At 39.1% G+C, this 72,089-nt stretch overlaps 1 long non-coding RNA gene across 1 annotated transcript; it reads right to left on the bottom strand.

The window, feature by feature from the left end:
* Positions 1 to 36,115: 36,115 nt before the first annotated feature.
* On the bottom strand, positions 36,116 to 67,207 carry LOC143269918 (uncharacterized). Its single transcript, XR_013046715.1, has 3 exons — positions 66,684 to 67,207; positions 53,442 to 53,568; positions 36,116 to 42,210 (listed from the first exon to the last, which is right to left on the bottom strand). It is a non-coding gene; the product is annotated as an uncharacterized LOC143269918 (long non-coding RNA).
* Positions 67,208 to 72,089: the final 4,882 nt, after the last annotated feature.

The raw sequence follows: 72,089 nt of genomic DNA, 5'->3' as shown, positions 1-72,089 counted from the left end.
GTTCTGATTTTCAACAATACATTTTAATTTCCCTACAAAAGCTCACTGCCACTTATACTGGTTTTTGGAAAAATACCACTTTCCCATTGTTTTTAACTCATTATTTATGAAATATTTTATGAAATTACCAATTGGTGTTATTTAATTAGTTGTTCATCCCATCCATCCATCCATCCATCCATTCATCATCAAATGGTTCATTAAAGAGTGCATAGTTTCTAATGTGAATGAGACAATCATGATTCATTGTTCTAGTCACAAAACATTCAGTATCTTGTTGGAGAGGGCAAGGTAGATAAACAAATAACAAGCAAACAAAACAAAACAAACAAACAAAATCAGAACAGTCTTAGCCAGTATAATAAACTAGGTAGTATAAGACTGTATTCATAACAGTGACATAATCATATATAATTTCTTGTATCAGATATTTTGTTGTTTAATAGATATTCTCACAGTACTGGTTGAATGGTTCCCTAGTGTCTTGTATACCCTAAGTTTAGGACAGTGGCTTAATCAGCACATGACAACTCACAGTTAGAGAAAAGTCTTGGGTTTTGGCAGCTAAGAAGGTCATTTGCTAAACTTCCCAATTCACCAAAAGTGGTATGAACATCTTTAGTGTGACTGATGCTGACAAGTCTCATAGGCTAATGACAACCCCCCTTCAAATGAACCCAAGACATGCCTCTATGCCTCGTTTTCCAAGGGCAGAGGCAGGGATAATGGTACCAAGCTGCTTAAGCAAATTACTAAAGGTGTAAGCAGGTGAACAGGAAAGAGCTGAAACAGTAAGAACCCTAACTCTAAACCTGTCTCTGCATCACTGAAAAACTGCCTCTTTTATTCAGTTGTGGCTCCTTATGTGCTATTGACCTATGGTATTTCTCAGATTCCAATGCAATGTTGACTACATTTCTAGACTCTCTCAGCAGCACCAGCACATTTTTAGGAGGAGAATTCACATATGTTTAAAAGTTCATATAGATGGGACTATTACAGAAAATTTCATTTCCTAGTCTTCTTTTGACCTCTAAAAGCATTGTCCTTTTTTTAAAGAAGGACTTCTTGTTTGTTTTATATTTATTAATGTTGGTCTACATACATGCATGTATACCATGTGTGTGCTGTGTGCATGCGGATGGAGGGAGCTGCCATGTAGGTGCTGAGAACCAAACTCAGGCGCTGTATAAGAGCCACAAGTGCTTTTCAGCACCCAGCCATCTATTCGCCACCACCCTTTTAAGGTCTTTTTAGTGAACAACATCAGTTGTCTGTGTTTTTAAATTTTAAATATATGAACGTTTTATTTCTTTGTGCTGTGACTTCGTCGACACGGCTTTGCGCTAGAAACACTAGAGTTGCCCTGATTTCATATTTTGAATCCTACAGTCGGTAACCATAGAAGAGAAATGGTACACGAGATAAGGTGTAATTAGATTTCCCCATGATGCGTTTTATTCTTTATCGCAGACTAAGAGATGACATAAGTACTGCATGTGGAGGTTGGTGATAATTAAATGGCAAATCTATGTAACTATTTTTAAAAGTACTAAACTGGTTGAACATTAACACATCAGAAATCTAATCATAAGCAGCCTCTCCCAAGCCACAGTCTATACAGCTGAGAGCGTTCTGGTTGTCTTAGCAGAGCAAAGAAATCACTATGTCTATAGGCAGCTTATTTGGATGAGTGACTTTAATTACATTTTTATAACGAAATAAGATGTAACTAACTTTTATGCTGTTATTTTGCTAGACTGACAAATTGGGTGTCTCTGTGATGGGTTGTTCAAACCCACTTGTATAAATGAAAGATGTCACTATCTAAGGACATGCCATGGGGAGCTGGCATTCACTATGGACTTCCCCAGGAACTGGCATGGGTGGGCAGCTCACTTATATACAGCCTGATATTTAACATAGGGAATTGTGACTACATTGCTAGGCAAACTCCCCTCACAGTCTTTGATGTCATCTGATTTGGGAATTTATATCACTCAAGATGAGAGACTACCAATCTCTCTGAAGTTTGCACTGAAATGGCATTTGAGGATTCAGATAGTAACTGTTTATTATTTTATAAACACATTTCTTAATTTTACAGTTGTATTTTGAGAATAGCTTTTCATCTTTCATTGTGCACTCTATATTGTGTGTTGATGGGTACATTAGTGAAAAGAAGTGTCCACAAAACTTGCTTCACTATCCATATTGTAATCAAGCCTACTAAAAAATATACCCCAAATCTCAGAACTTCCACACATCCGTTAATATAATATTTTTAACATGTGTTTTCACACAAGTCCTATTGATTTCTTTGTAACATTTTTTTATAGGAAAAATGCAAATAAAAAAATCTCAGTATTTTTTCCAGGGCTGTTTTTTATTCTTCAATAACCATTTTCCCCTTCTCCACAGGCTAAGATCTTTGAAAAGTATCAAGTTTGCCTCATAATGATCAAAAGCATTCTGTGATGAACACAAATGAAAGATAGTTTCTATTTCATTGGCTAATTCAGCCACAGAGGCAGCCGATATTGCAAATTTGTAACAAATTGGGCAATTCAAGAAGCTGTATTAATGGATGCTATGAAAGTAAGAATCATTTGTGTCAATTGAGTTGAAAAATGCACCTGTTGTTTGCCGTCTAGGAAATAATCATCCATCTGGGCCATAGGATAAGGCTTGCTTTTAGTTCACGTCCATTAGGAAACAGTACTCCATTGTTACTTTCCACGCAGGCAGAGGCTGCAAGCCTCAGGGATGGCAGGAAATGAGGCTAAGGGAACCTGTTAGTGCAACCCTATCCCGAGACAGGTGCCACTTTTAGACATTTTAATTGATCTCATTTGTTAGTTATACGTGTAAATCACACTGTTATCATCCCTGAACAAGGAATGGAAAACCAGAATTGTCATGGACTAGAGATAACAAATCAAGTCCCCAAATGGACTGGCAGATAGACTTCCTGGCCGAGTTTCACAACAGGACATTAGATTGAAATTAGATACCTGGCAAAATCCAAATTACATGGAGGCCTCTTGTTTCTTTATGTAACACTGACAGAAAACTGTTTAATATTGGGCGAAGGCAAGGTTATGTATCATATACCATGTGTTTGTGTGTGTGTGTGTGTGTGTGTGTGTGTGTGTTAAGAAAACTTTTGAAACTATAAGGGCCATAGTAAGCATACAGTCTTAGCATACCACTGTGCATCTGGTTATAGAACTGTCCAGTATCTAAAGGAGAGATATAGGCCAGGAATGTCAGTGGATGGAGAATAGCAAAACATTCAAAGATTGTAAATGTCCAGGTTGTCCCCAGACTGGGTGGTGGTAGCTGAGGGGATTCTTCTTTTCTGAGTCATTAATTAATGGGCAGGAGACAACTGAATATCCTGAGATTCTTGAAGGTGGGGGTTACCGAGAAAGCTTTAGGAGTCAGTATGCTTTTAGAAGAGAGTACAATGCCAGAAATATTCAGGGACCTTTACTTAGCATAAAACTTGTCCTTTCAAGTCTAGCAACATGTCTTGGTTTATTGGATTCTTCAGTCACTGTATTGATGTGATCCTTTATCAGGCAGTGGAGGTGGATTCCCAATCATGACTTCCAGAAGCACCAACTGCCTACCACAACTTTAGTATTCTAGGGTTCAATTTATCTATGACCAACCACAGTCTGAAAATATTAGATAAAAATTACGAAAACAGGGCTGGAGAGGTGGCTCAGAGGTTAAAAGCACCAACTTCCAGAGGTCCTGAGTTCAATTCCCAGCACCCACATGGTGGCTCACAACCATCTGTAATGAGATCTGGTGCCCTCTTCTGTATACATAATAAATAAATCTTTAAAAAAAAATTACGAAAACAATAATTCATAAAATTTTAAATAATTTTATTATACATATTTTGTTTTTTATGTTGTATTTTTTATTTTATAATTTAATTTAATTTTACATATCAGCCATGGATTCCCTTGTCCTCCCTCCTCCCACCCCACCCCCCACCCCCCACCTCCCCACCCCCACCTTTCCTCCACCCCACCCCCCATTCCCATCTCCTCCAGGTTGCAAAGACTCCCCTGGGGATTGAGTTCGACCTGGTAGATTCAGTTCTGGCAGGTCCAGTCCCCTCCTCCCAGGCTGAGCTAAGTGTCCCTGCATAAGCCCCAGGTTCCAAACAGCCAGCTCATGCACTGAGGACAGGTCCCGGTCCCACTGCCTGGATGCCTCCCAAACAGTTCAAGCTAATCAACTGTCTCACTTATCCAGAGGGCCTGATCCAGTTGGGGGCTCCTCAGTTCATAGTTCATGTGTTTTCATTCATTTGGCTATTTGTCCCGGTGTTTTTTCCAATCTTGGTCTCAACAATTCTCGCTCATACAAACCCTCATCTTTCTCGCCAATTGGACTTCTGGAGCTCCACCTGGGGCCTGGCCGTGGATCTCTGCATCCGGTTCCCTCAATCATTGGATGAGATTTCAAGCATGACAATTAGGTTGTTTGGCCATCCTATCACCAGAGTAGGTCAGTTCAGGCTTTCTCTCAACCATTGCCAGTAGTCTATTGTGGGGGTATCTTTGTGGATTTCTGTGGGCCTCTCTAGCATTTTGCTTCTTCCTATTCTCGTGTGGTCTTCATTTATCATGGTCTCTTATTTCTTGTTCTCCCTCTCTGTTCTTGATCCAGCTGGGATCTCCCGCTCCCCTAAGCTCTCTTTCCCTCAAACCTTGCCCTTCATTACCCCCACTCACATCCAGGTTGTTCATGTAAATCTCATCCATTTCGCTGTCATTGGGTGATCCCTGTGTCTTTCCTAGGGTCCTGTTTTCTAGGTAGCCTCCCTGGAGTTGTGAGTAGCAGTCTAGTCGTCTTTGTTTTATATCTAGTATCCTCCTATGAGTGAGTACAAACCATGTTTGTCTTTCTGAGTCTGGGTTACCTCACTCAGGATGATTTTTTCTAGATCCATCCATTTGCCTGCAAACCTCAAGATGTCATTGTTTGTCTCGGCTGAGTAGTATTCCATTGTGTATATGTACCACATTTTATTTATCCATTCTTCAGTTGAAGGGCATCTAGGTTGTTTCCAGTTCTGGTATTAAAAACAATGCTGATATGAACATAGCTGAGCAAGTGCCCTTGTGGTATGATTGAGCATTCCTTGGGTATATGCCCGAGTGGTGTAGCTGGGTCTTGGGGGAGATTGATTCCAAATTTTCTAAGAAAGTGCCATATTGATTTCCAAAGTGGTTGTACAAGCTTGCATTCCCACCAGCAGTGGAGGAGAGTTCTCCTAGCTCCGCATCCTCTCCAGCATAAGCTGTCTTCAGTGTTTTTGATCTTAGCCATTCTGACAGGCGTAAGGTGGTATCTCAGAGTTGTTTTGATTTGCATTTCCCTGATGATTAGGGATGTTGAGCAATTCCTTAAATGTCTTTCAGCCATTTGAGCTTCCTCTGTTGAGAATTCTCTGTTTAGTTCTATAGCCCATTTCTTAATTGGACTGTTAGGCATTTTGATGTCTAATTTCTTGAGTTCTTTATATATTCTGGATATCAGCCCTCTGTCAGATGTGGGGTTGGTGAAGACCTTTTCCCGTTCTGTAGGCTGTCGCTTTGCCTTGTTGACCATATCCTTTGCTCTACAAAAGCTTCTCAGTTTCAAGAGGTCCCATTGATTGATCGTTTCTCTCAGTGTCTGTGCTACTGGTGTTATATTTAGGAAGTGAGCTCCTATGCCAGTTCATTCAAGACTACTTCCTACTTTCTCTTCTATCAGGTTCAGAGTAACTGGATTTATGTTGAGATCTTTGATCCACTTGGACTTAAGTTTTGTGCACGATGACAGATGTGGATCTATTTGCAGCCTTCTACCCATTGATATCCAGTTATGCCAGCACCATTTGTTGAAGATACTTTGTTTTTTCCATTGTACACTTTTGGCTTCTTTGTCAAAAATTATTTGTTCATAGGTGTGCGGATTAATGTCAGGGTCTTCAATTTGATTCCATTGGTCCATATGTCAGTTTTTATGCCAGTAACAAGCTGTTTTTATTACTGTAGTTCTATAGTAAAGCTTTAGGTCAGGGATCATGATGCCTCCAGAGGTTGTTTTATTGTACAGGATTCTTTTGGCTATCCTGGGTTTTTTGTTTTTCCATATGAAGTTGAGTATTATTCTTCCCAGGTCTGTGAAGAATTGTGTTGGTATTTTGGTGGGGATTGTATTGAATCTGTAGATTGCTTTTGGTAAGATTGCCATTTTTACTATGTTAATCCTGCCTATCCATGAGCAAGAGAGATCTTTCCATTTTCTGACATCTTCTTCAATTTCTTTTTTCAGGGACTTAAACTTCTTGTCATATAGGTCTTTCACTTGCTTGGTTAGTGTTACCCCAAGGTATTTTATATCATTTGTGGCTATTGTAAAGGGTGATGTATCTCTGATTTCCTTCTCAGCCTGTTTGTCAATTGTATATAGGAGAGCTACTGATTTTTTTTGAGTTGATCATGTATCCTGCTATGTTGCTGAAGGTGTTTATAAGCTGTATCAGTTCCTTGGTTGAATCTTTGGGGTCACTCAAGTATACTATCATGTCATTGGCAAATAGGGAAAGCTTGACTTCTTCCTTTCCAATTTGTATCCCCTTTATCTTCTTATGTTGTCTTATTGCTCTGGCTAGAACTTCAAGTACTATATTGAATAAGTATGGGGAGAGCAGACAGCCTTGCCTTGTTCCTGATTTTAGTGGAATCGCTTTGAGTTTTTTTGCCTTTAATTTGATGTTGGCTGTTGGCTTGCAGTAAATTGCCTTTATTATGTTTAGGTACGTTCCCTGTATTCCTGATCACTCCAAGACCTTAATCATGAAGGGGTGTTGGATTTTGTCAAATGCCTTTTCTGCATCTAGTGAGATGATCATGTGGGTTTTTTCTTTGAGTTTGTTTATATGGTGTATTACATTGAAGGACTTTTGTATGTTGAACCACCCTTGCATCCCTGGGATGAAGCCTACTTGATCATGGTGGATAATTGTTTTGATGTGTTCTTGGAGTCTGGTTGCCAGTATTTTATTGAGTATTTTTGCATCAATGTTCATGAGGGAGATCGGTCTGTGGATCTCTTTCTTTGTTGCATCTGTGTTTGGTTTAGGAATCAGGGTAATTGTAGCCTCATGGAAGGAGTTTGGTAATGTTCATTTAAAGAGTATTGGTATTAACTCTTCTTTAAATATCTGATAGAATTCTGCACTGAAACCATCTGGTCCTGGGCTTTTTTTTTTTTTTTTTTTTTTTTTTTTTTTTTTTGGTTCGGAGACTTTTAATGACTGTTTCTATTTCCTTAGGGGTTATTGGACCATTTAAATAGTTTATCTGGTCTTGATTTAACTTGGGTATGTGGTACCTATCCAGGAAATTATCCATTTCATTTAGATTTTCCAGTTTTGTGGAGTAGAGGTTTTTGAAGTATGACCTGATGATTCTCTGGATTTCCTCATTGTCTGTTGTTATGTCCCATTTTCATTTCTGATTTTGTTAATTTGGATGCTCTCTCTCTCTCTCTCTCTCTCTCTCTCTCTCTCTCTCTCTCTCTGTCTTTTGGTTAGTTTGGATAAGGGCTTGTCTATCTTGTTGATTTTCTCAAAGAACCAACTCTTCGTTTCATTAATTTTTGTATTGTTTTCTTTGTTTCTATTTTATTGATTTCAGCTCTCAATTTGATAACTTCCTGGCATCTCTTCTTCCTGGGAGACTTTGCTTCTTGTTCTAGTGCTTTCAGGTGTGCTGTTAAGTCACTAGTGTGAGATTTCTCCAACTTCTTTATGTGGGCATTTAGTACTATGAATTTCCCGCTTAGCTCTGCTTTCATAGTGTCCCATAAGTTTGGGTATGTGGTGTCTTCATTTTCATTGATCTCTAGGAAGTCTTTAATTTATTTCTTTATTTTTTCCTTAACCCATTAGTGATTCAGTTGAGCATTATTCAGTTTCCATGAGATTGTAGGTTTCCCTTATTTTTTGTTGTTGTTGAAATCTACCTTTAAACCATGATGGTCTGACAGAATGCAGGAGGTTATTCCAATTGTTTTGTATCTGTTGAGATTTGCTTTGTGGCCAAGTACGTGGTCAATTTTAGAGAAGGTTCCATGGGGTGCTGAGAAGAAGGTATATTCTTTTTTGTTAGGATAGAATGTTCTGTAGATATTAAGTCCATTTGAGTCATAACATCAGTTAAGTCCTTTATTTCTTTGTTAAGTTTCAATTTGGGAGATCTGTCCAGTGATGAAAGTGGGGTGTTGAAGTCTCCCACTATTAATGTGTGGGGTTTTATACGTGGTTTAAGCTTTAGTAATGTTTCTTTTACATATGTGGGTGCCCTTGCGTTTGGGGCATAAATGTTCAGAATTGAAACTTCATCTTGGTGGATCTTTCCTGTGATGAGTATGTAATGCCCTTCTTGATCTCTTTTGATTGATTTTAGTTTGAAGTCTATTTTGCTGGATATCAGGATGGCTACACCTGCTTGCTTCTGAAGACCATTTGATTGGAAAGTCTTTTCCCAGCCTTTTATTCTTAGGTAGTGTCTATCTTTGAATTTGAGGTGTGTTTCTTGTATGCATCAGAAAGATGGGTCCTGCTTTTGTATCCATTCTGTAAGTCTGTGTCTTTTTATAGGTGAATTAAGTCCATTGATATTAAGGGATATTAATGACCAGTGATTGTTCATCCCTGTTATTTTTTGGTGATAGTGTGTGTGTATTTCTCTTCTTTGGGGTTAACTGCTGTGGCTTTATCTATTGCCTGTGTTTTCGAGGGTGTATCTGACTTCCTTAGGTTGGAATTTTCCTTCTAGTGCTTTCTGTAGGGCTGGGTTTGTGGATAAGTATTGTTTAAATCTGGCTTTGTCTTGGAATGTCTTGTTCACTCCGTCTATGATGATTGAAAGTTTTGTTGGGTATATTAGTCTAGGCTGGCATCCATGGTCTCTTAGTGTCTGCATTATATCTGTCCAGGTCCTTATGGCTTTCAAAGTCTCCATTGAGAAATCGTGTGTTATCCTGATGGGTTTGCCTTTATAAGTCACTTGGCCTTTTTCCTTTGCTTCTCTTAATATTCTTTTTTTTATTCTGTACATTTAATTGTGTGGCAAGGGACTTTTTTGTGGGGGTCTAGTCTGTTTGGTGTTCTATAGGCTTCTTGTATCTTCATAGTCATTTCCTTCTTTAAGTTGGGAAAGTTTTCTTCTATGATCTTGTTGAATATATTTTCTGTGCCTTTGAGTTGGTATTCTTCTCCATCCTCTATTCCTAATATTCGTAGGTTTGGTCTTTTCACGGTGTCCCAAATTTCTTGGACATTTTGGGTCATGACTTTGTTGGCTTTAGTGTTTTCTTTGACTGATGAATCTATTTCTTCTACTGTATCTTCAACACCAGAGATCCTCTCTTCCATCTCTTGCATTCTGTTGATTATACTTGCATCTGAAGTTCCCATTCATTTACTCAGATTTTCTATTTCCACATTCCCTCTGTTTGTGTCTTCTTCATTTTTTCTATTTCCCTTTTCAGGTCTTGGACTGTTTCCTTCATCTGTTTCATTGCTTTTTCATGATTTTCTTTCAGGGATTTATTGTTTTCTTCTGCTTTATTTGTCCTTTCCTCTAGTTTTTTTTTATAGTGTTCTTCCCATTTTTTGTTTGTCTTTTCCTCAATTTCATTTTTGATTTCTTCTTATAAGCCTCTACCCTCTTCATGATGTTATTCATAAGGTTGCTTTCTTCTGCTTCTTTCATTTTGTGATGGTCAGGTCTAGCTGTTGGAGGAAGGCTAGGTTCTGGTGACGCTGTATTGCTCTTTATCTTGTTGTATGCACTTCTGCCTTGATGTCTGCCCATTTCCTCGTGGATTAGTTCTTGGTCTTATTAGCACTCTTGGTCCAGACAGAGCTGACAGATTCAGAAAGCCTCTCTCTGTTCCAGATGGAAGCTCTGGGGCTGGGTGGGAGCTGGGGGCTGGTCTCTAAGTCTCAGGAGGTGGCTGGGGTCTCAGGAGGATGGGTGTGGGGATAGGGCGTGGAGATTTCAGGGTCTGCTAGGGGTCTTGGAGAAGGGAAACCTTCCCGGTGGGGGTAGGGGTGGTCCTTCCCAATGGCCAGAACCTGAGGCCAAGTTGTGCAAGTCTTCCCTGGAATGGCTGGTGTCCAGGGATGGGGCCTAGGGGCAGGCCTCTTTGGGTATGAACCCAGGCACTCACCTCTTGTCCAGATGGAAGCTCTGGGGCAGGATAGGAGCTGGGGGCTGGTCTCTGAGTCTCAGGAAGTGGGTGGGGTCTTGGGCAGTTGAGTGTGGGGGCAGGGCGTGGAGATTGCAGGGTCTGCCAGGGGTCCTCTTGTCCAGATGGGAGCTCTGGGGCAGGATGGGAGCTGGGGGCTGGTCTCTGAGTCTCAGGAAGTGGCTGGGGTCTCAGGCAGATGGGCGTGGGGCCAGGGCATGGAGATTTCAGGGTCTGCTGGGGGTCTTGGAGAAGGGGAACCTTCCCGGTGTGCGTGGGGGGCGTCCTGCCCTATGGCCAGAACCTGGGGCCAAGCTGGGCAGGTCTTCCCTGGAATGGCTGGTGCCCAGGGATCCATATTTTGTTTTCTATTTTGTTATTACCTATGAACATTCATCTCTTACTGTAGTTAATTTATAAATTAAACTTTGTCATATGAATGTACATATAAAAACATTTTATATAGAGAGTTTAGTCCTTTCTTGGTTTTGTATTATTGTAGCAAATTACCTGAGGCAGGCTAACTTAATGGAGCAAATATATTTATTTAGTGCACAATTTTGGCTAAAAGTCCAAATCTCCTTGTAAGTCCCCTATACCATCTCACGGTGGATCTCAGTGATGGATGAATAAAGTTCTTCCATACAGCAATCCAGAGAGAGACTAGGGTCCTGAAACCCTTCCAAGACCACACCCTCAGTTGGTCTGAGGACCTCTCACTAAGTATTAACCCTTACACTCCAACTTCACCCAACACCTTGGCCCTGGAGGCCATGTTTCTGTAATAAGAACCTTGGGGGTGTGGCTAACCTATAACAGAGGAAGTGGTCTCCAGCATTCATCACATCTTGAGATGTCTCCCCAAGGATAAGCGGGGAACACTCAATTCCTCTCTGCAATTGAAACTCTGATACAGGATGTCAAATCCGGTTGTTTGAGACTGAGCTTAAGAAATTGTTGTGTGATTAAAGCATAGTGTTTGATCGATGTTAATTGGCTGTAGGGACAACTGTAGTTAATATCTTGAAGTCTGTATTATTAAATATTTTAAAGCTTTTTGTTGTGATCCCACTTAACAATGGCTGCTACAGAGAAGAAGTGTTAGTGTGACTGGAGTATGAGAAATGGCTAAATTTGTGTCAAGGTAAAGACACACGAAAGATGTTCTTTTGATCCATTCTGAACTTGCAATTATCACCTTGTCATGCTGTTGTTGTCTCTTTGATTGCCAGTTGAAGTAGAAAAAGGTCTGTTGGGCTTTTGAAGTCTTCCCTTATTTAAGGCAAGCTATCCATATTTATAGATCAGATAAGCAGACTATGTCAACACTTTACATATATAACTACAAAACAATTATGAATTATGAAGGTGAGAAACCATGGTGGATGCTAATACCTAAACAACTTGAAAAAAAATCTACTAGGTCATCTTCAAGCTAAAAGATTCTCCATCTTATGCTGCCACAGAGCTGTTGAACAGTTTTTTTTTTTTTCTTAGTCTATCACCTCAGAGGGAAACCAACGTATTTCCTTACTCATGATTTTATATTTGGCATTCAAATTATAAAAATAAGATGATATGGGGAAGGAGTAGCATTGGATAGCTGAGATTCACGTGTGTGTGTGTGTGTGTGTGTGTGTGTGTGTGAGAGAGAGAGAGAGAGAGAGAGAGAGAGAGAGAGAGAGAGAGAGAGAGAGAGAGTATTATTTAGAGGCAAAGGTAGTGAGTGAGTCGATGATGACAATTCTTCAACAGAAAGCTGTCTGAAGAATAACCTTACCATCTAGGAGTCTTAGATTGGGTTCAGTTCTCTACTGATTAAATGAATCAAAGGCAGGAAAAGTCACGGTCACAATGCAAAGTTTGATCGAAAAGAACCATGCAATATAGCACCCGGCACAGTGAAGGAAGAGGCAAAGAGATGGCTTCCTGAAATGGGAGGGTTCCTGGTACTGCATGCTCCCCTCTGGAGGGTCTGGGTTTGGTGTTTGGGGCTTGAGGGTGAGCACCCTTTTCTTCTCTCCAGCTTTGTTGTTTGGGCTGACACAGGGGGTCAGGTAATTTGACCACTGATGGGGAGGTCGATTAATAACCACGCAAAGAGGCCACGGGTGGGAGATTCAAAAGTCCTGATGAACAGGTATTTCAGGTGGGGGAAACAAAAGCACCAGCACCAGATTTATTCCCCAAATCTTTGTTCTTATGGAGAAGACCCTGTAACATGGACATAAGTTCAACTACAATGGCCTCTTTCCCTTCCCGCCTATCAAGTGCTTTCTGTCTTTATACACATACATTAAATGTGCAGTTTATCTTCCTTTCCCAACATGAGATGGTTAGTGATACTTAAACTTTAAACTTTTATTCAAATATTGATTATAGTGTAATGACTTTATTCTATTCCTTATAAAATGAGGAGTGTGTACAGTTAGAAGTTTCAGGCTTAGGGCTAGATGACAAAGAACACTTTCACTATCTCTCTTTGAGCCAGAGGTGGTTATGTCTCCATTTCCATAGGAAAGAGGGTGCTGTTAGGCTTGCTAGGTACTTTTTTGTGGGGTTTCACTCTTCCAAATATGGAGTCCCATAGATGGGGACAAATATGGCACTGGCAGAGTTAAGATCTTTGAGTGTCTAACAGAAAGCAATGGATGCTGAGGAGAAATGAGGTGAGCAGGTCAGCACTGCAATCTGGCTTCAGAACTCTAAGAATGATTAAAAACTGGGACTTGGATCACCTCTGCTTCCGAGGAAGCGCCAGGTGACTTTGGAGCGCAACATCTTTCCACAGAGGCTTCATCAGGCAGATAGCAGCTCCTCTCTGTGAGAAGTCTCTCCCATCACTTGTGGGAGCACTACAGCTCAGAGTTTCAGAAATCTGGACAGCACCCCACCCCAGGGACAATACAGAGCACAACATGAGAAGCAGTGCCAGTGGACACACCCTCATAGCAAAGATCAACCCTGGAGAGTTGAAATAGACTAAGCTGAACATAAGGAGACATTTTAGAAGTTGAGAACGGATGACTTTCAAGTGTCAGTCTCAGTAACAATAAGTAAAGATGAATTTCTTTTCACCCTAGTTAATGGTCTGGGATGCAAATTCACCAAAACAAATTAGTCAGGGAAATATAGCGAGACCCCTTGTGAGAGGCGGGCTTATCAGACGATGCAGTGGTAGAAGGGGTGGGCAGGCAACTGAATACAGAGCATGTGGCTGGAGAATGTTTTAATCAGACTTTTTAAAAGTGGGAAACATTTACTAGATTTTATACACACATTTCAGGAAAATTCCCAAGGAAGAATGTGAAACAGACAGCTAATAAGGTAGAGATCTATTCAAACCTTATATTCTGCTAGGTAAGAATGAGGTGGACTCTTAAGAAAAGGCTAGTGATCCTCGAAACAAAATCACCACCAGTTAGATAATAAGTACAATAAGCTGTTTGAGCAAAACTGAAAAGCTGGCAACTGGGAAGAGAAAATGAAAGTTTTTGAATATCTTTCTCAGGTTGAAGAGAGAGTGGGTCTAGAGAAAGGCAGAGATCTCCACTAACGAACTGATAGATTCTTCATATCTGCTATTCACATTATAGAGGTATACTTGTCACGTCGGAAGCACTCAAGGAGAAGTGACAACCACTTGGACAATTACAGAATCTTTAAATGGACAGCTGGAGCTCAGGGAACAGAAATGGGTAAAACAAGTAAAAACAGGGACATGGTATGGAAAGGAGTAAGCAGCAACCGTCAGCATTGCTTGTAACAAACCAAGCTACCTACTAGTTAAAATACGTGTGCTGAAATATAAATATGTGTGCTTGGACATAAAGGCAGAGAGGAACGCATGACAAAGATGAAATCAAGCAAAAGCACAGATGACTATTAATACCAAACAAAGTGAACTTCAAACCTCTGAAAAAATTAAAAGGAGACACAAAGCAAGTTGAGTCGTATGACCTGAGGCTGTGTCCTTCCTGGTGACACCTGGCAGTCTCATATGGAAAAGTTTTTGTTGAAGCTTTATGTATTTGCTCTACAGTTTATGTTCAACATGTTCTGTATAAACTATTTATTAAAAAGGCTCCCAGATTTGAAACAGGTAGATGATCGATCTTTCCATTTGCACCTTGAATTTGAGAAGAAAAAAAAAAAAAGAAAAAAAATTTTCAAATACAAAATCATGTCAGCAATACACATAGCAACAGAAAGGAAAGCTCTTTTTAGGCAGGCTGAATACAATGTGCAAGGAATTTGAAAATACCACTTTCAGAATTGGACAGGTGGAACAGCTAAAACAAATACAAGTGGGATTTGAGGAGCACACAATTGATTATATTGATTATTCATGGCTAAATGCATTGTCTTTGTTTATGTTATGAAACATTCATAAAATGGAATCAATGTCACATTTGTCCCTGAATGAATTTAATGAATTTATTAAGCCACAAAATAGAATAATTGCCACAGTATTTTTAATTTTAAACAATTTTCATAATTTTATAGATGAGTATTGTATTTTCATAATTTCTCCCTCATTTCTCCCCTACAATTAATCCAGTGTCTTCTTGCAATGTCCCCCAAGTTCAATAGCCTCTTCTGCAATTGTTGTTTTACACACACACACACACACACACACACACACACACACACACACACACCTTACTGGGTCTATTTGGTGTTACTCATATGTATGGGTGCTTTGGGATGACTACTCGAGACTGGATAACCAATTAGTGTGAAGAAACTGACTCTTCCTCTTCCAGCAGCCATTGATTGCCTGTTCTTCTTCATCCAGGGATGGGGTCCTGTGAGATTCTCGCCATCTATGTTGGCACGTCAGCTATTGTCATTATGCAGGTCTTGTTTAGGCAAATGCATTGTTGGGATTTCATTGGAACACTTTCCTTGTCGTGCTTATAAGACGTTGTCTCCCAGCAGGTACCGTGGTCCTTTGGCTTTTACAGTCTTTCCACTCCTTCTTCTGTGATACTCCATGAGCCTTAGGTGTAGAGCTTGCGTTCTAAATCTCTCAGTGGGGGGTTGGGCACACCATTCTTCTCTGCACCGTGACCACTTGTAGACTTCTGTAATGGTCTCTACCTTCTACAAAAATAAGCTTCATGATGAGAAGTGAGAGCTATACTTATTTGTGGGTGTAAGTATTAAGAATGCAGTTAGAGATCATACTGGTTTAGTGACAGCAGTAGGTTCTCTTCTAGGATCCATGATTTCTCCAGCCACAGATAGCTGGCTAAGTTTACAGTACCAGCCACGAATTTTCTATTGAGTGGGTGTTGTAGTCGAAAGATTTCCTGTGTCCTGGCCTGCCGGCAGTCGGACAAATCTCTCCCACTTGCATCCCCCAAGTAAATACACAGAAGCTTATATTAATTATAACTGCATGACCATGGCTCAAGCTTCATGCTAGCTAGCTCTTATATCTTAAATTAGCCCATTACTATTAATCTATGTATCACCACATGTTCCATGGCTTTACCTCCAACCTATTACATGTTGCTTCTTGTCTCTTGACTCAGCCTTCCTCTTACCAGAATTCTCCTTGTCTGCTTATCCCACCTATACTTCCTGCCTGGCTATTGGCGAATCAGCATTTTATTAAACCAGTGTGCAAAAGCATTATCCCACAGCAGGGTGTTAAGTCCAATTAGACCATTAGTCCTTTGCTAGTAACCCCCAAGATAACAGTGCCACTATTGTACCCTTGGGGATATCTTGCCATGCTGGGTGCTGCTGTTTTTTATAGGCTATGGTTACTGATTCCTTTCATATTTGGCAGCTTTTGATACTATGATAACTAGTTTTCAGGAAGAAGGCTACCAGCTCAACTCCCTTAATTCCTCTTTCTGGTGTGTGGTAGTGTCTTCAGCAATAGGGTTTTATCTTCAGGTTTCAGGAGGTGACCAAGGACAGTGGCAATAATCTTTATTATTTTGAGAGTCTCTTGGACTCCTCTGACACCAATAGCTCAAAGGAGGTTCCCCATGACTGGCACTGGAATTTTTGCTAGATAGTCTGTGGCTCTGGGGGCAAGCATTATATTGGTTGTCAGCTTGACTGTATCTGGAGTCAACTAAAACCCAACCAGCTGAGAATGCCTGTGAAGGCTTTACTTTGTTGGATTATTTGAAGTGCAAACAACATCACTAATACTGGGTCACACCTTCTGGTTGCAGCTCACATAAAAGGACTTGGAAGAAGGGAACTTTGGCTTTTTACCTGCTTGTCCCCACTCTTACTAGTCCAGTGATGGTTCTGCCAACAATGGGCTGGGTCCTGCTTAATCAAACACTAATTAAGAAAATGCATTATAGGATTGCCTACAGCTGGATCTTATGGAGACATTTTCTCAGTAGAGATTTCCTCCTGGTAGATACCTCTGCTTGTGTCAAGTTGACATAAAAGCTAGCCAGGGTATTTATTCCATCAATTCTGTTCCTCTAGAGAACCCTGAATAACACAGGGGATAAGATGGTAAGCTAGTTTTCACTGTTCACAGGGATGATCATTAAGAAGATAGGAGTTGAGTAGAGAATGCAAAGAAAGTCACCGAAAGAGTGCCTGGAAAGAGCATAGCCAGACTGTGAATAGACTCGGTTTAATAACATCAGCAACAGAAAAAAACAAAAACAAAAACATATGACTAATATATAAAAATGAATACTTGGGGACACAAGAAAATTATAGAAGATGAGACTGGGAGGCCATCTAGTCAAACATTTTTTAAATGCTACTAAATTTACATTAATAAATACATTTGATGTGATCATTCAAACAAGGTACTTGCAATTTATAAATAATATAAAATTAGTAGAAAATATGAATGGCTAAGGTCACTAAGAATTCTATAAAAATTGACAAGGATGGAACAAAACCAGAAGATGCCAAAGGTGTTGTAATCATGGGGTAGCTAAGTAGGATTTGATGAATCAAGTCTAGGTACCAATGTATATGAAATTCAATATTTATTTACGTTTTTCTTAACTCTTACTAATCTTTGTGGATTTCCCATCATGTATCCCAATCCCACCCATCTCTCTGTTCCCCCATCTGTCCTCTGCCCTGGCAACCTCCCCCCCCAAAATAAAACAAAACAAAAACAAAAAACAAACAAAGCAAACAAACAAAACAAAACAAAATTAAAAGAACAAAAATAGAAGAATATCGTCATCTTCATCTACAAGTGTTCATTGCAATGAGTCATTGGCCTGGTTAGAGGCCTCTGGCTTCTGCTACACCACCCGATAATGGGCTCTCACTGGGGCTCTTCTTGGACATCCTGTTGTTGTCCTGTGTCCTGGGAATCCTGCAGTTTTGGATCTGTAGGTTTGTCCCCTTCACATGCTCCAACTGTTCATAGATGAGGTGGATGTTGGGGTGGGCCAACTCATAGCCCTGGTTCTGGGCCTGGGTGGTAGCTGGGTTGGTCAGCCCACCTGCGTTTCCCTATTGTCAGGACCAGGTGTGCTCTCCAGCACTGCTACAGCAAGCCCACCCAACACAGCCTGTAGCAAGGAGTGGGGGCCAGTTCTCTTGCTCTCAGGCCCTTGGGTCAGCTTACACACACACAACCAGGGCCAGCTCCACTATCTTGCCCAGGCAAGGTGCAGGCTCTCTCTCTAGATTACTATAAGGGCAATCTGAGGGTGGGGGCAGGGTCAGCTCTCCTCCTCTCCTGCCCTCAGGGCTGACTCACTTGTGTCTCAGACAACAGGTCAGCTCTAGTGTGCTGCCCAGGTGAGGTGCATGCCCGTGGTGAGGGGTGGGGCCATCTCTCCTGATTGTGGGGGCCAGCTCTCCTGCTGCAGTATCCAATGAGGGTTAGAGCCAGCTATCCCCAGGCCAGTGAGGGATAGAAGGATAGAGCATGGTCCTCAGATTTCAACAGGCTTTGTTCCTATGACCCACATGGTAACATGGGCCATGGAATGGTATCAACACAGACCCCAGATGCAGCAGCACCATGGATCCAGAAATGGCCCAGGTTATCACCATAGCACTTGTGGCAGCCCAGGCCACCCAGATCAGTATGATCCTTGTAGCAACATGGCTTTCAGACATCAAGATGGTCTCAGGTAGCTGAGCAGACCATGGGCATCCCCAAGGCCCTTGGTGGTAACAGGGGTCATGGATATCAACTTAGACCCTGGCTGCTGTAGAGTCACAGACCCAGATATGGTGCTTGGCAGCAGCCCTGTCCCAAACAATATCCTGGCCCCAGATGACAGCTCAGGACACTCAGATCCGTATGGACACAGGCCCCTGGACACCCACATGATCCCAGGTTGCAGTTTAGACCCCGGGCATCCATGTGGCCTTTGGTGGCAGCATGAGCAATGAACATGACTAGACACTGGCTGTGGTAGGACCATGGACCCAGACATGGTTCTAAGACACAGCCTTTGCTCAGATGTGACTATGGCCCCAGGTGGCAGTGTAGGCCACTCAGATTGGCATGGCCCCCATGACAGCAGGGCTCTCAGACACCAACCTGGCCCCAGTTGGCAGTGCAGACTACAGGCCTCTGTATGGCCTTCAGTGGCTACAGGAGCCACAGACATCAACTCATGACCTCTCAGCTGCTTAAAGGCCTCAGACCAAGATTGGCCCTTGGCAATAGCCCAGGCCCGATTATCACTACGGACTTAGGTGGCTAGCAGGCCATTCACATTAGCTTGTTCCTCACCTCTCGGATCTTCCTGTCCTCCCAGCCCATGAAATGTTCTACCTCTCTCTGTCTTCCACTTCCCTATACTGTATTCACTTACCATAATGGCATTTGGTTGAGTCTTGCTCCTGCCAGCCACATGGCATGACATGGAGCTGTTGCTGTTGCTATATTTAATTAAGTTTTGAATTGAGTTTAGTAAAATAGAAAAAGATGTGAGAAGTTAATAAAATGGTAAAGGGGATCTTCTTAAGCAAGGTTGGTGACTCAGAAGCTATATAAACATACACAATTGTGTATATCTGTGTGTGTATGTATATATGTATATATTGTATTGTTATTATACTGTAAATATATATGTATATTTCAGTTGTATTTGTCTGCTTGTTGTAGAAATATAACACACATGCTATTTGAAGTTCAAATAAAGTGGATATTTGCATATATATATGCACAAACATATTCAAAGACATGCATAGAATACATGTATTTTTAAAACTACTATAAACAAAATCATTAGTGAAATAGTTTAATAAAAACCACAGGTCAACAACAGATAGGAAAAAAAAGATCAGACATGGGAGCCAAAGAGTTAACATAATTAATTTTAAAGATGGTCTGTATTACCAAGTTTCAAAGGATGTATATGAAATATATAATTATTAAAAATGACACAGCTCTGCCAAGTATTTTGTTAAATTAAAAGGAAAACAGAAAACAAAATACAATGTGGGTTGGGGTTGAATGGATAATTCAAAGACAAAATTTAATTTTCCCAAGTTATATGATGTGGAAATTCAAAAAGTACTGTAAATGCAAATTATAGTAACAATGTTTATTTTTTCATAACCATGAAACTGGAAAAATTAAAGCAAACTATTTTGGGCAGAGATGTGTCAAAGACTGTCCCATGATTTTGTTAGTGGAAAATTGAATTGTTAATAACTTTCTGGAAACCAGTAAAACTCAAAATTATAAAGCATGGAAACAGATACACTGCTAAGTGCTTCTGGTCTGCTGACTTCGCTTAAGCAGCTTCGAACTCTGCCCCTCCTAACGATACGTAAAACTCGGAACAAATGCAAGTACCAGTTATTCCCACTTTGTTCAGAGACGTGACGTCAGTTCACACTTTTGCCTGCCATGCCCCCCACTTGAGAGTCACACAGGTAGACACAGAGCCACAGCTTTATAGGGCAGACGTTCTCCAGCAGAGACCTCCATGGGACCCAGTGCTAGGGCAGGAAAATGAACAGATTTGACAGATTGCTTAGAGCTCTGTGTCAACATGCCAGAGATAGGGGAAAAAAAATCCTGGCATATTCAGCCATAGGATAGCCTGGTTGCAACCTGCCCGGCTTTAGGGATTGTCCTGATTGGGGCAATGAGGAAATGGAAACATGACAGACACCTGTACAGAAAAGTTGGCATAGAGTGGGCTACGTGCTCTGGTGCAGCCTCACCAGCAGCCTGGAAACTCGGTATATTCATTTTATACATCTGAATCAAGGAAGGAATTTTATTTATACAGCTGAACAAGGAGGCAGGTTTAGCTCATGCTTTTAAGGGACTGTCTGTAAACAACCTGGAGGATGGAGGTACATTCTACGCTTTCTGCATATGCTGTCTACATCTGCACAAGGGAACATGGTCATTTCTCTGAGTTTGACCTGGGGTAGGATGAGCAATTCCCGGTGAATCTGAGGATTCAGGTCCTTGATATAGAGGTGATCATGTTAAATAATACACATTCACTTAGGATATCATCTGCTCCCCATAGAAACCTGACACTTTGATAGAATTATTAGTTTCTGAAACTCTACCATCTTCTCAAAATTAAGATTGGAGAATTTTTTCTCTGCTTTCTGTACAGGAAAGGAGAAGAGAGCATTGTTTAAAAATGGAAGAACACTGTTCCTAACAAAATATCTTCCTTCTGAGAAACTGTTTTACTAGAGCTGGATACACTAGGAAAGGACCTACCTTATGCATTAGGGGAGTGAAGTCTCTATTTGTAGCCCCCAATTTTTTATAAAAGGAAATGATAACTAGTTCTCACTCGCTACTCTATCTCACTCAAAGGAAGAAATTGAGAAGCTAATTTTGACAGGCTACAATGGATAGAACCAAGGCTCTACCTTCCAAATAATGAAAAGGACCTCCATTGTTTAAAGGAAAAACTACCACAAAAAAAAAAAAAAAAAAAAAAAAACCAACTCTGTAGCATGAATCTTAACAGGTCTTATTAATGAAATCAAACCTGATGCCAGGTATTGGGGTGAATGCTGGAAGATCAGAGAAGCAGAACAAGCCACAGCCACCTCGCCTTGCCAATCCCTCAGCTAATTCTGTTTCCTCAGACTGGAAGCCTCTGGGTCCTCATCCAGAATGAATCTCAGCTGAACTGTTGCTCAAAAGCCTAAAAGCTTAACCAGTCTAGTTCCTGGTTTTCACACCTTATATACCTTTCTGTCACTTCTTCCTGGGATTAAAGGCTCACTTCCTGGGATTAAAGGCTCTTATTACCACACCTGGCTCTTTCCAGTGTGGCCTTGAACTCACAGAGATCCAGGCAGATCTCTGCCTCTGGAATGCTAGGATTAAAGGTGTGAGTGTCACCATTTTCTGGCCTCTATATCTAGTGGCTGTTCTGTTCTCTGACCCCAGATAAGCTTATTTGGGTGCACAATATTTTGGGGAACACAATATCACCACAAAACTATCTCAGTATATATGGCATGATTTAAATTCTATACCCATGGCACATACAAATATTTAAAGGAAATATAAACATGCATTAATAAAACATATTTCCATACCAGCAATATGAAAACATAATGGTGTAGTAATAGCACCCATAAAGGAAATTTTTTAAAGTTAATCTTTTGTCTATGTTATTTGGTAAGTGAAAATGTTTTACCAAAATAGAGCCTATCAATGACTTTGACAAGCAAAATTCAGTCTTTTGTACTTCAGTCATATTTCCAATTTAAACAATTCCTCTTTTTCTGCTCAGTCACGAGTTTGGTTATATCAGTTGAGAATTTGCCATGGAGTTTATAGTGGGACATGGTTTTCTCCCTACTCTGACTTTTCCCTCTTCTAGGATGGCTTTAGCTTTCCTGAAGATGGAATAGAAAGAAGACTCAAGAAATTGGAATCCTTTAAAGATCACCTCTGGAGTGATTTTAATACAGCCTTCAGCTTATGCCTGGATGCCATTCCTCATGGAAATCTCTTCCAGTTGGCTCTGATGCTCCATTACATTTTCAACTGCCTGCTCCATGGTATCTGTATATGGTCTAGAGCAAGAATGTCTGATTCCTTCCAGGTCAACCAAGGTATGTCTTTCTGACTCTGCTATCAGTGACTGGTAAGTATTTTGAATTCCTGGTATTATGTTTCTCTGCCAATGCAATAAGCCAAATCAAGCAGAATTAATAAGACCTGGTTTAATCTGAGCAAAGCATTCCCAGGTTATCTAGGGCAGGGGAGCGGGGCAGGAGAGAAATCATTTGGTAGGTCTATGAACTGCAGCTTAAACATCCCATAGGTGTGGTCTTGAGCAGTTTGAGGGAGAGCCTCCACTTGGTGGGCTTTCTTAGTTGAGGGGTAGGGTTTGGAATGGGGGAAAATAAGGCTGGAGCAGATCTTCCAACTTAAACAGTGACCTCCCAGAGAAAACTATGCTTTTAAAGAAGCATGACTCTGGGGCCACTGGGCTGGCTCAACAATAAAAGGTTTGTGCTTTACCCCTAAGACATATATGGTAGAAGAGAACTGACTCTCAGAAGTGACCATGTAACCATCACTTGTGTGCCTTGGTATGTATTTCTCCCTGTCCTAATTTGGCTTCTATTGTTGTGATTAAATACAGAACAAAAGCAATTTGGAGAGCAATGAGTTTATTTCATCTTATTCTTCCAGATAACAGTCCACCAGTGAAGGAAGTTAGGGCAGGAATCAAGCAGGAACATAGAGGCAGGAACTAAAGCAGAGGTGATGAAAGAATGATGTTTATTTGCCACCTGAATTTGTTTTCTTGTGCAACCCAGAAGAGCCTGTCCACAGGCAAGCACAGTGGGCTGAGTCCCCCACATCAACCCTCAATCAAGAAAACACCCCCATAGAATTGTCTATCGGGCAATCTGATGGAGGCAATTATCAACTGAGGTATATCTTACTAGACAGCTCTGTTTTGTATCTAGCTGACAAAAAGCTGACTAGAACTCCTGCCCACACTAAATAAATAAATGTAAAAATAAATTTGAAGAGACTTGATGTCTTAGTTAGAGTTTCAATTGCCATGAGGAGACACTATAAACATGGAAACTCTTACAAAGGAAAACATTTAATTGGGGCTGACTTACAGTTTCAGAGGTTTATTCTATCATCATTATGGCAGGAAGTATGGTGGCATGCAGACAGACATGGTGATGGAGAGGAGCTGAGAGTTCTACATCTATCTGGATCTGCAGATAGCAGGAAGAGAGAGATGCTAGGCTTGGCTTGAGCATCTTGAAAACTCAAAACCTATCCCCAGTGACACACTTTCTCCAACAAAGCCACACATGCTCCAACAAGACCACATCTCCTAAAGCCACTTTCTAAGCATTCAAATATATGAGCCTATATGGGCCAATCTTATTCAAACCACCACAACTGACTACGTACTAAAGTACCAGCTACTGTATTAAAGTCAGCTGATTGTTAGTCTTATATCTGTAAAACCCATTCTCAGTATCACCCAAATTAGCATTTTACAGAATTACAGGAGAATTTTATATACAATGACAGTTTCATGCATTAGAAACCAGGGATGGCAGAAAAGTAGATCTCAGAATTCATCCTGGTAGAACTATATCAAGCATTTTACAATACATTTAACAATTTTAATGAAATGAATTCATTTGTAATGACTCAAACTATCTAAACTCTCACTTATGACTTACATACACAGTTCCTTATCTATAAACATTTTTAGGTATGGTTAAGTATTTTTTCACAAAGAAATGTGCAAGCCTATATCACTTCAGTGATAAAGTCTTTCAGTAATTAGAGAAAATGCACTCTATATAAACTTTTCCAAATAACTTTAAAGAAGGGTATCTTTCTCATTCTTCTATGTGGGAAGCAATACTTCATTACTCAAACCTGGTGATATTATTCTAAGTTATTAAAACTATTGACCCAGTTGACTTATGAGTATTGATGTAAATATTTGCCAAAAGTTTTATTAAATTAAATTTGACACCCTAATACCAAGACATCATGTCAAAGTGGATTCTATCACAGCAATGCAGGACCTCTAATGTTTGAAAATCAGCCAATGTGATTCCTGATTCTGACAAAACTTAAAAAAAAATGTAACCTCACTACAAGGGAAGACCATATATCCAAAATATCGGGCAGCACAAACCAGTCATGAAGGATTTAAAAAGAAAACAAGGACAAAAAGCTGGGTGAGTAAGGAAAGTGGGGGTGTGTGTCTGAGAAGAGTTGGAGAAGGGAATGGATATGATATAAAACAAGTGTATGAAACTCTCAAACAATTGATAAAATAAAACTACAAGAAAAATGTAATCATGTGATAATCTCAGAGAAAGCATTTGACAGAATCTAACCCTTAGTCCCATCCTTTTTAAAAAGAAGAATACAAAAACAAAATACTTCAACAATCTATGAATAGAAAGGAAATTCCTCCATCTGCGCATGCTAACTATGAAAAATTTTGATTCACAATAATGATGGACATGCGTCCAGCCTACAATTCACAATAAAACTCAATCTTGAGTTGATCTGGAAACAGTGCCCTACTTGTTTGCTTTCATAGTGCTGAAATGTACGTGAGGAACGCTGGGGCATGGAGAGACCATGGTGATCTTTCACAGCACTGGACTATGCATGCTACAATACTGACCTACCAAGTACAATGTACCCATTAGTGCAACTGTGGCAAGATTGTAATTGGGAGAGAAACTGTTTTCTGATTGGATTTGAGGTCTTCTCAGGAGTTAATTAATGTTTGGTGCTGGAAACCCAGAAAAAAACACATGCCTTGGTAGGTCATAGGCCGTAGGGAGAAAAACTACCATAATTGTTTTGCTAAATGGTCATGTTGTCATTTGTTATACCCACCTGTTTGTGCTGCTGTCAGTTTCTTGGCAAAGAATCATATACAGGGGAGGACTATACAATGGCTTTATAATATAAAACTCAAAACTATGAATAAATAAATAACTTGCTGAACAGGTTCAATATCGAAATGGAACTGGAAGAGAGAAGAAACTGAATTAGAAGATAAAGTAACAAGATTGTATAATTTAAAGTAAAGAGAGAAAAATGAGAAAACAAAACAATTCAAAATAGTGTCCGGGACCAAAGAATATGTAGCAAAAGATCTGAAGGTGTCACCATGTCTTAAATGATAGGAGCAGGAGAATAGAGCTGGAAAAGCACATGAAGAAAACTGGATGAAGATTCCTACGTTTGTGAAAACTAAACTAACAAAAACCAAACCCAAAAAGCCATAGAGGTTTAAGAAGCCTAGCAAAATTTGTGCTAACAAATTATTGTCAGGATTCTAAGAGAATTTTAAGACAAAGAAAATACTATGGGAAACATCAGATAATGACACACTCCTTATTTGGATGAGGGGAAATTTCTTCTCAGAGTGCATGGAGATAGAGCTGGGGGTGTGCTTTGGTTGGCATGTGCCTAGTGTGCTTAGCAAAATGAGACGGGGCAAGATAAAACAGAACTAAACACACAAGAATCAAAAGGGAAGCTCAGAACTTTAAGAGCTTGAAGAAAACAACTGTCAATCACGGTTTCCTTTCCTTATCTTTTGTGATTCTGCAGATCAAATCCAGGACCTCAATCATGTTCCTTAGAGTTCTGTTCCTGGCCTCATTCATAGGCCTTGGAATTCCTTATCTAGGGAGACTATGCTGTCATAATGAATATCACTAAGGCCCTCTTAGAAGAAACAAACTGCCAGAAAACTGTACAAAGGAAACGCAAGACAGAATTTTAAACCATCGACATGGCCAAAGGAGGGAAAATTGTAAGGTGGAAATCTACAACATATGTACTTATCTTTCTGCATTTCTATTATTTTATGGTTGAAGCAAAGAAAATAAACTTATAGCACTGATGCCATTCTGAATGTGCTTCCAGAAATATTTAATATCTTTATAAACAGAGGAAAGTAAAGTTACATGATATTTATATATGTGATTCATAGGAATTCAGTAATTTATAGGAATGCAGGAAAAGAAAAGTAGAAAAACAAAAAATGTGAGAGCAAATAGGAAACAAAAATTGTAATGGTTTAAGTCTTCGTAGGTCAATAATTACATAGTATAAAATACATAATTATACTGACAAAAAGCTCTGAGTAAAATGAACTTGAAAAAAAACGAACCATCTATACTCTGTTATGACAGTCAATTTAAGTATAATGATGTGGGTGAATTATAAGTTAAAAGATGGGTTGAGAATGTACCTTTGTGGTAGAACATCTGTCAACATAAAGAAGGTTCAATCCCCCATTCTGTAAAAAGTAGAAATATTTTTTTAAAGGACTAAGTCAGGTCTGGAGAGATGGCTCAAATGTTAAGAATATAGAGGACCCCCAGGTGGCACACGCCTTTAATACCAGCACTTGGGAGGCAGAGACAGGTGTATCTCTGTGAGTTTGAAGCCAGCCTGGTTTACAGAGCAAGATCCAAAACAAAACTACACAGAGAAACTCTGTCTCAAAAGAGGAAAAAAAAAAAAAAGAATGTGGAGGACCTTAGTTAGTTCCTATTTTTCACGTGTGGTGGCTCATACTCATAACCCTCTGTAAGTCCAGCTCCATGGAACTGAATGTCTTATCCTGGCCTCCATGAGTAACAATACACATGTACACATATCCACCCACATGTACACACATAATTAAAAATAAAACCCTTATAAAGGAATACTTTTAAATTTTATTTTACAAAGCTACTATTACCCCGCCACTGAAACCACATACTAGTGAAAGTCAAACATTCTTGACAAATGGAATTCAACAATATATAAATCTAAACATCTGGCATGACTGTGTGTATTTATGCCAGGAATAAAAAATGAACCAGTCAATGTAACTGGAGCACACTTTCTCCATGGGTGCAGGAAGAGTGATTGGGAAGTTATTGACTATTCAGAATAGAAAACAATTCAGCAGACCAGAAAAGTTGACACCCTTCCTCAATCAAACAACTCCTCAGAAGTTCTACAGCTCACATAATACTCCATTGTGAAAGGAGCTACGCTTTCTCCAATGATGTGGAGCCAAAGTCAGATATCTGCTCTGGTCATTTTTCTTTCCCATGGGACTGGAAGCCCTCACCAGTGCAATGGAAAGAGAAAAGGGACTAAAGGTCTACCCTGAAAGGGAGAGATTAAACTGTTTCTATTCACAAAGGACAGTGTAATCTCTGTAGAAACTCCCAAGGAATACACACACACACACACACACACACACACACACACACACACACACACACACACACTCAGAGAGTGGCATAAAAGAAGGACAAATATTGAAAGGACATATCAAAAATCTGCAGAAAACATAAAGACACATGAAAGAGGTTCAATACTCTTAGTTTTTGGAAATACAGATTATAACACAAGTCGAGTCTATTATATATTCTTGAAATGGAAAAGATTACCATGGAAAGTGGTTTTGACATTGTGAAATGCTACCACCGCTTCCACTATTGGTGTGGCTGGAAATGGACAACACACCCACTTTAAATAGTCTTTCCTGCTGTCATAAAACATAGGAAAAGCTAGTCTTGACCTAGAAGTTTCATCCCTACTGGCTAGCTTTCGTAGTGCTGGAAGGTGCTATCCATGTAACTGGGGAGAGAAGCAACTGACAATCTTACCCAACTAATGAACCTTGCAAGCTACAACAATGCCTAGCCAGTCAAGATATGCCCACTGCTATAATAGTGGTAGAAAAGTTATGACAGTAACCAACCACTTCCTGGCTAGATTTAAGTCCTGCCATCTGAGACAGAATTCATGCCTGGTGCCATTAATTGGGTCAGGAAATGTTGGTGGGTGGTTCATAGGCCCTAGGTGAGAACAACCTACTCTTGTTCTACTGAATGGACATAGTGATAAACTGCCCCCTAAATACTTGTCTTTATACTTATAGATTAGTGAACCAACCCTCATCAGAGAAGCTTCTTTTAGCAATAGATAGTGATTAATACAGAGACCCACACCTACTTTACTAAGAAACTGTGGAGTGTTTAGCCCTACAAGGGGTATCTATATTACATCTCTATCTGCAATGATCAGGGATCATTGTAAAAGTAAAGTTATAAGAGCCAAAACCCCGTCATGGATAGGAGAGGGGCTCATGAAGTCCCACAACAACTGAACTATTCGTGATTACTTCTTGAGGTGAAAGTCAGTTTTCCTTAGAAACGCAGCCCCTAGCAGGCTACCCATTCACTAGATGGCCCTACATCCATATACATACAGGCAGCACTGAGTAGATTCAGTGGATTTAAGAGAGAGAGATGAAATTGGAAGACGTCTTAGTCACTGTTCTGTTGCTGTGAAGAGACACCATCACCAAGACAATTCTTTTTTTTCTTTTTTTTAATTTATTTTACAATACTGTTCAGTTATACATAATAGCCACAGATTCCCTTGTTCTCTCTCTTCCTGCCCCCCTCCCCTTCCCCCCAGCACACCCCCCATTCCCACCTCCTCCAGATCAAGGCCTCCCCCAGGACTGAAATTGACCTGATAGACTCAGTCCAGGCAGGTCCAGTCCCCTCCTCCCAGTTTGAGCCAAGCGTTCCTGCATAAGTCCCAGGTTTCAAACAGCTAACTCATGCAACAAGCCCAGGACCTGGTACCACTGCCTAGATGCCTCCCAAACAGATCAAGTCAATCGACTGTCTCACCTATTCAGAGGGCCTGATCCAGTTGGGGGCTCAGACAATTCTTATAAAGGAGAGGTTTTAATTGGGGCTTGCTTACAGTTCTAGAGGCTTAGACCATTGTCATCATGGTGGGGAGCATGCAGGATTATGAATGATTGTACTTTATGAAGAAATACAAACCATAACTTTTCATATAATAGATAAAACCTGAAAATCAACAAATTGTGCATCAATAGATAAATGCATAAAATGATCATATATATATATATATATATAGACATGCAAATTTTGTAGCTACTGTTCAGAAATGAAGAGGGAACTACTGGTACATACTTAACAATGGGTAGATAAAACAAAAATAACAACAAAAACAATTGGGCAGAGCAAAAGAACATGCAAAGCAGAGTAGATGGTATGTGACTCTGTTTATTTAAAAAAAAAAACAAAAAACAAACAAAACTCAAGTGTTTGAAACTAGTCTATAATGACATAAAGCAGATCACTGGTAAGGACATGTGAGATGAAAGATGATGTCCTTTTTGATGGTAGTCATAGTTTAATTTGGGCTGTATATGTTAAAACTCACCAATAACACACTTTAAAAATGGTCAGTCTGGGTATCGATATGTAGAAGAATGATACTAGATCCTTATCTCTCACCCTGCATAAACCTCAACTCCAGATGCATCAAAGACCTCAACATGAGATGAGACTATTTGAAACTGCTGAAGGAAACTGTAGGTAGACATTTCAATACACAGGCAGAGGCCAAGACTTTCTGAGTAGGGCTCTCATACTACAAGGAGTATGGCCAACAATTGACGAATGGATTCTCGTGAAAGTCAAAAGCTTATGTACAGCAAAGAAAACCATCATTCTAGTGAAGAAGCTTTCAGAATGGAAGGAAAGCTTGCAAGCAAAAAGAGCTCAAAAAACTAAACTTCAAGACAAACAAACAAACAAACAAACAAAAACAAACAACTGATTAAAAACTGAGCCATGGATTCTGAGCAGAAATTCTCAAAAGAATATATGCATATGGCTAATGAACATTGAGTGTTCAACATTATTATCCACTAGGGAAGTGGAAATGAAAATTATATTGGGGGCTGGCAAGATGGATCCGTGGGTAAATGCGTTGCTGCCAATCTGGACATGCCGAGTTTGATCCCTAGGACCCACAAGGTAGGAGAGAGCTGACTCCCTTGAGTTGTCCTCTGGTCTCCATATACAGTGTTGTGGCATGTATCATATGTGCTCACACACGCAACAAATAAATAATAAAAGTAAATGTCATAAATTTTTTTAGTTACTTTGAAATCTCTTTTTACCAATGCTGTACATGTATTTTTAGCATATTCGTCCTCCATCCTGCTCCCAAACTCATCCCAGATACACCCTATGACATCACCATCCCTCCCAACATTATGTACCTAAAAATTGTGCTATCTATATACTCTTGGGTCTGGATTAATCTATCTATCTATCTATCTGTCTATCTATCTATCTATCTATCTATCTATCTATCTATCTATCTATCTATCTATCATCTATCTATCTATCTATCTATCTATCTATCTATCTATCTATCTATCTATCTATCTATCTATCTATCTATTGGGTGTGTGCCATGTATGGTATGCTATAATGGTGTGTGTGTGTGTGTGTGTGTGTGTGTGTGTGTGTGTGTGTGTGTGTGTGTAGGTGGGTAGGTAGAGGACAATCCATGGGAATCGGTTCTCTTCCTCCATCGTGTGGGGCTTGGGGATTGAAGTCAGGCTATCAGATTTCAGCCACAAGTTGTCTTCATCTGCTGAGTGATTTCGCTTGCCCCAGTTTTGTTCTATTTTGTACATATTTCTTTTGTTCTTCATTCTCTGCTGTTCTACCTTCTTTTGTATTTAAATGCAAACATCCTGGAGTGCAACTTTACATTCCTTTTCTTTTCATTTTTCTGCTGTATTTCACTTGTTATTTTCACTTTGGTCCCTAAGGTAAAAATTAACACATTGAGTTATAAAAATATAGTTAAAATCAACAAAAACATTTTATCAACATCAATAATATCATTTTAAAAAATCATTGTTCTGTTTTTTTTCATTGACTTACTTTGTGTCCTGATTAAAAATGGTTAAATATTTATACATGGCTGTGCTTTAAGGCATGTTTATAAATATGAGAACTATATATCTAGCTCATTATGGTATTTATTGATTAGAAGATTGGGGGGTGTTTGCAATTTGCAGTTCTTCATATATTCTAGATATTAATCACCTGTCTAATGTATAGTTAGCAAAGATTCTTTCCCATTCTGCAAACTGTTCCTGCACTGCACTGGTTTTCTTTGTTGTGCAGAATCATTTTAATTTCTTGTGATGCCATGAGTCATCTCTGGGGGTAATCCCCTTTGCAATTGGAGTCCTCTTGGGAAAAACACTGATTATACCTGTCTTGGAAGATTTTGTCTATATTTTTCTTTAACAACATCCACATCTCAGGTCTCTGATCCAGTTTGGGTAGTGGTTTTTTTTTTTTTTTTTTTGTGTGTGTGTGTGTGTGTGTGTGTGTATGCATAGTAAAAGATGGTTCTTGTTCTAGTCTTCTGTGTGTGGGAATGCAGTATAACTGGCATAATTTGTTGAAGAGGCTGTCTTTTTTCCAACATATGATTTTGACACTTTTGTCAAAAATTGGGTGACTGTAATTGTGTGCGTTTTAGTATGTTGGTCCATATGTCTATGTTTGTGCTGCTATTGTGCAACTTTTGTTACTTTGGGTCTACAAAGATTTTGAGATCACGCCTTGTGATATTTCCCACCATTTTTTTTCCTAAACAGGATTGCATGACTGCTTTGGTGATTCGGGATATTAAAGTGTAAACTTTATGCTTACTTTTAGAGTTCTCTGAGGAGTATGTTGGGATTTTGATGGGGATAATGTTGAATCTGCAGATCTCTTTTGGTGATATCACCATTTTCACAATATTCACAATATTGGTTCTGTCAGTTGCTGAGCATGGGAAGGCTTCCTATCTTCCCTTGTGTTCTTCAGTTTCTTTAGTGTCTTATATTTTTCATTGGAGAGATCTTTTACTTCCTTGGCTAAGTATTCCTAGTTAATTTTTATGCCACTATGAATGATACATTTTCCTAATTTTTTATTGGTGAGTAAATTATATTTATGTAGAAAACATACTTTATTTCTTGTGTGTTGATTTTGTATTTTGTTACTCCTTTGAAGGTGTTTATCAAATGCAATAGCTTTATAATGAGTTCATTAAGATATTTTATGTATAGGGCCATGTTTTCTCTATATAGGCATAAATTGAACTTTCATTTCTTATTTATGTTCCCTCTTTGCTTAATTAATTAATTGGCTGATTAGTTAATTTTGTGTGTGTGTGAGTGTGTGTGTGTGTGTGCGCGCGCGCGCGCACGCATGGCGTGTGAGCATGTGTGCATGTGGTACATGTGGTGTTTGTGTGTGTGCATGTATGGTATAGGGTGTGGTTGTGTGTGTGTGTGTGTGTGTGTGTGTGTGTGTGTGTGTACTTGCTGGTGTGTTTCAGTGCAGGCATCCACATTCCAAAGTATGTATAAGGTTGTCAGAGGAAACCCTTCAGGTATTGGTTCTCATCATGGCCCACTGTTTGAGACAGGATCTCTTCACAATGTATGCACCAGGCTGCCTGGCATGGAGCTTCTGGGTATTTTCCTGTATCTGTCTCTCACCAAAGGGATAGGTAGATTAGATGTTCTGCTACCTACCACTTCCAGCTTTTATATGAATTCTAGGCCTTTAAACTCTAAGTGCCAGGCTTGTGTGGCAAGTACATTCACACACTGAACCATCTGCCTTGTCTCTTCTTTTTACATCACTTTTGATTTTCTTTTCTCTTGTCATGCTGCTCTAGCTAATACTTGGAGAACTCTATTGAGCAAGAACTGAGGAAACGCATTCCCTTGTTTCTTTCATGATTTGAGATGAGATGTTTTCATTTTTCCCATTTAGTTTGATGTTTGTTCTAGTATAATGACATTAAACATTTATTGTGTGTTGTTTGTTCCTTCTGCTCCTGGTTTCTTGTGGGTTTTTATTGTGAGGAAATGTTGCAGATTAAAACAGGATTTTTCTGAGTCAGTTGAGATGATCAGATGCCTCCCATCCTTACTACTGTTTATTGATAGATTTATGTTGAGCCACTCATGCATGCTTACAATGAAACAGACTTGGTCATTTATACAACTTTCTTATTGTATTCTTGGATTCACTTTTCAGGAATTTCACTGAGAATTCAGTTTTGTGTTCATCATGGAATTGGTTTCTAGTTTTCCTTCTTTGTAATGTCTTCATCTAGTCATGGTATCCAGGCAATGGTGGTTTTGTGGACTGCTGTGATGGTCCCCCACTTTCTGCTTTATGGACCAGTTTCAGATGCACTTGTTTCCTCTTTAAAATGTTGGTAGAATTTGGCATGGCTCTGTCCAGTCCTGGCATCTTCTTTGTTAGGAGATGCTTATGTTTCAATGTCATAGCTTGTTGTGGATAAATTTAAGCCATTTTTAATCCTCTTGAATTAACCTTTGAAGGTCATGCATCTAGAACTTAATTTGTTTTTCCTAGATTTTCAGTGTTTTTTAAAATATAAGTTTTCAAGTTATTACTGAATAATCCTCTGTATTTCACTAGAATTTGATATAACATCTTTTTTTTTAACCTCCACTTTTATTAACTTCAGTTTTCTGTCTCATTTTTTTATTTTGGTTAGGTGTTTGTCAATCTTTTCAAAGATCTTTTCAAACCAAAGAACAGCTCCTTTGGTTAATTTTATATATTATTTCATTAAGTTCTGCATGCTTGTTATGACTTTTTTTTCCTGTCTAGTCCTTTTGCATTTGGAATCCTTTTATTTTTTCCAAGACTTCAAGATACAGGATTAGATTATTTGAGAGTTCTCTGTTTCTTTGTGTTTGTTTGCTTGTTTTTTGTGTGTGTGCTATATTTTTTTTTGTTTTTTTCTTGGTTTCTTTTTTTCTGCAAGCACTCATAGATTTTCATAGTTTTCAATTTGACTTTAGAATCTTCCTCACTGTATCCTAAAGGTTCAGGTAAGTGAGTTTTCATTTTTGTTTGATGATTGGAATATATAACTTTCCATCCCAATTTGTTGTGTTTATATGTGTTCAGGTAAGTATATACATATGTGTGTGTGTATACGTGTGTTATGTGTATGTATTTATACATATGTGTATGTGTGTAGGTCTATGTTTGTGTTTATATGTGTGTATGTATGGAGGTGCTGAGACTTCACTTCCTCCTTTTTTATGACCTCACAATTGAGGTTTGAGGATCCTCTTGAGTCTTTTGTGTGCATACCCACGTGCTTATGAATGGGCAATCCCAATTTTTGTATAACATTCTAGCTCTTCATAGGCACGGCAATGATGCTCAAAGCCCCTATCAGCATCTTACCCTCTAGATCTTTTTTGTGAATTTGGTTAGTCTGTTCTCATCACCTCAGGCTTTCATGGCTTTAAACAATGTCCCTGATTATTTTTAAAAACTCATTCTAAGAGAAAAATCTATTTGTAATAAGTACACCCTTGTGGACTTTCTGTGAGTGCCAGAAAGAGGCCAGAATGACCTATGTGCAAGCAAGGCCACAGGTGAGGGAGGACCGGCTGTATTTTATAAAAGCCTCACTAATGCCCAATCTCTGAGGTGGCTGCATGTCAGGCAGATAGCTTTTAATATTATTTTCATCCCTTTGTGAAGTTTGTGGCTGCCCTCTTATGACTTGTAGTCACTTACCCCCTACAGCATCAAGCCAGAGTTCCTCACTTCAGAATTGCCTGTGAGCACCTTTTCTCTGAGGTATCTTGTCCTTGTAGAAGGACATCTGTGAGTGGACCATAGGGCTGGTCTTCCCTCTCCCTGGTGAGGCCTTTGGGGGGAACTTTATCTGATGATTCTGAGAACCTGCAAGGGTTGTGCTAGCAGCTGGTGGGAGAGTTGATGACAGAGTGGGTTAGCCTTGGCCTCTCATCTCTGCACCCAGTTTCAAATGCAGTCTAGATAACTCAAGAAGTATTTTCGCCAGCACCTCGCATGCTTCTCCTCCTAGCACACACATCTCAAGCAACTTATCTTTGCAGGTTTGTGTGGCCTTCCTTTCCTTTGCAAACCTGGTTTACTGACCAGTCCAAGAAAAGCTATTGATTTTGAAAGTTTTCCAGCTATTTTTTGATGTAAGGATAGCGATAATGAATTTTATTTTTAAAAAATAATATATTGGAGATTAAACAGGAAGTTCCTCTTTTATTTTAGCATCTTGGTTTTTATCATGTTAATAGGTATGATAAGTCTCTGAGCATATAACACTTGGCTTAACTTGTATTTTCTGAGAACTATTACTTCCTGGCTTCTAGAATGTTTGCCTCTTCCAGCTCTTGCCCGTTTTCTACTCTCTTTCATTTTTTTTCTCTCTGTATTTTAGCCGTTCTTTATATGTATTCTGGATATGAGCCCTCTGCTATTACATATACTGCAACATCTCCTTTCACTTTGTGGTTTCCATTTTTATTCTACTTATGGTGTCTTTGATGAAAATAGAAATTTAATTTTAATGTACTACAACTTATAAATCAACTCATGTATGGTTATTGCTTTTCATATCTTGTTGAAGAAAAATTTTCTACCTCAAACTTTTAAAGAAAATCTCCTATATTTGTGCTGGGCTCTAAAGGTCTGAATGACAAGGAGCTTTTTCATCAGGGTTTCTTTCGTTATTGGCCCCCTTTTTTTTGAGACAGGGTAGTGCTATGCTGTGTAGGTTGGTTCCAAACTCCTGGACAAGTGTTTCTTCTGTCTCACTTCCTGATAGCTAACGACATCAGTTTGTGCCACTGCATCTGTCTTTTGACACTCTTCTTATCCAATTGTTTAACAATTGCCACCACATTTTAAAAGTGCTCTTAGAATTGTAAAAAGTGAAATACAATATTTTTAATATTTATTTAATTTACATATTTTCAAAGTGCCCACTTTGGGTGAGAAATCAATTTAAATAATGTCAGCTAAACCCAGAAGATTCAGTAGTAGGATAAAATTCTCACACAGCATATATTGAACATAACAATGTAATAAAAATACTTTCAAGTGACTTTTGTAGTAAGAGGGGAGTATGCACTTCTAAAACGAGGACCCAGAAGACAGTTCAAAATTGGCACTAGAGTTTTTGCAGGTTTATTAATGATTGTTTCCTAATAATTCTCTTGTGTTTTTTTATAGAGATGGCAACACACATATGTTGCTACACACACACACACACACACACACACACACACACACACACACACACTAACACTATAAATGTTTCATATTTGTACAGTTTCTTCCTAAATGCAACCGGATGGTTGATAGCTCAGTCTATGGTTCTTTCTTCAACATCAGGCAAGTAAATGTTCAAGATGTTCCTTTTCTAGGGGTTCCAGTGTAAGGGCATTTCAAGGCTCAGTTTGCTTTATGATACTTAATTGACCTTTGGCCAATATCAGTCTCACCCTTACTTAAGGTGTGATGAAGTGAACTCTGCCATTTTGTAAGACTGGCAGCCTTGAATTGCAAAGGCTGCAGCCAATCTGTAGTGATCACTATTTCATTTATGAGTTACAATAGTTCTCAAATCATTTCATTCAGAGAAAGCACCGGATAACTATTCACAGCCTTGCTGACTGACTGATGGACTGAATGAATGATGCGTGGAAGAGAGCACTGATCATTTTAATGAAAAAATAACTTTACATAAAACTACTTACTTTTTAAAATATTTATTTTGATGTGTGTGTGTGTGTGTGTGTGTGTGTGTGTGTGTGTGTGTGCCAATGAAAGTGTATGCTCATATATGTGCTGGTGCCCTCAGAGGCCAAGAGAGGACATCAGATCCCCTGGAAATGGAGTGACAGATGTTCATGAGCCACCTGATGTGTGTGCTAGAAACCAAACTCTTGTCATCTGCACAGCAGCAAACACTCTTAACAGCTGAACCATATCTCCAGCCCCAACTTTTCTTATATTTTAATTGCTACCTTCAAATGACGACATGCATAAATTTTTACATTATAATCATTTGCTCTTACTTGAGACTTTAAAATTCAATAAAGCACATCCATATTTTCTATTGGCAAATTGTTAAAAAATAGAATTCTTAATGGACTTTTGCAGGTTAGAAGTTTTAAACTCAGACATGGTGAGAAAGAAACAACTTTAGCATTTGTTAGTAAGGATAAAAATGGAGGGTATAGTATCAACATGAAGATATTTTTTTCTCCCCTGAAAAGGAACAGATAGGCTGGCATATGCTTTTCTAAGTGTGGATCTGCTTGGTGCTGAGCAGAGCTAGCACAACAGTGCAATTAGATGACTTAGCTTCAGAAATGCTCCCTACCCACACTTCGCCAAGTCAGGTGACACAGAATTGAATACTGTGAAAAATATAATCATGGCATTGGATTGGCTTGGGATGACTTTTACTAGTTTGCAGGTCAACCTTTTATTTCCGTGTGTGTGTGTGTGTGTGTGTGTGTGTGTGTGTAGTGTGTGTACATGCATGTGCATTTGCATGCGTGGACCTGGGTGACCATGCTTGTGTTTGAGCATGTGTGAAGGCCTAAGGTCATGTCAACATCATGCATCATTCTAGATAGCTCTCTACTCACTGAGGCAGGGTATATTTTTGAAATTGGAGCTTTCTATTTCAGCTAGGAGATTTGAACTCCAGTCTTTATGCTTACATGGTGAGACATTTTGGCCCATTAGCATATTTTTTATAATTTTTTTAACCTTTATTTTTATTTTCTGTGTATGGATGTCTCTGACATGCATGTATGCCTATGCATCACATGTGTGCAGTGCCTGCAGCAGCCAGAAGAGGGCATCTGGACCACCAAAACTAGAACTACAGAAGGTTGTGAGCCACCATCTAGGTGCTGGCAACAGGACTCAAGTTCTCTGGAAGAGCAGCCAGTGGTCTTAAACACTGAGCCATTTCTCCAGCTCCACTCTAGTCTATTTTGATAGTTGAGTCTAGCCTTTTCGCTAAGCAGTCATGGCTGAGTGTACTTCTGTTCTTGACACAGCAGACCCAGAAATCAGAGGACTCTGTCTTAGCACCTCCCCAGATGCAACAGTTGGTTTAACAAATGGTTTATTTCTCCTGGGAAGAGTTATGCTAAGATGTGGGCTCCAGTCTGTTTTGTATCCCCAGTGGACCCAGGGTTATCATAAGTAATCTTCATGCATGAGAAGCTGATATCTATGGACAAACTTATGAAAGCTGCCACATGCTTAGGACCCCTTGGTCCAATCATTAGATTTCACAGATTTGGGTACAGTTAGCAAGTTCCCTACTTCATGGTACTGTCCTAATTACTTCTCTTTTCTCTCATCTATCAGCTCTTCTGCCTGGAGGTCAAATGTTGCGATTACTAATCAAGGCCACTGGCACCATTACCATGCTGGGGTGCCATGTTTCCCCTGTCAAGGAGCATCTATCACTCCTCTCCGTGTCAGAAAGTAAATTAAATCAGACCCACACAAATCTCTATTTTTGCCCTGATTAAAGGCCCACATTTTCCCTAGGCGTTGCCAGATGCAATCCTCACTTGAAAGAGACTCAATGTTCTCAAAACATCATTTGGAAAGAGTGTGCCTGTCTCCTTCGGTCATTATTCTTCAGAGTCACTTGCTTTTTATGGACTATAGGCTGATGACCTAGACCTCCTTTGGGGTGTTAATTAAGAAGTGTCCAAAATTAATCAACAGACTCACTAGGGCGAAGGGGAGCTGTCTGAAGGCCTTGGAATATAGCATGCCCCTGGTGCAGGGAAACCAGCCCTCGGCTATTGACAAGAAGCAAAGAAGTGTACAGACGGCAATGTGACATAAAAATTTATATATATGCAAATATACACTCATTTTTGTTGTCAGCTTGTCAACTTTAATTACAAAGGTTGATTTGCTATTTGGCAGATCTCAACATGGTAGACGTTGGCCATTTGAAAAGCATCCTATGGTCAGTGTCCTAGAACAATGGAACTGGGAAGACACAGCCTATGAGGCAGGGTGCTTATAATCCAAACTGAGCAGAAATGCCTTTTGCCATGGCTCAGCTGCAAGTATTCAGCTATTTCACCAAGGATGAGAAAGATATCTTATCTGCAATACACTATTGACAGCTGATGAAAATCATTGATTTAGAAGGAACGTTTCCCATCGTTATTTTGCCATATTCATTTTTGTGTTTTAGGTTTTATTTTTTTTAATTTAGTAGATTTCTATTTTATATGAGAAGGTTGGAATTTTAAAGTAAAAGTTATCAGTTTTAGCAAAATCTCGGGCGTTTTAAATGTGAAGTAAATGAATAATCTCAAATGTTTAACAAGTATTATTTCACTGGTAATAACAGAATCCACTGTTGTTTTCAATTGTGTTGCGTTGGTTAATAAAAATTTAATTTTCTCAAATGTCTGCTGTTAACCTCTACTTTTACTGTAATCTTTGCTTTAAAACTGAACCAATACAGTTCAATTGCCCCATAATTCAGATTTTCATCATCATTTCCAACATTTGGAGAATAAGGGCACATGCTTTTATCCTTCAGCAATCTAAGACAGATTACTGAGGGCTAGACACAGGGTTTATAGTCTCTGAATTTGGAAGTACTGTCAGAGCCCCAGTGGGCTAGAAATGAATAAGCCATTTATTAAGACCATTCATAAATGCTTGGATCCAGTGTTATCTGATTCTGACATCTGAACTTAATCTTCTGTTGATGCAACATTCAAAACAAGAACGACAAACCTTGTGAGTCTGTGAAGTTTTCGTTTTCTACAAAAAAAGGAGGATTTTATTCTAAAACAACTAACAGGTATGTGAAAAGGGGAAAAAATAAAATAAAGGAGGAAGAGAAGGAGGGAGATGGGAAGAGAGGGAGGAAGATAGGGAGGAGATAGTGAGAGACAGGAGGATGAGGAAGGGAAAAGGGAGAGAGGGGGAGAGGAAGATGGAAAGGGAGGGAGAGAGGGAGGAAAGAAGGGAGGAATAAAGGAAGACAGGAACAGAGGGAGGAATAGAGAGAGGGAGGGAAGAGGAAAGGAGAAAGGGATGAAGGATAGAGGGAGAGAGAGAAAGGAGAGGAATTTAACCCTTCTTAAAGATTGCCACACTAATTGGTTGTTTGCAAAAAGAATCTTTCATTAAATTATATTTTTTGACATATCTTTATTTAGCATTAATATTCATAAAAGAATTGAAATATGTCCATGGGATTTAACACCAAAATGAGTGATATTATTAAGCTAGAAGTTTATTCAAAAGATTTTAAAAAGTTCCAATAATTAATTTGAAGAAAATCCTACAAGTTTCTCTTTGGTTTTTCACAAAAGACAGAGTAGTAGAGCTGTCTTTAAAATCTCAGAGGAGATTTTAAACTTTTGTGCATTTGGGTTTACTTAAATTCACTATTGGAAATATTGTCAACAAAAATAATTTTTGTGATAACCTTGTGTCAATTTTCTCTTAGTGAGATTTAGTGATCTTTTCGATATTCCACCCCCACAGAGCTAAAAAAAATAATTCTTTTTACCTTCATTGCGTAGAAGTTACTTTTGACCCAGACTATCCTCTGCTACAATATTACTGTGTGACTCTGCCATGGCCAATAGTGGAGACAGTCTCACAACCAAGCAAAATGGCCTGTGAATTCTTCCAGCTCTTATGCTCCTTCCTTTAACAAATAGTTAAAAGCCTTCTGGTGTACAGGATGTCATAGGAGTTACACTCTTTTGGTAATAATGCTTTCTGGTAGCAATATAAATGATTGTTTGAAAAATACCTTACTATCAGATCTGTAAGCACATGGAATCACACAATAGAGCTGTGAAGACAGATTTTAAGATCTATCTGAGAATAACCCCCCAAGTCCACTTTGCCATTTCCATAGTTTCTAGTCCATCTAATCTTGATTAGGGGCTGCCCTGTAGAAAATTGGGGAGAACAAAGAATTACACATATTTTTAAAGGTAGTAGAGGTAGAGAGAGAGCATGCATGTGCATACACACACACACACACACACACACACACACACACACACACACACACACACATTTCTTGAATACAGCCTGAAAGCCTCTGAGTTAAGTCCACAAATATGAGTTACGTGATTGTGAATGAGGAATTATCATGACCAAGTATGCCTAGCACATCAGAGTTCATCTGTCTAATTGGAACTGGACAAAGGAGATGTGCACTGAAGGCTAATTTACAGGAGTGACAGACACCAGACACCTTACAGGAAGCATAACAGGGAGAATGTCATTTGCCAACTTCTCCTTATGATGATTGCCATATAAGAATGCTAGCCTCTTGGACATATATGGAATGGAACACCAAACAGGGTCAATGATCTGGCCCCACCAATTAGTGACTAGATTTCTCTGAAGATGGTGGTGTTCTATCTACCACAGGACCTCCATTGCTACATACACACATGTACAGTCCTCGCTTACCATATCCCCTGCTTTCTCTAAATATAAGATGAGGGTATTTAACGTTTCTGTAGACTTTCCATTCTTCCAGCATGTCTGTTTATCCTGGCACCCTGAGACATTACAGATGACATCATTATTCCCACTGTCTCTACACTTCTTTCAGTTCCTGCAGAGTTTGTCATATAGGATTCAAAGCAATATCATTGATAACTAACAGTAATTTTGACTATGAATTAAAGTTACTCTAACTCTAAACAGAGAACTACCATTTAATCTTGGTAAATACATTTAATGTCAGGCTAGATGACTTCTTTTGATCCGAAAGTATGGTGTAACTATAGAACAAGGTGTTTCACAGATGACTAACAGAGATGGCTAAAAAAAATAGAAATTCCAAATATTCTAAGCAAAAGCATTTCTAGAGTAAATGTGGAGTCTGCCAAAACATTTACCATTAAGGCCTCATTTGTTTTTTCTTGACATTTTGTTGATACATTTAAAGGTGGTCATATTTCATATTGCCATTTTGACACTTCTGTTTATAATGATTATTTCCAGAGATAGATCTAAAGAATGATATTTTATATTCATAAAATAGTCATTCCAGACTCCACAACTTCACATGAAATTTTCTAGTCAATGATCTGTTGGGATTTCAAACTGGGACTCTGAGTGCAGGTTCCCACTGTCCATGATCCTATTCCCCTTCTTGAGAGTATCTTTCTCTCTCTTCATAAACTGTCTTTATTTTCACTCCTAAAAATAAAAAAAGCACATTATTTAAAATTTCAGAAGCAGTGTTTAACAATTGTTTGTACTGAGGAAATGAAGGGACTCTTACAGAATATTCAACCTTGAGCAGCAAAACAACAGAAAAAACAAATGGGACAAAAATGGTTAAGTACATTCATTAATTAAAGATGCTTGTTAATGCCTTAATTTATGACATTTTAAAATATTTTTTCACACAAAGCCTACCAAACATAAATTATCTGCTTTGATTTTCACAGTGGGACAGGAACATATTATTAACCTCTTGTGGTTGTAGAAATATGGGTTTAGCAAAAATTTCCTTGCCATCATCTTCAAAGAAACGAGCCTAGAAACTGGAGTTGGCCTTCTCTTCTCCCCCCTCAGACTCCATTGGCAAATTTCTATGGTTAAAGTCAAGTCAGCTACTAGGGATGGTTTGACAGTACTAGAACACACAGTCTACCTGCTCCCAAATACATGTGCTGCAAGGTACAAACCTCATTCATAGAAGTATAAGTAAAACAGCTCATTTCTCTTGGTTCCAAGAACCCACTTAGATATCAAATTCCCAAGGCGTTTCAGTGTCAAAGGAAGTGGCTCAGTGTTCAATACACTGTGAATTGTCTCCAAATGACTCATCACAGTTCACGTAGTGCAAGTGTTCTGTAAGTAGTACTTACACTGGTTTATTTAGGGACCAGTAGCAACAACATGAAGAGGTTAGTGCAAGTATAGCAGAAACTCATTCAAATTGTTTTGATCTAGGTTTGTCTCACTCCATGACTGTAGAGCCTGCAGATGTGGAGGCCTATTGACTCCTGCAGTGTGGACACAGCTCCCCACTTAATACCTCAAGGAGTGTTTGCATGCACTTCCAGTCATCATTCAATTGCTCACTTGTATTTTAGACACCAAATCTGTGCTCGTCTGGAAGCACCTGGCAGGATGGCTTAAAATACATTTCAAGATTTGTAAAATGTCAGAATTTACTCATTTATTTCGTGTACTGTGTGTATTTGATACTTTTACAACCTATTTTCATGCCACTGTATAATTCAATAGTTTAAGAGGGATATTAAGGTTAAAAAAATACCTTCTTATCCACTGACATTTCTAAACCAAGATGGTTGGATAAGAAGGCATTAATACCACAAAATAAACTGCCAAGTTGTCTGCAAAATGTTGAACTAGTTTATCACTAGTTTGATAATTTAACACATAAAATGAATATGAACACAAGTAACAGCATCTTTATTCTCATTTTTTATGATCACAGATGACTTATTTTCTCTCAATTTTATTAACACATCTGCAAGCTAATTTTAGTGGTGATGCTTCTTGTTCACAAAGGCTGTGCTAACTTTAAAAATTTGAGAGTAAATTTGTGAAAAATTATTTGCATTCACATTTGCTTTCAAACTAGACTTTGAACTTAACTAGGGAAAACAACATAGGAACTTTTGGAACTCAGAATAATAAGTTTTATATAATTTTCAACTTGGCAATTTTAAACACTAGTATTCTTAAACTCACATATTTCTTCAGGTATTTTTCAATTATGCTATGGAATTTTGTTACATTATAGCTCAAAATTCTGTTGTAAGTGTTTATCAGGTAAATTTTGAAGTTTCATCTTATGTTTTGGACTAATAATAAAACTATGTATTTATTCTATCTATATCATCTACCCACAAAAAGAATTTGTTAAACTAGATAAAAATAAGAAAACAGGGAAAATTGTAAAAAGGAATTCTTAAAAGTACTTGAAAAATTCTTTTAGGTATCTTTTTCTGCTAAATTTAATATAGAAAATGCTGATCTGCATAATTAAAATTATCAGCCATCAATTTATTTAAAAGCCTAGCATTATCCTGGAACAGAAACGTGATTTAAATTCAACAACCACAACAAAAATTTAAATGTCAATATTCTTCATGAACATATATACCAAAATCCTCAACAAATTATTAGCAAATTGAATTAAACCATTAACAAGATTCAATCACCACAATCGAGAGGAGTCATTCCATGTCTGCAAGGATGGCTCAACAAAAATATCAGACCACATAGCAAAAGCTGAAACCTTGTCCTCCAAGAACTGAACAAGACAGGGAGATTCACTTTCAGTCTTTCCCTATTAACAAAATCAAAATTAAAGCCTTGAATACAGGATTTGAGAATGTGAATTTTTTTTTGATAAAACCTCCAAAGCACAGAAGCAAAAACTCAAACCAACATATAGGATTGTAACCAATGAAAAACAAAACAAACTCCGAGACAATCTGCACAGTGGAAAAAAGGAATTGCAAACTATACACTTAACAATTCATAAAGAACACAATAGCAGAAAAATAGTGAAACATGAGCTAAAGAGCACAAAGATATTTTGCCAAAATAAGATATACAAATGGCTAACAGGTATATGAGAAATTCTGCAATGTCTCTAATTATCAGAGAAATGAAAATGGAACGTGCAATGAGGTGTCTCCTCACCCTGTTGGATCAACTACTTCTAGATACAAATAAGTGTTGTTGAAGATATTATGCATATAGTGTTAATGGCAAAATAAAAACAAGCATTACAGAAAATATTATGATTCATTCTCAAAAATTAAATGTGGAAGTACCAGACAATCTAGCAATTCCACTTTTGTGTATTGATCTAAAAATACTAAATCAATATGTTGAAGAGATGAGCAACACTAATCACAAGAGCTAAGGTATATTATCCTTCCAGTATTCAAGAAATGAATGGATGGATAGGTGGATGGATGGGTGGATGGATGGATGAATGGATGGATATAGACCGTGTAGTAAACATACACACTGGATACTATTCTAATGAACTCGTTTGAATTACAAAGGTTCAACATAGATGAAATAAATGTATTAAATGAATTACATCAGGAAGAAAGATAAATACCGCATGATCTTATTCATATAGAATTTAAAAATTTGATCTCACAGAAATTGAGAGCATAACAGGAGATATTAGCAAATAGGGTGACAGAGAAAGCAGGGAGAAAATGGTCAACAGGTCCAAAGGTAGAGTGAAATTAATATTGCAAGTACTTTTCAAATAATAATAATAATAATAATAATAATGATGATAATGATAATAATGTACTTTTCAAAATAGCCAAGAAAACATTTTAAGTGTTCTTATCAGAAATAAATAATAAATATTTAAATCACTAGATATGTAAATCATCCTGATTTGAACACTATGCAACATATGTATGCATTGAATGAGACATTGTATCCACACATGCACAATTATGTGCCAATCTAACCTTCAAAAAGAAAAAATTAAAAGCCAAAATGTATCAACCTGACATTAACCTGTTTTTAAATTCTCCAAGTAAAAATGTGGCTTGACATGGGTATGAGGCAGAAGTAGCTCCAAAAGAGTTCAGGAAATAAGGTGTTTTGATGTATTGATGATTTTAAGCTGAGAACTGGTGGGGATGTTTGAGTGGAGACAGGACCAGGGTTGTAACTCAGTGACATATAAAATGGGCTTCAATGGGCCACAAGCATCCTATTAGAGATCCCAGGTTGGAGAGGAACAAACAGATGAAGAAACAATAATGACAACAAATCCTCGGTGTTGAAGTTGGCTTGTTGCTATCAACACAGGTCCTCTGAAGGGGACTCAATATCCATGGACTCCTCCTGGAACCTCATCCCTTGAGATGGAAGGACAGGTAACCAGAGGCAACACCATGATCACACCACCTGCCACCTACTATCTTGAGGTCCCCTTAGAGACAACTTTAGTCACTCCAGCATCTTTAGGTGCATTTCAAAGCAGGCTTTAGTTACCTTAGACCCTTCCATATTGTGTGTACATAGCCCATTTCTAATTTTTTTTTGTAGCTAAGGAAGCCAGATAAACTTCTACCATCTGACCTTTCTCTAGTTTCATAATTTGAGTTTTGAGTGGTTCATGAGCATATGCAAGTAATGAATTTGTCTGACTTTCTTTAAAATTTAACTTGTAGTCCAGCCTTGGAATTTGGAAAGATAGAGAGTAGCCATTTACATACATATAAAAAACTGATTCATATAGTCATGGATAAGTCAGGTGTAATGGTTTCTTATGTTCGAATGGGGTAGGAAGTACAGAAAGTGCTAATGTCATTTGATGACAAGCCTCTCTAAATGTAGAATTACCATACCATAAAACAAAACCAAACACACGTGCACGCGCGCGCGCGCACACACACACACACACACACACACACACACTTAAAGTGTGTAAAAATATCCTATGATCTGAGACCACAGGCTTTCCCCCTCACACTAGTTGCATATAGTTAAAGCTATGTTCTTGCCCTAGCTTGCACTCTTAATTATGAATTGTGTGAATTGCGTTCATTTCATGGGAAATGTAACTGAAGCCTCTATATGGATTGAATATAGTCAATTTGTAATCTCTTTTGAAAACATATATTTAATTTTAAAACAATCGTTCTTAAGCAATTTACATATCCTTCCACTTAGCACTGTGCATTTTGCATCCTTCATAACACTGTGTGGATGCATGATAATGAAAACACATTTGTTAAAAAAAAAAAAAACTTAAATGCTTTAATGCATTTGTGTACATTTGCCTTGTACTTACATTTCTTTTCAATGAAATAAAAAGCCATTGTGGTTCTAATGATTATTTTACATTTAAACACACACAGGACCTTGACAGATTCTACATAAACATTATCATAATCTGAAATTTGAAATAACCTACTTAGGAAAAAAATAAGTACCTTGAATCCTACCGCTGCTTTTTGTTTTTCTATTTTGGGGATAATGCTAACATTAAATTTCATATCTGAGCAAGCAACACTATCCTTTGTCATGTCTAACTAGAAATAAATCAACATAGTGAGACACTATTTCTCTTCCCCACCATTGCAAGCAAAGACTAACTTGTTGCAAAAACAATGTGACTATGAGAGCTTAATGTATGCTTTAAGTAAAAAGGGAACCATTCGGAAAATTGTATTTATATTTCTATTAACCCTTTAATATATAAACAGTTCTGACTTGACAAAATACACTAGCTGTATGAGCTAAATTTCACTCATCAGCTTTTCCTGTTTGATTTCCTTTCTGGGGAAAGCTGATGTTTTATTTTATCCAGCCAAAATAATTCTGGTGATAAAAAGTTTTATTCACTGTTTATAGCTAAACTATCTTTCTTTTCTTTTCTATCTTATCTCTCTTTTCCTTCTTCCCTCCCTCCCCTTTCCCCTCTCCTCTCCTTCCTTCCTTCCTTCCTTGAGATGCTGATAAAAAAATAAAACAAACTTATAATTATTCTGTGTACCAAAACCAAAATTATTTAACTTCTTTCTAAGGGATAGTTAAGTCATTAACTTTTAAAACAACATCTTTGTCCAGTACTTTTACAATAAAAATTTTAAGTATCTTTGAGTTAATCTACTGAATGTAAGTCTTAAACATCCATGAAACAAAACTCATAAATGGCTTTTTTTGTTTGTTTGTTTTGTTTTTCGAGACAGGGTTTCTCTGTGTACCTTTGCGCCTTTCCTGGGACTCACTTGGTAGTACAGGCTGGCCTCGAACTCACAGAGATCCGCCTGCCTCTGCCTCCCGAGTGCTGAGATTAAAGGTGTGCGCCACCACCGCCCGGCACAAATGGCTTTTAACAGTAATGTTTCACTTAGTATTTGTGAGGATGACAAATTTGTGTTCATATGAAGGTAATAATGAATAAATGAAACCCTGTGGCAATTGTTGGCATGTTCTTCTCTAATCCTGGTCTGTGCAACATTTTAATGAAGTCATCATGTATTGTTAATAATATACTCCTGATTTTTTTTTTTTTACAAGGGAGTTGGTATCACTTATTTGGAATCATCTACCTCTAATATCATGGGAAGTTAAGAAAGCTGCTGTGTGTTTGCCACATTGCACTCAGGTAGAGGATGTGACTTCTGCAGGCCTTGCCCTTCACAATTCAGGAAGTCCTTCTAACACAGTGCATCCAGCACCACGAATTCCTTGAACCTGGAGCTGTTGGCTAATTACTTCTGGAGAGCAACCCTAGCAGACCTTGACTTTCAGTAACTGGATCTGATTGTGAAGCAAAACAAAATAACAATTCTTTTGTCCTTTCCAGACAGTTTCTATTTGGAGCGAGGAATGGTGAGAAAAGCTGATCTGGAGGATAAGGAATGGAAATGCTCTCACAACTATGTGGGCATCCTCATTAATGTCCAACTCTGCCATCTAGACCATCCTACCGACTCTGGCCACTGTCCTTAGTCCTTTCACTCTGCTAACCTGGAGTGGAATAGTTTCCACACACACTGAAAATTATCTGCTAGAAAGTAATTCTGTTAGCTTACTTGGTGCTCGTAAATATTACTATAATTCTGTAAAATATAATAAGCTTATCTGTTTTAAATTCTTCTACACAGTCTGTGGCAGCTTTGAGAAAGGACATAAAGTTTGCACATTATGAAATCAGAGCCTGCACGGAGGGGAATGTGTCCATCATTACACGCATTACTCAGACCTCCAGATGCCTTTCTCCTGAGCTCCCATCCCTGTCCATCACCACGTCCCAGCAGTTTGTCCCCTCACACGGTGACACTGCCAATCTCTGACAGGTCTACTAGAGTAGAGCCCCACAGAGTTGCGAGAAGTCTTGTTGAAGATGCTGCCTATCTACGTCCCTTGCCCTCTTAGCCTACAGGATGGCCAGGTTACAGGGTGGGAGGGGGAAGCTAAATGGAGGGTTCTTCTGTGCTGTGTTCTTGAGTGAGCACCTGCGTGGAGGAACCGGCTGCTTGCCATGTGGAAGGGAGACATTTTCATTGGGTTTTCCAACCTGGGCTCTGCTGTGTGGGGAAAGGACACATGCATTCCCACTCTGGGTGCTTCTAGTCCCCCAGGCTGGGGGTGTATGTTACTGAAATCTCAGTGATAAGGTTGTGGGAAGTGGCAAAGGAACCTCAAGGAGAAATGTCTGGACTGCTGACATTGTCACCTGTGCTGAGATGTTTCTGTTCCTTGGGTCCTGCTAGGGGTCCTCACCCTTCCATAAGTGTGCTGGGGTGATGTGTGCAGTGCACAGGACGCCAAGAAGGGGCCTTCTTGTGGTCAAAGGAAGCCACTGACTCCTGGTTGTTGTGAAGATATAGATGACAGCTGGGATGAACCATGCAGTGATGGCCTTTTCTGTCACTTATCTGGGAGCACATGCCCATGCATGAGTACACATGATGAATGCCCCATGGCTTCCTGATGTCCATTTGTGCAGCTGGTTTCTTGACCCAGGGCAGATACTCCTTCACTATAGCTTTACAACAGCCCCACAGCTAGGAGGCTACTAAGAATGACAGTGAAGTCTACTGATTTGCTGGAAGCAGAATTGGAGGGAAAAAATTCCAGGTTAGTCTGAGACAATGCCTCAGTTCCCAGGTCTACAGCTAGCAGCAAACCTTAATCAGAAGAAGCCTTACACTTATTTAGGATTTGGGCCTCTGAGATATGACCCTACTGGTATTACCCTGGCATCTTCAGTCCTGCTTTGGAATGCCGTGGACCTAGCTCTACTTCGTAGCTGAGAAGACCAAGTTTTGGAGAAGATGTACCTAGCTTAGGGTAGAGCTGAACAGGTTCCTGCTTTCAATGAAAGCTTGTTTTCCTTCCTTGTGTTACTCCAATCCAAGAGCATCTCCAGAGGATGTAGTCCGGCTGAAGATCATGCCCTTTGCTTTGTAAACAGACTGTGTGTCAGGGCCAAGTCTCCTCCTCCAGTGGTGCTCTTTGTCACTCAGCATCCTTGGAACTTCTGGCACTCTCTATACTTGCACCTGCTTTTCTAGACACCCACAACATTGATCCTTCCTATCGCTATTTCCAGATTTGGAAATATTTTCAGTGCTCTTTTTTTTTAGTGTGAATATATGATTTATGAGATAGATGTTCTTTGGTTTCTGATAGGCAAATCATTCATTCTTCATTCATTTATTCATGCACTAGAGTGATAAACTCTCGTACATCCTAGACACCAGGTAGAGATAAATAACAACTAATAAAACTCATGTGTTGGAGTTGGGGGCAGGGACATCATTGTTTATCTCCTTTACATTTTTATCAAAATAGAAAGAAAGATCACCATTTTTTTTGAGTCTTCATTTCTGTTTTTGGCACCATACTACAAAAAATTAAGTCTTTTCAGTTCTTTTTACTGCTCTGGACAAAACTACAGATACCTCCATGAAGCCCTGGTTAATGGGGGACATAACATAGTTATGTTAGCCTGATGACCACTTTCTGGCATGGTACCCAAAGCCAACCAGGAGTTGAATTTGCTTGTAGCCATAGCATGAGGCTAGGCATGTTCCTACCTTTCTTGAGAGCATACCCTAAACTGTGAGACAAGGGTTCCCTATATAATTTATTTCAAGATTTTGAACAGTTTGAAGATGGAATCCATACCAAGAATGCTAATTCTTCTTTGTAACTTTAATATGTATGCACTAATACAGGTGTGGTTTTTGAATGGGAAATGTCACTCATAGGCTCATGCTTTTAAATACTTGGTGATAGTTTGCTACAGTTATGGAACTTTGGGGAGGATGGGCTTTGAGAATTCATAGCCTCATCGCACTTTCTCATACTCTCTGTTTCCTGTGGGTGGTTGAGATGTGATCTCTCCGCTTCCTGCTGCCAGGCATCCCCACCATTGTGAACATCTAACCTCTAGAGCTCTAAGTGAAAATAAACTTGTCCTTAAGCTGCTTTTTGGTCATGGTATTTTACCACAGAGACAGAAAGTAATACAATGTGTAAATAAAAATCCCAATAGAACGTTAACACTATTATCAAGTTAGAGACCAAATAGACCTTTAAGAATGTCGAAGTTTGTAAAACAAACAAACAAAAGAAAATCAGAGTTATCACAAATTCTTGTAGCATTCACCAGTTTAAAAAAAAATACCAATAGCTGCACTGTTTTCATAAATCTGGTGATTATATCTAAAGAATGTTTCTTGTGTGCTACAGCTGTCTTATGTACTTAAAGGATGGATTAAGAGAGTGTTAGAGCTAAGTAGCAGAAGCTTCCCAACTTCCTAAAACTCACATTCCAAATCTCATTTGGCTCTTTATTTTGTGATGAAAATAAGACGGCATGTTATCAGTGAAAAGGGCCAAGTATTATCCCAACACAGAAGGCAACAATGGCTTCCTTTACAATGACATGGCCAGGTAACACATAGGGAAAGTAAGTGTGCATATTCTTCTGTCTCTGAAAAGTTCTTGCCATGAAATGATCATCAAATCAGCTACCCTGCGACTTAAAAGGCTCCCATCATTTTCCTTTCTCAAGGACCTCTCCACTTCTAAAAATGTGCAAACAACCTGATCTCGAGAAGATACTTTGCTTAACATAAAAGTTAATCTACTTCGTCAGATTCACATCAAGGAAAACACAGAGGACTTTATGAGATTCCATTGCCAAAGACACAGAGCAGGTGACGCAGGTCAGTGGAGTGAAACCTGCCTGCCTGAGGGACAGACTCAGTCTCTCTCCCTCTACTAAGCTGAGCCTGTGACACCGCCTCAGGATGCACATTTGGTTTTCTAAGTAGGCACATGTTTCCATGCACATCTCATCAGTTATATTTATGAATGAAATAAAATGACAGAGTTTCATGAGATGAAAGAAAGCATTAAAAGAAATCAATACAATAAATCTTTGAACATTTCAATGTTATCACATTTTAAGTATTCTTGACATCAATTCTGAAAGTATGTCTTTTCAGAATATTCACTGTTCCACTTCACGTGGGATATCCTTGGGAGAGCAAAACAGAAACCCTACTCTCAGAAATGCTTGCCATGGTCTACCCACAAGAAAAGAGAACAACTCCCAGAAGTTTATGGACATCTTTTGAAATTAAAAAAAAGGCAAAAAAGATGTTACTTTCTACTTTTAAAATTATGGTTTTATCTAGCATTTGCCAATTTCAAAATGTTCAGATTATTGTTTAAAATCCATTACACTCTAGAAAAATTATTTCTCTAACAAACCTGACTTTTGAAATATTTTTAAAATGACATTTATTCATTGTGTGCCTGTGTCTGGTGTGTACCTGTGCTTGTGATGTGTGTGTGTGTGTGTGTGTGTGTGTGTGTGTGTGTGTTTATAGGCACAAGGGCATTGACATTTTTGTGGAGTTCAAAGGAGAGCTTCCATGAGTCTGCACAGTGTGGGCCATTTGAACCAATACTTTATTAGACTTTTTGTTTGTTGATATTTTAAGTTGATTTTGACTCAGTGTGCTACTTAATTTGTTGTGTCAGAAACACAGCAATCGTCTGATTGTGGTGTCTTACTGGCCTTACCTGAAAACCAGTGTAGTATGCATTGTGTTAAGTGAAGAAACCTGTTAAGGAATTAAATGCAGGAAATTAATGTTCACCTAAAATTTTATTAATTTTCCAAGTTGAGCTTATCTGGAGAAATAAATGTTGTTGACTGAAAGATTTTTTTTTCTCTTTGTTCTCTGTTGAATTGTTGCTTTTAAATGTTTGCTTTCATGATCCATCATTTCAATTGAACTCTAAAGAGATCATTGACAAACATGTTTAATGGCATGTATCAGTTTCTGAATTCCTTTAGCAGAGATCAGCGCCTTGCTCACACTGACTGTGTGCTCAGTCTCCAGCATGTGGAATGCTGTAATTGGTATCTATTCTCCACTCAAATAGATAAATTATTAATATGTGTGCTACTGTATTAAACAAGCATCACATTTGCAGCATTGAGATGCTGGTTTGTAAAGTATCGGGGGATGTAACTGTATTAAATAACAAGGCGGCTATGTGAGGGGGAAATATTCTTTCGAAGGGGGATCTTAATCAGTTTCATGCTGAGCAAAAGAAAATTGTAAACTATGCATTAAAAGCAGATTTACTGAAAGTTATTTTTGCAGGATCCACTGCATTCTAATTCACTGCTTCTCTTTCGCAGCTGATAATATAGGTAATCCTCCCGCCACATTCATGAGCGAAGTTTGGTGTGGATTTGCACTTGTAGAGCTACATTACAATGGGTAGACTTAAGGTATTATAAAACGAGTTTTTGGATTTGTTACAGAGGTACAGAGCCCCTCACATCCAGACAGAAAGGTTTCTTCACATATGGCAACCACCTTATTATAAAACAAAACAGTGCTAAGTCAAAGTACCTGATTATGATTCGTGACTGCTATGCTGCTCCGATAGCCAGGCTTATATTTAATACCTCGGAAACAGTATCATTTATTTTTCTGTCTTCTTTTATCCCTACGTTATTGGGTTTGCAGGCTCTGAAACCTTAAGCAAAAGGATAAAACACAAATTATAGAAAACATCGGAGTATGGAGAAATCAAATTACATTCTCTACAATCCTCAAAGGCTGCTTCCCTTTCTTTCCTCTTCTGCAGTCCGGGTGAGTCCCAGTCTAGGAAGAGACCTGGGGAATAATTAATAGTCTTGGGGTACAGGGAAAGAATCCACATCTTACAAGGAAGGGCTGCTTATACTATTGGGTTAATTTTCAGGTTTGAAATGACAACCATCCATGTTATTTTTAATTAATCCTATTGAGAGTATTCAAGTAAAATTTTATCAGTAGGCTGATGAAGTAGTTCTGTTTTACCTTACAAGAGTAGGTGTCCTTATTTTTAGCTGCCTCTACAAATTTCAAGTTCATTTTAACATTGTAGAAATTCAGAAGTTGTTCAGGATCTGAACATGAAAAAAACTATTTTTCACCACCAAATGGAATAGAAAGAATACTGCTTTGGTAAACTGTGTTCTAACAAGTCATATTTTATAGAAACTGAACTGGATGACAAAAGCTATTCTTAGGCAGATATATTTAGTTAGCTGCAATAACTAGTTAGTTTATAACCAATCAAGCCTAAAGTCCCATGGACTTGTCTTGGGCTTTGATTCTCATACATTGCTCTCTTATTAACAAGGCTTTAATTCCAATACTGACAGCCCAGAGCCCTGGACTCTAATGAACTGTCGGTTCTATGGAGAGAACCGGTGTTAATGTAGAATGGTAGTTACAATAATGATAATCTTTAGTATTTTTAGCTTGTCAGAACTTGCAAGCTAACAGCAACCAGTCTTTTACTAAAACTCTACCTCATCAAACTAACTTAATTAGCAATTCAGCTCCTTATTTTTGTTTTGGAGTCCCCTCTGGCTACTAATTAAAGCTTAATCGAAACCGCTGAACTGAGGTTGTAAAGAATTCATTAATATTAAAATTAGCCCCAACAATTTTTTGGGGGCTGGTGCAATTTGTATTTGTTACTGTCAGGGGTTTGAAACTCAGTTGAATTGTTGGGGGGAAAAATACTAGGAATTCTCAGTCTGCCATACATATGAACAGAGCGCACATGAGAAATGTCAAGAGTTACACAGACAGATTGCTTCTGACCATGCAAACGCAGTGCCATTTAAAAATATATGTAGCCCAAATATAAATTAGGATTTCTTTTCTTCAGCCTTTCACATTGTTTTATCCTTCTAAGTGGTTTCATATTTTGGATAAAAAAGAGCGGAGAAGGGGCTCTGGAAAAAATTTCAAGGATTGATTTTTATGTATTATCTTGACAAGATTAATATGCTTGAAAAACGAACAGATTTAGCTGTTCACTTTGATTTTTCCATTTTTTTGCAACATCAAAGATCATTCTAGCAGTTGGACTGGTCATTCTGAAAAGTAAAATCAAATGAGTCCCAAAACCCAGGTCCAGGATACACTTTAAAAAAAAAAAAGTGAAATCTGATCTTTTATCAGAAATAGTTGAAAAGGAAATGTAATACATTTTTCTCTAATAAAATGATCATGTTGGTATGTGCTTTCAGTTTTCTTCTTAAGTAGCAAGTTAAAAACTATTAGAAAATTTGAAGCTCACATTAGAGCATCATTTATTCAGTATTTGGGTTTTTGTAAATATGCTCAATTTCAAAGAGATCGCATTTTGTTTTGTAGCAGGCGACATGAAAGCGCAAAGTGGAAATATTTCTTGGCTTGGTGAACGAGGTGATTTTCATAAATCAAATCCCCTTTTCATTTAAATTTTTGATATTTAAATAATTTTGTAAAAACATGTATATTTATTTTACCCTTTAGGAAAATTCCAAGTATGTAGGAAACAAACTTGTTGGCACTAAAATATGCAACTGATACTATTAGCATATCTTATTAAACCTGAAAATTAAAATGCATTTACAAAATGCAAAACTTTATCAAAATATACAAGAAAATTACTCTTGCATCCAGGTTTCATTTTGATAACATTTGTGACAAAATAATCTTGCAAACATTTTAAAAATAAATACATATCCACATTTAAGCCCATGCATTAAATCAACAATGGCATATAAAACACACAATTTTAAATCTTAGCGACAATTTCCGTGAAGTTATTTAAATGCATTTTGACTTCTGACAGGAGGATATAATTTATAAAACAGAACATGCCTATCAGTGGATCCCAAATTAGCATAATGAGGATATTTTCATTTCTGCAAGCGCAGCTTTTGACGTCCCAATATGGAGCGCCGAGAAGAAGCCGATAATAACAATTTTTAAAAGGTCAATCGACATCAGCCCAAAATTAGGAATAAACTACCTGGAAACTTTATTTGATCTGAGTAAACAAGACAACATTTACTTTCAAAAGAATTCTTGTTCAGACATCAAACATTTTTTTCCCCCCTTGAATGCAGAGCCATAGACGACAGCTTGTGGAGACCGTGGTCGGTTCCTCTTCTCTCATGGAGGGGTTGGGGTTTACGACGGCACAACGACTCATACTGACATTAAGGGCATGCAAGGTTTTTAAATCAGCGTTTTGAGTTAATTTCTTATCATATTTCACGTAAAGCCATTCACTGCAATAACTAACGCAACCTTATAAATGATTTTACATGTTTCGAATCCCCGTGAAATGATGCAGGTTGTTACTGAGTGACTGGGGAGGGGGTAGGTAATCAGCAGAAATACATCCCAGAGTTAAAAGCAAACAATTTCCTTCAGCAATACTAGAATGTACAGGCATTCGTATGTTCATACTTATTTTCTTAGTTTTATAATTCTATTTTTAAAAGCTTTTTTGTAAACATTAGTTTATAACTTTGAACACAAAAAAATAGTATAATTTTCCAAATGTATCCTTAAGAATATTAATTACTGATAGTTTTTGGATATGTTAGGGTTTGGCCTTCTCAAGGAAATGGAGACTGTGCAGGTATTTGTGTGTTATAGTGCAAAGTTTCTTCATCCTTTACCCAGCCATAGATTGTAAATGTTCCTTCACACGTGAATATCTGTGAAGGAAAATTTCCTGACACTTCTCCCAAAAGGATGTAGGGACACACACGAGTCATTTTGTGAGAGTAAAACATAAGTTCTGCTACAGGGCTGTGGTGGTCTTTTGATGATATAAATGTGGCATTAAAATAATGAGACACCAAGGAGAGCACACATCAGGACTGTGAGCACTCTCTCTTACAGTGTTCCAGGTGTGCATGCACTTCGTAATGGATCTGCACTCTTTCTATTTGCTTATGATATTTTTAGAGCAAATTCTTAAACCCAGTGTTATTATTTGGGGACTTACATAATGTTTATATGTGACACATGTTCCAGGCAGATATTTTAATATATCAGTCTAATTTTGTTAGTATTTCATGTTGTTCTTTTCTACCAGTGTGTAGATCAGAAGCACCATTATATTTTAATTTTTGTAAAAATACAATCATATTTAGATATATAATTTAAGTTTTATACGTACCTTTACTTCTAACTTAACTCTAGCATGAAGGGTCTTGTTATAATGATTTAAAATATAATACAATGATACAAGGAGAAGGAGCATGTATATATCATTGACTTATAGGTTCTTTTCTATAGTTCAATTATATGTTTAATCCAAGAAAATAACCTTTTATCTTTCAAGTATTGATTACCAAAACAGAATACAAAATCTAACTGATAGAAGTCAAATTCTACTTGAACACATTTATTGGTAGAACTGATGAGTAACTTATTTCAGGAAATTAATAAAAATTTATCATTTGTGGAATGATTTTTTTGAATAAAACAAGATATTTCTCTGTGCACTTAACTGTGACTTTATTATCAAATAATAACAAAGAAGAAAATTTTGACTTTTACATATTAAGCAGAACCATTCCCTTTGTCTCATAATGTTCCCATGTGAGAGGGAAGGGAAGAGTGTGTTGGCAGGGTTGGAGTGGGGTATGGGTGAAGTAATGGATAACATGTGGGGCACAATGACCAGGACTTGCACCAGGGACCACCATGTGTTACTGTGCAACTCACTGAGGCCATTGCAAGTGGAATGGTTCCTTGGAACATCCTTTACTTTGTCTGGCTTGTCTATGCTATAGGAAATTTATCAATAAGATTCCCTGCACTCAAGCACACAGCGTCACAAGATCAGCAATAGAAAAGTATTGAGAAAAGAGGAAACTGGCAGAGAGTAGTTCCCAGGGGCTGAACAATGGTGGAAAGTGTCAGTTGGTATGTAAGGTATATAATGTTTCCATGTCAGAAAATGAAAGGAGTTCTGTGATTGGCTGGTTGCTGAGCACAGCCAACAGTGTGATAGATATAATGCTACAGATCTGTCCACTGGGTGATGAAGAAGTTAAATGTGAGGCTGGATAGATGGCTCAGTCATTAAGAGCACATACTGCTATTGTAGAAGACCCAAGTTCAGTTCCCAGCACATACTTCAGGCTACTCAGAACTGCCTGAAATATTTAGCTGCAAGGTATCCAGTGACTCAGGTCTCCACATCACTTGTGCATTCCTGCATGCAAACACCCAGATGCATATGCATATACATAATTAAATATAAAAAGCAAATATTTTTAAAAGAAGGTAATGTTACATGCACTTGTCACAATTTATAAACTAAATTAAAGAAAATAAAAGCGATTTCCTGCCACAGAAAATTGCACACTGTATATAGCTGGCTGAGATTTATTTCTCAGTGACAACTTCAGTAAGTTGCTCCCTTTTCTTAGCATCTGTATTAAGGACACATGCCAGAAAACCCAATGATTTATCGTCATTGATCTGGAGAAAATGAGGTACAGTCAGACTGTTTCACAAGTAGAAGTTACCTGTATAATTAAGAAGATCAACTCTACAGCCTTTTCTTATTATTATGAGTGGATTTTTACATGAACATCAGAACTAACATGGATTTTTGTGGTTGTAATTATAAAGCCTACACAAAATGTCAGATAAAGCTTAGTCTAATTCCTACCTACACCACATATATAATTCTTCAAGAGGCACTTATTAGTGTATCAGCTGGGATATTAGAGACAACATTCCTTAGATCATAAGTAAGTAAAACTCAAAACCATATTTGATGTCAAAATTCATTCTCAAAGTGAACCTTTAAAGGACTGTTGTAGGTGTCTATTAGGACTTCAGCATTCCTTGCACCTGTGTATTTCAATATATTGTCTTCATTTTCAAAGTAAAAACAAAACTGAGTAAATTTGACACAGATTGCTATTGATGTGTGACACAAATCTAAACTTCTTTGATGGAAATCTGAAGAATATTACAGAATAATTCTAATGAGTCACCAAAATCAGGAAATCTGTATAATGCTATCTTCTTAAGATCATTATCTCATTTGGATTTGAGAAGGTAGGACTGTACAAATTATGGTAGACTGAAGAGTTACAAAGGTAATTTATATAGTGTCGAAGTTGATAAAGGGTGTGCATCTTCTCTCTTTCTCTCTAATTACATGCAATAATGGTTAAAATTCTTGAAAGCTTAAATAATTTAATCAAAAGTTAAAGGCTTATTTTATATACATAAAAATATTGCACCTCCCTCACATCCTGTCCCACTGGAGCTAGTTTCAATTGTACAGAGGCTTAGGATATAGAATTTTGTTCATAAACATGCCCATTGCCCAATGTCTTTGTCCATTAGAATTCATAAATGATGTTTACCCATGACATGTTTATTCACCTGATTGGCTCTGAGCTCATTCATCAATGATTGCTAATTATTCTCAGCACTTCTCAGATCTTCACTCTACCTAGGTCATGTGCTAGGGACCTCTCTAATCACATCCACTGATTTAGGCTTTTATTTTAAACCTAGTCGATTTCTTTTTTTTCCCCAGGCTTAACTATAATATTCTTTTAGAATATTCACAGAGATAAGAAATAAAACATTCATATAACTCAAAGCTAAGGATAGAATAGTTTGGCCATCTTGATCCCTAGAATGCCGAGGAGTGGATCACAAAGAATTATGGATCCAAAATAAACTTAGAAAAAACAGTTATTTGGAAAAATGTAGTTGAAAGCAGATCACCTTGCTCTGAAACTTGCATAGTAGTACACCTGAGCAGTTAAGACAACATGGTGTGTTAACAGTGAAGCAGCCAACCAGGAAGTTCTTCATAGGAATTCATGTTGAAGTTATTTTACCCCAGACTGCTGTGGAGCTAACTCATTTACAGTGTTTCTCAGAGGATGCATTCAGGATAGAAGTTACTCTCATACTGCGGACTTTTACACATCAAATAGGAGCAAACTCACTAAAATGAAGGTGCAGATGAAAAGGAAGAAGCTGAGCCATTTGCCTTAAGAAGCACCCTCATTTCTAAGTGTCGATCACATAGGGGTTAGCGGCTAGTGGTGCCCCGAGAAGGGGGCCACACAGCAGCAGACTGGCATCCATTTATCTCATCATTTATAGCTGGAGAACTCCCAAGTTTCATTCTTCTGATATCCAAGTTGTATTACTCTTCAGAATGCACAGTACATAGGTCAGTTATTTTACTTAACTTTATAAATTTACAGTTACTGATTGTCACAGTGAAGCTAATAGGTAAAATTCTCAAGAGGAAGTAAAAGAAGGGACTTGGACTTAACAGCCTTTTGCAACATAATCAATTGTGTGTCCATGCCATCAGTATCCCATTGCTTATCAAAACGTTGCCCACCAAGCTAAAGCCGTGGAATCAGAAACTTGGGTGGAAACAGCAAAGAAAGCATCAGGCGTTTCAAACACGAGGCTGAGAAAAGTGGAGCAGAATGCTGAACTTGGGATCTGCCTCTGAATATTCATGGCACACATGGGCAGCGCATGTGCTGCTGAACACACCTGGGCTGGAGCACAGGCTGCCTGGATTCCATGGGGTCCCTAATTACAAACACACCAGCGGGAGAGATCCCACAGGTCAGCCAGCAGGGCAGCGGGGTGAGGGGGAAAGGGCCAAATTCTCAAAGGTTCCCAGAGCACAGAAATACCCACCCCTTTCCCAACACCTTTCATCTGAGCATGAACCAGAACCAGACCTGTCATCAAGGAGAGCAGGCGCCTGCCAGCCTCACGCTCACTGGCTGCTCTGGTTTCTGCTGGCTCCACTGCTCTCACCTCCTCAGCCAATCTTCCATTCCATGGCGAGCGCAGCAGAGAAATCAAATCACTGCATGTGGAATTTACACAAAAGCAGTGTTTTCTTGGGACTCCAGTTTTTTTTTTTTCCCCCAGTACTTTAAAGCATTCCAGCTATAACTCGGAGGTTCTGTCAATGTCAGGGTTATCGCGTCCCGTCTCTACACAACTTCATTATGTTCTAGTTTGGAACTAAGTCATAGTGATGCTTTTTTCTTTCCCTGTCCCCGTGCCTTGATGCATTTTAGTCCTTTTTGTGCTGCATTGCCTCCCTCTGATTTGGATCTCCAGTGCTTCTATGTGGCTCCACATAGGTTAAGAGTTAGCTCTGCCTTAGAGCTGAAGTCTGGTCTTTTAAAAGAGAGACAAAGGGATTGTCTCACTCTAATTTATATAGAATTGAATGTAATTTTCACAAATGGACATAGGTGTGAGATTACATACAAAAACTAAAGATGTAAATAGATGAGATTGTGTTTCCCTGTCAATCTCTGAGCCTTAAATTAAGCACCCCAATGATCAGTATGCCAATTATTAATATTTTTTTTCTGTTTCATATGGGCCTTTGAGTTGCAGAAACCAACCCAGAGTGTCTTGTAAAGGACACTGATTGTTTACATAATGACCTAGCCTGGGTTGGGAGCCCTCAATTGTCCAGGAAGCTCATTCTTCTGGAGGCCCGGTGTTCTTCCCAGGATAACTCAGGCTAACTTGCCAAATGGCCTTTTTCCTGGAAGCTTCTTGAGTCACTGTGAGAAGACAGGGCCATAGCTAAAGTACCCAAATTAGATGATGGACAGGACATGGATGCTCATATAAACACTTACCAGTGCCCCTTCCCCATTCTTCAAAGGCAGAAAAGATTTCTCTCAGCCCATTTCTCCTCTCCTCTAGATTTGAGTCATAGGCACCCTTCTCAGTGACTGAAAATGATTTCACAACGTGTGTGTGTGTGTGTGTGTGTGTGTGTGTGTGTGTGTGTGTACCCCAGAGAATATGTGCAGGTCATAGTACAATTTTAAAGAGTCAGTTTTCTTCTCCTGCTAGTTGAGCCTGGGTCTCTCCCATTGTTCCTTCTGTGCTCTGGCCTCTGGGCTAGCTGGTCTACCAGCTTTCTGGGGATTTTGTTGTCTCTGCCTCTCATCTTGCCATAGGAGCACTGAGGTTGCCTATGCTTCCGGCTACACCTGACCTTTTTCACGTGGATCCTAGGGATCAAGCAGCAAGTGCTGTTATAGGCTGAGCCAGCCCATCTGGTGGCTTTTAACCTCTGATTTTTAGCCTCTTTAAGGGGCCATTACAATGGAAGCAGGAGCTAAGAATGGTGGTGAGAAACCAGCTAGGCATTTCTACTCCAGGTTTGCAGATGGATATATAAATAGGGACATGTGGAAATTCATGTACATAGCTGGAAATAGGATAAGTAACACATTTCTTCTAAGGATGCCGTTTTAAACATTTATTTCTTTTCATTTTGTGTGTCTTAAGGTTTTATTGCTGTGAAGAAACACCATGACCATGGCAACTCTTATAAAAGAGAGCATTTTTAATTGGGGCTGGCTTACAGTTCAGAAGTTTAGTCCATTATTGTCATGATGGGAAGCATGGCAGTGTGCGGGCAGACATGGCGCTGGAGAAGTAGCTGTGAGTTCTATATTCAGATCTGCAGGCAGCAGGAAGTAAATGCCACATTAAGCCTAGCTTGAGCATCTGAGACTTCAAAACTCATCTCCAAAGTGACACACTTCCTCCAACAAGGCACACCTCCTAATAGTGCCATTGACTATGGGCCAAACATTTAAACACATGAGCCTATGGGGCCATTCCTATTCAAACTACCATATTGTGCATGAGTGTTAGTTTGCATGTATGTATGTGTACCGCTTGCATGCCTGGTGCCTCAAGAGGCCAGAAGAAGCTGTTGTATCCCTTGGAAATGGAGTTGCAAACAGGCATGAGCCATCATATGCAGCTTGGGAACTCAATCAGGGTCCTCTGAGAGAACAATTAGTGCCCCAATGGCTGTAGCATCTCTCCTGCTCAAAAGGTATTTATTTTAAGGTAGAAAGTATTAATATCAAACAAGATAGCAAGTTCGACAACAATAAGATTGAACTCAAAATGAAATGTTGAGTTCATATTTATTTATTTACTTTGTTGCTGGGGTTGGAAGCCAGGTATCAAATGGTTTAGGCATGTGCCCTACCACTGATCTACACTTCCAGTCCACTTGAGTTACTCTGCTGTGCAGAAGGCTGAGGCTATACATGCATGTGTGTGCATATGTTTATCACAGTTAGTAAACAGGCTAGTTTCTCAGTTAGATTCACTAGAGCAACTTTAAACAGCTAATTTGATTAGAATGTGCATCCCCCCCAATAAAATTATACACACTAAATCACATATTATCTGCATGAAAGTTTATCTCATACTCAAGGAAATAAGCTGTCTGAAGTAAAAGCGAGATAATTCTAAGTTTGACCAAATGCCTCCCCTTTCCCCATCATCTTCAGGGTAAAAGGAGAGTGGGTTCTTAGAGAAAAGAACTGGCAGGCAGTGGGCAGAAGGTGAAGATGCAGTGTATCCCCTAGAAAAGCTAGCAACCATAACCCAGGGTCACCAGCGCCAGGCCACAGGTCAGTGAGACCTCTGGTCTCTCAGCATGGTGAGAGTATGTGACATGTGGCAGTGCACGTGTGAGCCTTCCACCAGTCCAGTTCATGTTCAAGTTTACCTCTGAAAACTTCTTTAGGAGCTTACAAGTCAAGTTCTAAAGCAACAGGCATTTCAGCATCCGGCTGGCATTTCTGGTCCTTCAGAATTAACTTGCTCTTGGCTACTGTCCTGCTATATATGCTCAGTTAGACTTTTCTGTGGCTTCGTGGCCACACCACTCACAAAGTCTATGTGTTCATATTTTATTTCCCTAAATCTGTTTCCGATTTTATTTTATTTTATTTTTTCATGTCATTTGCTGAGAGTGTGTCAGTCTCTTTGATACACTGAAAATTCTCTGCCTCAGAACCATCTCTCTTGTCTCCTGGAAATCTATACTTAAGGGGCACGAATTTCAGATCACAAATGCATTGGGCATTCCCAAACCCATTTACAGATGAGGAACAACAGCAGATCCAGTGAACCAGGATCATCTGCATGCCAGCGGCCTTGGCCTCATGCTGAGTTCAAATGTGGAGGATCCTCCAAGGCTGCAAGGCAGCAGCTGTTCCAGAAAGCCATGTGTAGGGGTCCCATCAGCGGGCCGTACAGACAGCCCTGGCCTGTGTGCTCACCTATATATTTCCTACAGGCCCCTTGGTGGCATGCTTCTGCCTCTGGGCTTCCTTCCTCATCTCCACCCGAAGTTCCAGCCCAAACAATAGCACCAGACTCACTCTACTTGCCCTCCCCACCCACCGCTGCCTCCTCCCAGCACAAGCAGGTTACAACTGCCCCTTCTGGGAGGCGAGCAGAACCAAATGGGGTTTCTCTCTTGATTTCCTTGGGTTTTAATTTGAAGAAAAAGAGAACGGCAGGGGATCAAGTCATCCTTCCAGGGCTCCATCAGCAGCCTTCGCCTCCCGCAGCTGTTCTGATTAATGGCTGCGCCTCCTGCCGAGCCTCTGTAATAGGTGTCAGTAAGGTGTTTACTCAAAGTTTTACACCCAATTGTCATGAAGGTCAAAACAATAGGGCGTCTCCCGTGCAGGTTAAATATCTTTCCAGGACTTCTACTTTTCAGGCTGCTAGCTAAACTCTGTAGGTTCCCTGTAAGTCCCCGAGGCTGCTTCATCGGGTCCTTAGGAAATAGACTGCTTCTGCCTGCCTAGGCTTCAGAGTGCCCGCTAGACTCCTGGCCTTCGGAAGGGAAGACAGGCAGTGAACTGCAGGGAGGGGAGATCTCTGGAGCTTTGAGGTAGGTGAGATAGGTCTTTCAAGGTCTGAACGGGTTGGGTGCCACATCAAAAAGGACTATAAGGAAGAGATAAGGGAGGATGGGCAGGCTAGCAAGCAAGCATGTAAAACCTGTATGAACGCATCACAATGGAATTCATCGTTCTACATAGTTGTACACACTTACAAAAAAAAAAAAAAAAAAAAAAAAAAGTCCCAAAAGAGAACACCACACCACACAGAACTCACTTGTTCCTTAAAGTTAACTCCACTTCTGCTATGTTCAAGAACAACCACCCTTTGGGTTTTCCCCTCACTGTTTTCATCTTCTCCAACTTTCTCCCTTCAATTCCTTTACCTCCTGCACTAACTCCAAAATAGAGAGAAGAAAGAAAAAAAAAAGTGCCACAACTTGGAAATATTCACTCCCATCTGCTGCCCCTGGGTGTTGGGGAGGGGAGTTTTGACCCTATTTCTGAGGAAGAGGACATAGGAGTTCAGAGTGAACTTCCCCAACATCACGTGTTCTCAAAGTGATGCCTTATGTGAGTGCAAACCCTGCCTGGAGTGGTCTCTATCTTTGCATATATATGGTCATTTTTCTTTTTCTTTTCTCTCTCTTTTTTTTTTTTGTTAGGTGGGTCCGCAACAGAAAACAACTGGGGTCCCCCAACTTTCCTCCTGGGGATGGGGATTCTAACAGCATGAATTGAGCCGAATTGATCCTTTCAAAACCTCACATGTTCGTATGTTTGTTTTAAAGTATAATGAATGGCTGATTGTCTTTGCAGATGGCCTCATTACCCATCCACAAGTGTCTATTTCCCCTTCTCCAAATCTGGAGACTAATGTAGCATACTTACGAACCGTTCAGTCCATTGAATTTGTATATGTGTGTGTATATATAGCACATGACACCTGTCCAGGAGAAAATTATTTCTGCAAGATTTTATCGAAACCCAATAATTTGCTAAAAACCCTTAAGCTTAAGAAAGATGCTGCAGAATGAAATAGGAGTAAGGTCTTTTTTATTTTTGTATTATTATTATTATTATTATTATTATTATTATTTAGATATAGTCAGACATGGACAGCTGGAGTTGAGAACAGAGGGTGAAGAAGCAGGAAAGATAGGGTGCCTCTTTCCTGAACCTGAACCTGTAGCATGATCCATGTTCCACTCTCTCATGACATGGAAGTAGGAACTGGGAGAGAGATCGGTTTGGAGCTGATTCTAAGTGTGCCATCTGGGACCTGCTGTGCTAGGGTGTGTGGGGTCATCCCAACCCTTCTTTTCTCCAGGGTACTTTTGAGCAGGAGCAGCAGGAAATATTAGATAGAAATTTAGAGGGAGAGAAACAGAGAGAAAACACAGGACAGCCTCGGGAAGACCTGGATCCTAATCCATTGGGCCCACAGCTTTATTCCAAAGGGCTTTTAAAGGAATGCCAAGGGGTGGAGCAAAAGACCTCCCCCCAGCACAGCCAAGTACAGATCATTTCAAACACCTAGTACTCAGGCCCGTGGTCTGATCATCCTCTTATGTCATCCTGCTGGGTAAAGCCACTAGGAAACCTAGGTAGGCTCCAACACTGGAGCTACATCTAAATTCAGCTCCTGAGATACTGTAGATGCACATTTCAGGCACAAAGTTCAAGCTCTCACCAAAGGAGTCCTCCAGTACCCAGATCTTTGTGAAAGTTAGAATGCCACTCTGCACTCAGCATGTACGTGGTAGTGGGTGAGCAAAGGGATGGGGAAATGAACCAATGCCTGTGAGAAGTGCTGTGGAGGAAGAATCCACCGGACCCTGTTGAGGAACTTGAATATAAATGAACAATGGTTGGGCCATGTCTAAACATAGAACTCTGACTCACCATTTGCAACAAGCAGGTCATCGAATAACCAGCCTAGGAAGCCAGCCAGCTATCTGTCAGTCAGACATGTAGACACTTAATCCACTATCTCTAGCAACAATCCTCCAAACCAAACAATACCCTTAGTTGCAATCATCCTCAAATGACTAGGACTTTATGAATAATTGATGACTTTTTAATCTCCTACCTTCTATTCCCAGCCAACTTCCAATTTAGGAACAACCAGAAAAAGCCAAAAACTGAATTGCACTCTGCAATGTTGATATGAGAAATGCAGAAAACCAGTCACATAGGAGATCTTGTTTCTGATGAGTCACTCACAAGCACTTCAGTTCAGGGCACCCTGAAGTCTTCTGTGCTGTGCACTACAAGGGTCTTGGTCTCCTTGGCCTATCTTCATTCTGCCAAATGCAAATGGTAGTGGGCAACTGTCACGGCCAGCGGGATCTTCAGCAGAGACCCTAGAAGAGGGAATGGTGAATGAAGGGACAAGAGACACAAAGAATTGACAGCAAGACAGTATTCTGATCAAGCTGCAAAATTTTATTTTTCTCAGGTGGGTTTTATAGTAAGCAGACCAGGAAACTTTCTTTGGGAAAAGATCAGGGGACTGTTGAGTTGCCAAGCAACCCAACCAAGCAACCTAACCACAAAACATTGTTACTAGTGGTCACTGTAGCAAAAAGATAAGGAAATGTTAAGTTATTTTCTAATAACTCAGGACAACAGAAACTTAACTCAGGCAGGCAATATGCATGGCTCTTGAAATTGTCCTCGGCAGGCAACTCTCTGGTTGTGACAAGCTCTGAATAAAAAGCCCTTTCCTGTTCCCTTTCGCTTGGTTCTTGTTGATGTTCACACTGTAAATTGTAACTCAGGGGATAGAAGGATGTGGCAAGAGGAGGATGTGGTGAACTGGGAGGTGCTGGTAAACCCAGAGGGAGACCAAGTCTCATCACTTGAGCAATGTGAACTAGAATGAACAGAACTTTTGGAGAAACTGAGTCTTCGATAAGGGACCAGTGAGATTTCATGAGACCCAAAATGCAAGGCTCTTTGATTTTGAGACTACCACTTCAGGATTTTTACATTAAGCATGGGGCCTAAGAATGCCACACTTTATCTCATGAAATAGGCAAAAGGAATCTATTATGTGAAGGTTATCTTTGGAACGGAGAAACTAATGCTCAGGGAAATGAAGGTAGAAGCCCAGGTCATAGAGCGGGGCATGCGAGAATTGATAGCTGAGTCCTGCTGATCCCAACCTTGCATTTCCTCACTCCAATGTAACTGCTGTTTCATTGGTTTTGGGGCATGCCCATCAGGAAAATGGAAGTGAGAAAATGGAGCTTCAGAGTTAAACATCCAGCCTGAGAATCTCCTTTGCATTCTTTCTTTCTTTGTTTTGTTTGCTTTTGTTTTTCAAGACAAGGTTTTCCTGTGTATCCATGGCTGTCCTAGAGCTTGCACTATAGACCACGATGGCCTCAAACTCAGAGATTTGCCTTCCTCTGCCTCCCAAGCACTGGGGTTAAAGGCTTGCACCACCACCTCCCAGCTGTCTTCTGCAGTCTTAACAGTTAGCTAACACTAACTACCCTCAGCCACAGTAGGTGTCTGTCTCTCCATGGTTCTGTAGGAGTAGATGCCATCTGCAGGGCTAATGGATTTGCATTAGAATGGGTTGAATAGTGAGTTTCCATTGAGCACAGTTCCTTACTATCCATGGGGAAACAGTTTCAGGAACTGTAAGATAGCTGGACCCACAGGTGTTCATCTGACTTAGGTAAAATGGGTAGTGCTGGAACATAACCTGTGGATGCCCTCCTACATGCTTCAGATCATCTCCAAAGTACTCATAATGCTCAAGAGACGCTAATGAAGATGGGAAAAGTTGTGATGCTGTGTTGTTTAAGGAATAGTGACAAAAAACAACTGTGTACGTGTTTTTAGTACAGAGACAATTATTTCTCTGAATTTTTGAATTTGCTGTCAATTGAATCAACACCATGGAGCTCACATATGAAGAGCAGAAATCAGCACTGCGTTTGTCCTGAACATATTGTTAGCACTTCTCTCTGCCCCTCCAAGCTTAGACAACTTGATCTACTCCATCTCTCCACTCCTGGGTTTTCTTAAGGCTAAGACTAGAATAGTATGCTTGCCATTCTCCCTGATGAGCTATGAAATTCAAGTGGCTTCCTGCACATAAAAGGACTATGAATCTCACACTACAATATCAATGTGAAAAATACATAAAACGCTTACTTTACTTGATTTTGCATAAATGTTTTAAAGGCCGACAATTTTAGGAAAGTGTTTCTCAGTCATTAGACATATGTGTACCCCACAGAGCCATTCTGTACTGCTTTTCTGGTTTGCCAAATGCAATGTGGGAACTGTTGAGAGGCACATGGAGAGTCTGGGCCCTGTCTCATACAATGCAGTGGTCTTGGGTACCTGGTCTTCATGAAAGGTAGCTGTTTATCCTACCTCACAGTCCTCTTCAGCATTACCTGTGATGTAATGTATGCAGAATGCTCTTACTGAGCATGCTCACATCAGTGCAAACTGCTGTAGTATTGGATTTCAATGCTGATGCTGAACAACCACTTACTATTATTGTGATGATTACTATAATTGAAGAGCATAATGCATTTCAGGAATTAAAGGTAGACATAAGCTATCTTTATCTACCTCACTCATTCCCAGGCTGTTTCACTTCAATAAGTATACTCCCTTTCCTTTGGACTTCTATATTGCTATCATTAACCTTTGCCATATTACAAGCTTTGCTTCTAATACTGGATACACAACTCAGAAGTATTTCATTGCATTTTCTTTCCCATTTTAATAGGTCCTATTTTATTTCTAAATTAAATAGCATTAGGAACATGCTACTGGACCCATCATACTTACAGTTTTTAAAACTAGGTTATGCATGGCTTAGTATCATTCAGTATGCCTTGTCTTAGCTATAACTTAATGACTATAGAAATTTATTTTGAAAAAAAGATTCTCAGCAGTTTAATAGGGAAGAGAAACAGTTAAAGAATAAAAGTATTCTTTGGTTTATCCATAAAATAGATCAATTATATTTTTAAATAATGGGCACTTAAAATTTGTTTTCTGGAGCTCACTTCTGTGAGGTATCTAACAATATCCTGATTTCTCAAAGGTAATTAAAAATTTTTTTTGAAAGCTTTGTTTACCAATTTCCATAAATATCATGAGATGAAGTTACAAGAACTATATTTCAGGTTATAGACTGTCTTTATGTCCTAAAAAAATCAATCTATTCATTATTCAAACCCAAAGGATTTCTTGGTCACCTCAGTTTGCCAGGGACTATCGGGCCCCTCTGGCAACAAGTGACAAGTTCAGTGCTTTCCTGCTCCATCCTTTCCCCAGCAATCTCACTACAGAAGTCCCCCAAGGGCCTGGCTCTCAGCCCTCCACACCTTTGAGACTGTATATTTTACTCTTCTGGACCCTGGAGGAGAGACTTCCATTATGCTCCTGGGTTACAGACAAAGATTCGGGCCATGATTCCCACTGACCCCGTTTGACAGAATTACTCACTTTTGGGTCAACTGACAGAGACAGAGGGTAAGGCAATAAATAACAGCTGAATTTCATTTACCTGCACAAATAGGGGATGAAGAGGGTTTGATGGGAAAGGTCATATTAGTTGGCCTTTCTGATCACTCTCATTTACATAGGAAATCAACTTCCTATCATTTATGACTGCATACTTGAGATAATCAACTTAAAAGGTGAAAAGATTGACGTTGGCTGTTAATCTATGAGGTTTCAGCTCAGGAGCTTACTGGCTAGCCAGTCTAGCCACTGAGGCACAGCTTCAGTGAGGGACCTGTCTCAAAAGATACCTCCACATGAATGAGCCTATACATGTATGGGTGCACATGCACCGCACAACATATGCAAACACACACACACACACACACACACACACACACACACACACACACACACACACACCATTTACAAAGTTTTCCTTTCAGAATATTCAGAGAGGAGGGATACTCAATTGAGAAAATGTTTCCATAAGAATGGACTTTATGCAAGCCTATGGAATATTTTCTTAACTAGTGATCGATGTGGGAGGGCCCAGCTCCTTTTGGGTGGTGCTATACCTGGGCTGGTGGTCCTGGGCTCTATCAAAAAACACAATAAGCAAGCCAGGAGGGACAAGCCAATAAACAGCACCCCTCCATGCTTCTACCTTCAGCTCCTGTCTCCAGGTTCCTACCCTGTTTTGAGTTCCTGTCATGACTTTCTTCAATGATGAACAATGATATGAAAGCATAAGCCAAGTAAATGTTTTCCTTCCCAACTTGCTTTTGGTCATGGTGTTTCATCACAGCAATAGAAACCCTAATAAGACACTTAGTTAAGACCCCTCTTTATTTTTTATTTCATTGCCTCAGGATTTGTTATAAGGTTAGTCTATCTTATTTGTCCAGTCTTCAGTGACCATGAGAAACAATAGAACTTGTTTTGCTGTTTCAATAATTTCCTTTGTGATATATCTGCATTTTCATATTTCTTACTATATTCACAGATTTGGACAAATGATCATCACCTGATATACTAATCCTAAAATCAAAATAGCTATATTGTGAGTTATCACTTAGTGATTACATGTGTAGAATAAAGGAACTATTATAATTTCCTGGTTTTTCTTTCTAAAATTACTTTCTTTTAAAACAAAACATACATATATGTATATGCATATGTGTATACGTATGTACACATTAATTCTGGTGTTATAGAAGCCAGAAGAGGGTGTCAGATCTCCTTTAGCTAGAGTTATGGGTGATTGTGAGCACTGGGATCCAAATTCAAGTCATCTGGAAGAGCAGCCTGTGATTATAATCACTGAGCCATCTCTCTAGCCACTTGTTGCTTTTTCTTTAAGATATGAAATATATTTTATTTTTCCCCAATGTCTGATAATTAAGAGAAATTATGATGAAACTATTTCCTGAAAGTTTTACCTCTTTAATTTACAAGTCAGGTATATATTTCTAATTTCTGATATATCATTAGCAGAATAGGAGTGGCATTTAAATTTTTTGAACAAATCAGCATTATGATGCCTCTGATATAAAGTTAAGGTGTTCACTTAGCTCATATATGGAAAAACATGAACAGAGTGAGCATCTCTTCAAATGATAAAACCCACAGGCCATCGGCCACAAATGTAGAGTTGAAAAGGAATAAGCCAGGCTTTTGCCTGTTGTAATGGTACTGGCAAGATGCTGCCCAATGGTGCGACAAGCATTCTGGGGTGCCAGGACAAGTTCTCTGGGACGACAGTCTTACTTTCCCTTTTAATATGGAGTAAGGCCAATCTGTGTGTTTCCTCTCCCACATCTATACCAAAACCATCCAGAGAGCAGACCGTACAACCTGCCTCAACACAGAATATTTCATTTTGAGCCCCAACACCTGGCACATTTATAATGCTCCCTATCTATCCTTCTCATCCCACACCAGAGCCTTGAACCCATGTGGCACTGCCATCTGAAGGCAAACGTCTACTCCAGCATCATCTTTCACTGTATTC

Source organism: Peromyscus maniculatus, chromosome 21 (genome assembly GCF_049852395.1).
Source record: "Peromyscus maniculatus bairdii isolate BWxNUB_F1_BW_parent chromosome 21, HU_Pman_BW_mat_3.1, whole genome shotgun sequence".
In the NCBI taxonomy this organism is placed as follows: Eukaryota; Metazoa; Chordata; class Mammalia; order Rodentia; family Cricetidae; genus Peromyscus; species Peromyscus maniculatus.
The sequence above is the reverse complement of the archived record's forward strand: the minus strand, read 5'-3'. Positions and strand labels throughout refer to the sequence as shown.